Source organism: Ranitomeya variabilis, chromosome 5, assembly GCF_051348905.1.
Source record: "Ranitomeya variabilis isolate aRanVar5 chromosome 5, aRanVar5.hap1, whole genome shotgun sequence".
NCBI lineage: Eukaryota > Metazoa > Chordata > Amphibia > Anura > Dendrobatidae > Ranitomeya > Ranitomeya variabilis.
The window spans coordinates 533,427,136-533,499,224 of record NC_135236.1 but is presented as its reverse complement, the minus strand read 5'-3'; the positions used below and the strand labels follow the sequence as shown (position 1 = coordinate 533,499,224).

General features: G+C 45.6%; 1 long non-coding RNA gene across 1 annotated transcript; it reads right to left on the bottom strand.

Annotated features, from left to right (window-relative positions):
- Nucleotides 1-25,344: 25,344 nt before the first annotated feature.
- On the bottom strand, nt 25,345-56,108 carry LOC143773815 (uncharacterized). Its single transcript, XR_013215379.1, has 3 exons — nt 56,013-56,108; nt 29,455-29,563; nt 25,345-26,744 (listed from the first exon to the last, which is right to left on the bottom strand). It is a non-coding gene; the product is annotated as an uncharacterized LOC143773815 (long non-coding RNA).
- Nucleotides 56,109-72,089: the final 15,981 nt, after the last annotated feature.

Sequence of the window (72,089 nt, the reverse complement as noted above, 5' to 3'; positions counted from 1 at the left end):
ACTGCAAAAAAAAAAAAAAAATGGCTCATAACTTTTTTTTCCTTCTTTTGAGATGCATTTAATTCATTTTTGTGTATTTGGATGATATTTTGATTTTTTCCGATAATTGGGAGTCTCATGTGAAGCAGGTCAGGATGGTATTCCAGATCCTTCGTGATAATGCTTTATTTGTGAAGGGGTCTAAGTGCCTATTTGGAGTTCAGAAGGTCTCTTTTTTGGGTTTTATTCTCGTTTTTCTTCGGGGCAGGTTGAGCCTTCTGATTGTCCTGGTGTGGATTCTGTGGTGGACAGGTTACAGCAGATTTGGACTCATGTGGTAGACAATTTGACATTGTCTCAGGAAAAGGCTCAACGTTTTGCTAACCGCCGTCGGTGTGTTGGTCCCCGGCTTCGGGTGGGGGAATTAGTCTGGTTATCTTCTCGTCATGTTCCTTTGAAGGTTTCTTCCCCTAAGTTCAAGCCTCGGTTTATTGGTCCTTATAAGATTTCTGAGATTATCAATCCGGTGTCTTTTCATTTGGCCCTTCCAGCCTCTTTTGCCATCCATAATGTTTTCCATAGATCTTTGTTGCAGAGATATATGGTGCCCGTTGTTCCCTCGGTTGATCCTCCTGCCCCGGTGTTGGTTGAGGGGGAGTTGAAATATGTGGTGGAAAAAATTTTGGATTCTCGTTTTTCGAGGCGGAGACTTCAGTATCTTGTCAAGTGGAAGGGTTATGGCCAGGAGGATAATTTTTGATTGTTGCCTCCGATGTCCATGCCGCCGATTTGGTTCGTGCCTTTCACTTGGCTCGCCCTGATCGGCCTGGGGGCTCTGGTGAGGGTTCGGTGACCCCTCCTCAAGGGGGGGATACTGTTGTGAATTCCGCTCTTGTTATTTCTGATTGCACTAAGCTTACTAAGAGGGTCGCTAGGTCTGTTACCATCAGTACTGTACAGCCTAAATTTCTCTTATCTGTGACCCTGATTTGCTCATTATCGTCCTTTTCTGTCATGGCATTTGTGGATTCAGGCGCTGCCCTGAACTTAATGGACTTGGAATTCGCCAGGCGCTGTGGTTTTTCCTTGCAGCCTTTGCAGAGCCCTATTCCTTTGAGGGGCATTGATGCTACACCGTTGGCCAAGAATAAACCTCAGTATTGGACTCAGCTGACCATGTGCATTGCTCCAGCACATCAGGAAAATTGCCGTTTTCTGGTGTTGCATAACTTGCATGATGTTGTTGTACTGGGTTTTCCATGGTTACAGGAACATAATCCGGTGCTGGATTGGAAATCTATGTCTGTGACTAGTTGGGGTTGTCAAGGGGTACATTGTGACGTTCCTTTGATGTCAATTTCCTCTTCCCCCTCTTCTGAAGTCCCTGAGTTTTTGTCGGATTTCCAGGATGTATTTGATGAGCCCAAGTCCAGTTCCCTTCCTCCACATAGGGACTGTGATTGTGCTATTAACTTGATTCCTGGCTGCAAGTTCCCTAAGGGCCGACTTTTCAATCTGTCTGTGCCAGAGCATACCGCCATGCGGAGTTATGTCAAGGAGTCTTTGGAAAAGTGGCATATTCGGCCGTCTTCGTCACCATTGGGAGCGGGATTCTTTTTTGTTGCCAAGAAGGATGGCTCCTTGAGACCCTGTATTGATTATCGCCTTCTTAATAAGATCACGGTCAAATTCCAATACCCTTTACCTTTGCTTTCTGATTTGTTTGCTCGGATTAAGGGGGCTAGTTGGTTTACTAAGATTGACCTTCGAGGGGCATATAATCTTGTTCGTATTAAACAGGGTGACGAATGGAAAACTGCATTTAATATGCCCGAAGGCCATTTTGAATACCTTGTGATGCCTTTCGGGCTTTCTAATGCTCCTTCAGTATTTCAGTCCTTCATGCATGATATTTTCCGCAATTATCTTGATAAATTCATGATTGTGTATTTGGATGATATTTTGATTTTTTCCGATGATTGGGAGTCTCATGTGAAGCAGGTCAGGATGGTATTCCAGATCCTTCGTGATAATGCTTTATTTGTGAAGGGGTCTAAGTGCCTATTTGGAGTTCAGAAGGTCTCTTTTTTGGGTTTTATTTTTTCTCCCTCGTCTATAGAAATGGATCCTGTTAAGGTCCAAGCCATTCATGACTGGATTCAACCCACATCGGTGAAGAGCCTTCAGAAATTTTTGGGCTTTGCTAATTTTTATCGCCGTTTCATTGCCAACTTTTCCAGTGTGGTTAAGCCCCTGACCGATTTGACGAAGAAAGGCGCTGATGTGACGAATTGGTCCTCTGCGGCGGTTGAGGCCTTTCAGGAGCTTAAACGCTGATTTACTTCTGCCCCTGTGTTGCGTCAGCCGGATGTTTCTCTTCCTTTTCAGGTTGAGGTTGACGCTTCTGAGATTGGGGCAGGGGCCGTTTTGTCTCAGAGGATTTCTGATGGTTCTTTGATGAAACCGTGTGCCTTTTTTTCCAGAAAGTTTTCGCCTGCGGAGCGCAATTATGACGTTTGCAATCGGGAGTTGTTGGCTATGAAGTGGGCATTTGAGGAGTGGCGACATTGGCTTGAGGGAGCCAAGCACCGCGTTGTGGTCTTGACCAATCATAAGAATCTGATTTACCTCGAGTCGGCCAAGCGGCTGAAAACTAGACAGGCTCGATGGTCCCTGTTTTTCTCCCATTTTGATTTTGTGGTCTCGTATCTTCCGGGATCTAAGAATGTTAAGGCTGATGCCCTCTCTAGGAGTTTTTTGCCTGATTCTCCTGGAGTCCTTGAGCCAGTTGGCATTCTTAAGGAAGGGGTGATTCTTTCTGCCATCTCCCCTGATTTGCGGCGGGTGCTTCAGGAATTTCAGGCTGATAAACCTGACCGCTGTCCAGTGGGGAAGCTGTTTGTTCCTGATAGATGGACTAGTAAGGTAATTTCTGAGGTTTATTCTTCAGTGTTGGCTGGTCATCCTGGGATTTTTGGTACCAGAGATTTGGTTGCTAGGTCCTTTTGGTGGCCTTCCTTGTCGCGGGATGTGCGTTCTTTTGTGCAGTCCTGTGGGACTTGTGCCTGGGCCAAGCCTTGCTGTTCCCACGCTAGTCGGTTGCTTTTGCCTTTGCCGGTCCCTGAGAGGCCCTGGACGCATTTTTCCATGGATTTTATTTCGGATCTTCCTGTTTCCCAGAAGATGTCTGTTATCTGGGTGGTTTGTGACTGGTTCTCTAAAATGGTCCATTTGGTACCTTTGCCTAAATTGCCTTCCTCCTCTGATTTGGTTCCATTGTTTTTTCAGCATGTGGTTCGTTTGCATGGCGTTCCGGAGAATATTGTGTCTGACAGAGGTTCCCAGTTTGTTTCTAGGTTTTGGCGGGCCTTTTGTGCTAGGATGGGCATTGATTTGTCTTTTTCTTCGGCGTTCCATCCTCAGACAAATGGCCAAACTGAGCAAACTAATCAGACCTTGGAAACCTATTTGAGATGCTTTGTGTCTGCTGATCAGGATGATTGGGTGGCTTTCTTGCCTTTGGCCGAGTTTGCCCTTAATAATCGGGCTAGTTCGGCTACTTTGGTTTCGCCTTTCTTTTGTAATTTTGGTTTTCATCCTCGTTTTTCTTCCGGGCAGGTTGAGCCTTCTGATTGTCCTGGTGTGGATTCTGTGGTGGACAGGTTACAGCAGATTTGGACTCATGTGGTAGACAATTTGACGTTGTCTCAGGAAAAGGCTCAACGTTTTGCTAACCGCCGTCGGTGTGTTGGTCCCCGGCTTCGGGTGGGGGATTTAGTCTGGTTATCTTCTCGTCATGTGCCTATGAAGGTTTCTTCCCCTAAGTTCAAGCCTCGGTTTATTGGTCCTTATAAGATTTCTGAGATTATCAGTCCGGTGTCTTTTCGTTTGGCCCTTCCAGCCTCTTTTGCCATCCATAATGTTTTCCATAGATCTTTGTTGCAGAGATATGTGGTGCCCGTTGTTCCCTCGGTTGATCCTCCTGCCCCGGTGTTGGTTGAGGGGGAGTTGGAATATGTGGTGGAGAAAATTTTGGATTCTCGTTTTTCGAGGCGGAGACTTCAGTATCTTGTCAAGTGGAAGGGTTATGGCCAGGAGGATAATTCTTGGGTTGTTGCCTCCGATGTCCATGCCGCCGATTTGGTTCGTGCCTTTCACTTGGCTCGCCCTGATCGGCCTGGGGGCTCTGGTGAGGGTTCGGTGACCCCTCCTCAAGGGGGGGGTGCTGTTGTGAATCCCGCTCTTGGGCTCCCTCCGGTGGTTGTAAGTGGCACTTTTGTGAGTTGTGCTCTTAGGCTCCCTCCGGTGGTTTTGAGTGGAACTGCTGCTCCTTGGATTTAGCAGTCAGCAGCTGCTTCCACTGATCATCTTTCTGGCTCGGCAATTTATCCTGGCTCTATCCTTCAGCCTGGGCCAGTTGTCAATGGTTCCTGCTTGGATTCACATCTCTGCTTGGATTTCTCTGATATTCTGACCAGTTCTGCAAAGATAAGTCCTTGCTTGTTCTTTTGCTGTCCACATATTGTGGACTTAATCGTTCAGCTCTTTCTTTAGTCAGGTGTGGAGATCTTTGTAAACTCTGTGGTGGATTTTTCTAGTTTTTTAATACTGACCGCACAGTATTCTGTCCTATTCTATCTATCTAGCTAGACTGGCCTCCTTTGCTACATTCTGATTTCATTCTGCGTATGTCATTTCCCTCTGCACTCACAGTCAATATCTGTGGGGGCTGCCTTTCCTTTGGGGATTTTCTCTGAGGCAAGATAGCTTTCCTGTTTCCATCTTTAGGGGTAGTTAGTCCTCCGGCTGTGACGAGGTGTCTAGGGAGTGATAGGAACATCCCACGGCTACTTCTAGTGTTGTGATAGCTCAGGAACTGCGGTTTGTACAGGTACCACCTCCTCCAGAGCTCGTCCCATGTTGCTCCTAAACCACCAGTTCATAACAGACCGCCCCAGGAAAGGAAGACCAAGAGTCACCTCTGCTTCTGAGGATAAGTTTATCCGAGTCACCAGCCTCAGAAATCGCAGGTTAAGAGCAGCTCAGTTTAGAGGCCAGGTCAATGACACACAGAGTTCTAGCTGCAGACACATCTCTACAGCAACTGTTAAGAGGAGACTTTGTGCAGCAGGCCTTCATGGTAAAATAGCAGCTAGAAAAACCACTGCTAAGGACAGGCAACAAGCAGAAGAGACTTGTTTGGGCTAAAGAACACAAGGAAAGGACATTAGACGAGTGGAAATCTGTGCTTTGGTCTGATGAATCCAAATTTGAGATCTTTGGTTCCTACCACCTTGTCTTTGTGCGATACAGAAAAGGTGAATGGATGGACTTTACATGCCTGGTTCCCACCGTGAAGCATGGAGGAGGTGGTGTGATGGTGTGGTGGTGCTTTGCTGGTGACACTGTAGGGGATTCTTTTAAAATTGAAGGCATACTGAACCAGCATGGCTACCACAGCATCTTGCAGCGTCATGCTCTTTTATCCAGTTTGCGTTCAATTGAACCATCATTTATTTTTTAACAGGACAATGACCCCAAACACACCTCCAGACTGTGTAAAGGCTATTTGACCAAGAAAGAGAGTGATGGGGTGCTACGCCAGATGACCTGGTCTCCACAGTCACCAGACCTAAACCCAATCGAGATGGTTTGGGGTAAGCTGGACCGCAGAGTGAAGGCAAAAGGGCCAACAAGTGCTAAGCATCTCTGGGAATTCCTTCAAGATTGTTGAAAGACCATTCCCGGTGACTACCTCTTGAAGCTCATCAAGAGAATGCAAAGAATGTGCAAAGCAGTCATCAAAGCAAAAGGTGGCTACTTTGAAGAACCTAGAATATAAGACATAATTTCAGTTGTTTCACACTTTTTTGTTAAGTATATAATTCCACATGTGGTAATTTACAGTTTTGATGCCTTCAGTGTGAGTGTACTATTTTAATAGTCATGAAAATACAGAAAAATCTTTAAATGAGAAGCTTGGCTTGACAAAGGATAACACATCCGAAACGTTGCCACGCCATTCAGGCATTAAAGTCCACTTTTTTTCAATTATTTTGTGCTGCTTTTCCTTTTTTTGAGTTTATTACTTTTTGACCATTGGATTGCTGGTCAGAGCTCTGCATGCCTTGTAAGATAGTAATTTGATGCTGTTCCAATTTTTTCACTTTATATATATATATATATATATATATATATATATATATAGATATATAGATAGATATATGTTTTGAAGAATATTTGCTTTGAAAACAATGTGTAAATGACATAGAGAATTGCTCTATGTAAAAGTCCATGTTAGAATCGCATTGCAATGGATAGTTTGAGATAGCGCTCACTAAAGGGTAGGGGAATACTCACTTAGCAATGGGATTCAAGGTACACAGGAACACTTTTTCTCACAAAACAGTCTATGCAGTTTATTATATAGTCATAAACCATGCCACAAACAGTCTATTACACACTGCTTTAGGGCACGACATTAAGTTGCGTTCACTAAATATGCTGGACCTCAGTCCTTCCAGTTACCATGGGTGACTGCACAGTATAATAACTCATAACTCAAATCATAACTCTTCTTAGTACTCGACTTTAATACGGAGTCTCTAAATACGCGAGACTTCTCTGCCCATTTTCCGCAGGAGACCACACGCTGAACAGTTTATTATATCCACTGGAGAAGATGCCTAACGGAGATCACCAGCTTGCCTGGCAGACATACACCAGTCGGTTCCAGACCCACTGAAGGACGGTAACTTCCCCCACACGGTAGCCATCACTGGCTCTGCAGATCCGTGGCCTTACCTTGTGCACTTCAGGGATCCTGTCCACACACAGGACCTCCCAACACAGAGGCCACTCAGGACCACGACCTCACCTCATGCTCTTCAGGGATATGGTCCACATTATGGACATCCCAACACTCAGGCCTCTCCACTCACAGGACCTTCCAGCCAAGAAGCATTCAGGTCCATACACAGGAACCATGTGACCCACACCCTGGTCACATTATCAAGCTGTAACCACTTCCATAGATGGGTGGTGGATTTGTGTGGCTAATTCAACCAGCCCAGCTGTCAAACTAGCCCTGCCAGCCTCCTTCTAAAACAGCACAAATACTTGTGGGACTACAGGTCCCAAAACAACCTTACTTCAGGCTAACAGCACAGAGTATCTTCCTCTGCGACACACATAATGCCAGACTTTGTCTCATCACCATAGTTATGCCTGCGAATGCCATGCATTCCTATGGCCTCAATACACCTCCATGCATATTCTGCGGAGACCAAGCAGCACCCCCTACCTGTAACAGGGGTCATATCATCACAATAGCAATCGTACTGCTTTCGTATGTAAATCGGAAGCTAGCTGCGAAAAATCGGATTGTACTCGCATGACTGTTATGATCCGGTGACCTTGGAGCCGCATGAGACTTTCTCAGGAGTAGGTGGAACCTGTACTGACCGCAAACCCTAAACTGTCACCGCAACTAGAAGTAGCCGTGGGGTGTACCTAACACATCCTAGACACCTCGACACAGCCGGAGGACTAAATACCCCTATAGATGGAAATGGGAATTCTATCTTGCCTCAGAGCAGAACCCCAAAGGATAGGCAGCCCCCCACAAATATTGACTGTGAGTATTAGAGGAGAGACACACGCAGGCAGAAATCAGGATTTAGCAAAAGAGGCCACGCTAGCTAAATAGGAAAGGATAGGACAGAATACTAAGCGGTCAGTATTAAAACCCTAAAAATATCCACAGCAGATAATACAAAAATTCCACCATCTAACTAAAGACATGGAATGTAAATCTTCATCTCCTGAGAATCCAACTAGACTGAAATATCCAAACACAGTCTAAGCTGGACAAGAAAAAACATTGAATAGTACTGAATTGTAAAGAACACAGCATGTGTGCTGTAGAAACAAAACCAGACACTTATCTTTGCTGATTTGGCAGCAGGGCTGGAGGAACCAGACAGAGATGCAAAACCTCCAAGAACAATGGACAACTGGCAAGGGCTAATGAATCCTGCACACCTAAATATCCCAGTCAGAGCTGCAATCAGCAGGGACACCTGCCCAGGATTGCAACCCAGGTACAACTGCATTACTACCAACAACCACCGGAGGGAACCCAAGAGCAGAATTCACAACAGTACCCCCCCTTGAAGAGGGGTCACCGAACCCTCACCAGAGCCCCCAGGCCGATCAGGACGAGCCACATAAAAGGCACGGACCAAATCAGCAGCATGGACATCAGAGGCAAAAACCCAAGAATTATCCTCCAGGCCATAACCCTTCCATTTAAGAAGGTACTGAAGCCTCCGCCTCGAAAAGCGAGAATCCAAAATTTTCTCAACCACATACTCCAACTCCCCATCAACCAACACAGGGGCCGGAGGATCAACAGAGGGAACAATGGGCACCACATATTTCCGCAATAAAGATCTATGGAAGACATTATGGATAGCAAAAGAAGCCGGAAGGGCCAATAGAAAAGACACCGGATTAATAATCTCAGAAATCCTATAAGGACCAATAAAGCGAGGCTTAAACTTAGGGGAAGAAACCTTCATAGGAACATGACGGGAAGACAACCAGACCAGATCCCCAACCAGAAGCCGGGAACCAACACACCGACGACGGTTAGCAAAACGTTGAGCCTCCTCCTGAGACAATACCAAATTGTCCACCACATGGCCTCGAAAAAATAACGGAACCAAATCAGAAGAGGAAGGCAATTTAGGCAAAGGCACCAAATGGACCATCTTAGAGAACCTGTCACAAACAACCCAGATGACAGACATCTTCTGGGAAACCGGAAGATCAGAAATAAAATCCATAGAAATATGCGTCCAGGGCCTCTCAGGGACCGGCAAAGGCAAAAGCAATCCACTAGCACGGGAACAACAAGGCTTGGCCCGTGCACAAGTCCCACAGGACTGCACAAAAGAACGCACATCACGTGACAAAGAAGGCCACCAAAAGGACCTACCAACCAAATCTCTGGTACCAAAAATACCAGGATGGCCAGCCAACACAGAACAATGAACCTCAGAAATCACTCTACTAGTCCATCTATCAGGAACAAACAGTTTCCCCACTCCACAGCGGTCAGGTTTGTCAGCCTGAAATTCCTGAAGAACCCGTCGTAAATCAGGGGAAATGGCAGAAAGGACCACCCCTTCTTTCAGAATGCCGACCGGTTCAAGGACCTCAGGAGAATCAGGCAAAAAACTCCTAGAGAGGGCATCAGCCTTAATATTCTTAGAACCCGGAAGATACGAGACCACGAAATCAAAACGGGAAAAAAACAAGGACCATCGAGCCTGTCTAGGATTCAGCCGCCTGGCAGACTCGAGGTAAATCAGATTTTTATGATCGGTCAAGACCACAATACAGTGCTTAGCTCCCTCGAGCCAATGTCGCCACTCCTCAAACGCCCACTTCATAGCCAACAACTCCCGATTGCCGACATCATAATTGCGTTCAGCGGACGAAAACATACGGGAAAAGAAGGCACACGGTTTCATCAAAAAACCAACAGGATCCCTCTGAGACAAAATGGCTCCTGCCCCAATCTCAGAAGCAACACCGGGGCAGAAGTAAATCGGCATTTAAGCTCCTGAAAGGCAGAGACAGCCGCAGAGGACCAATTCGTCACATCAGCGCCTTTCTTCGTCAAATCGGTCAAGGGTTTAACCACACTGGAGAAGTTAGCAATGAAACGGCGATAAAAATTAGCAAAGCCCAAAAATTTCTGAAGGCTCTTCACAGATATGGGTTGAATCCAATCATGAATGGCCTGAACCTTAATCGGATCCATCTCTATAGATGAGGGAGAAAAAATAAAGCCCAAAAAAGAAACCTTCTGCACTCAAAAGAGACACTTAGACCCCTTCAATCCATCTCTATGGCCAGTTGTACTGTTATGATTCGGTGACCTTGGAGCCGCATGAGACTTTCTCAGGAGTAGGTGGAACCTGTACTGACCGCAAACCCTAAACTGTCACCGCAAATAGAAGTAGCCGTGGGGTGTACCTAACACATCCTAGACACCTCGACACAGTCGGAGGACTAAATACCCCTATAGATGGAAATGGGAAATCTATCTTGCCTCAGAGCAGAAACCCAAAGGATAGGCAGCCCCCCACAAATATTGACTGTGAGTATTAGAGGAGAGACACACGCAGGCAGAAATCAGGATTTAGCAACAGAGGCCATGCTAGCTAAATAGGAAAGGATAGGACAGAATACTAAGTGGTCAGTATTAAAACCCTAAAAATATCCACAGCAGATAATACAAAAATTCCACCATCTAACTAAAGACATGGAATGTAAATCTGCATCTCCTGAGAATCCAACTAGACTGAAATATCCAAACACAGTCTAAGCTGGACAAGAAAAAACATTGAATAATACTGAATTGTAAAGAACACAGCATGTGTGCTGTAGAAACAAAACCAGACACTTATCTTTGCTGATTTGGCAGCAGGGCTGGAGGAACCAGACAGAGATGCAAAACCTCCAAGAACAATGGACAACTGGCAAAGGCTAATGAATCCTGCACACCTAAATATCCCAGTCAGAGCTGCAAATTAGCAGGGACACCTGCCCAGGATTGCAACCCAGGGACAACTGCATTAGTACCAACAACCACCGGCGGGAACCCAAGAGCAGAATTCACAACACATGACACTCGCATTACACTCACATTACACTTGTGCGGCCCTATGCAGGGAGACTCAGACCAAATGAGACTTTTAGGAGGAATAAACTTCATTGCCTTTTGGTCATCGGGGCTCTCAGAGTATGTGTCAGAACGCTATTAACCTGCTGGTTAGCCGCATATCTGCCGGTTAATAGCCTTATTTTACATGAAAGATTCCCTGTAAACTATGTAGTCTCTAAAAAGCCAAAGCATCAGAGAAATTATACCTTGCTGCAATGGTGCAGCGAGGTTCTGATTCATTCTGCCCGTGTTTGGTAACAGATTATGTTTCAGATTCTTAGCTTTAAAATAAAGCTTTAAACACACTGTTCAGTTATACCTTGGACTTTTTGTACACTACTGGTGGAATTTCATTCCCAAGTAGACCCAGCTACACTCATTACCCCTTTGGAGAGTATTTAATTGGATTCAAATCCAGGGACTTAGCCACAATTTGAAGTTAAATTAATAGCTCACAAAGGCCCATACATCATTGTATTCTATCCAAACAAATGCTAAGTCTTGGAAACAGAGGGGTATCTAGGTTTTCTGGCACCCAGGGAAAGAATTCAGATTGGTGCTCCCCAGCCACATGTGTGATGTGAGAGAAGCAGGCAAAGAAGAAAAGAAGCTAGTTGTCATAGGACCATAAGCATGAAAGTCACACATGAGTGAAGTGTCCATGTGATGACTACTGGAACCTGTAGAGCTGAATCCTGACTTGCAGGCTTCTGAATTCTCACAACGAATGCACTGCTCACTTTTAGGATTCTTCTTTGCCGGTGGCAAGAGTGGACGGTCAAGTCAGCACAAGCATGTGATTTGTATACTTCTGGCCACATTCTGACTAGATGTGCCCGGCCTCACACAGTTAATTTTCATTGAGTAAGGCCATGCATTTCTAGTCAGCACATGACCGCATGTATGTATGAGAATCCTAACAGCATGTAGTGCGAATTGCGAGAATTCGGAAGTCTGCAGTTACATAGGATGACTGCAGACTCATCACAAATAAGGACAACTTCTTTAATGCTCCTAACATATATAAAAACATGAGAATTAGTGTCACACATAACATTTACATGCAGGTACCTTATAGATGACGTAGTCTCTGCAATCGTTCTCCTTCTTTTCTTCATCTTGTCTTGACAAACCGCACAATGCTGAAGAGTTGTGGACACCTCTGAAAGAGCAGGCAGAACTGTGGCTGACACTGCAAACCTACAGCCAGGCATGGTCGTGTGTGACAATGGCTTGAACCTGGTGGCAGCTCTGAGTTGAGGCGAGCTCACACACGTACCATGTCTGGCCCATGTGCTTAACCTCATGGTTCAGCGGTTTCGCAAAACCTACCTGAAGCTGCCGGATCTGCTTGTCAAAGTACTCCACCTGTGTGCCCATTTTGGAAAGTCAGCTACAGCTTCTGCCTTCCTTGCCGTGCTTCAACAACGTTTGCAGCTTCCGGCTCACCGACTAGTGTATGATGTCCCCATGCATTGGAACTCTAAACTGCAGATGTTGGAAAGGATTTGTGAGCAGAAGAGGGCAGTTGTTAACTACCAGCTTCAACAAGGGTGTCGTTATTCAGTTCAGACTCAACACATAAGACCTCAGGAGCGGACATGGATGTCAGACATATGTACCATCCTTCAAAACTTTGAGGACTCCACCAAGATGGCGAGCGGCGATAACGCCATAATTAGCGTCACCATCCCACTTCTCTCTGTGTTCTGAAACACTCTCTGCTCACAAACAAAGAGGATGCATTGCAGGCAGAGCACAATGAGATGGAGCATGGAACCATACAGGGTTATTACACACAGCCCAGCCTCATCTCATCCCAACATGGATTGGGTGACAATGAGGAAGAGGAGGAGGAAGAACAAGAGCTAGTTTCATGCACTATAGATGGTACTACCTGTACAACTGTCATATCATCTGGTCAGCATGGATGGACTGAGGACAGGGAGGAGGAGGATGAGTGCATGGTCAGTCATCCTCTTGGTGAGGTGTCATGGTTCCCAATGGCAGGAGAACGTCAGAAAACATAAATAATGGACTAGCTCTTGGGTGATGGAATCTCGAGCTGACCGTGAGCTAAACCTACCACACAACTAATAGTGGCCGGGGGTCGTACCTACGTTTTATCCCTAGACGCCTCGCGCCAGCCGGAGGACTAACTAACCCTAATAGAGGAAAAACAGACCTGGCTTACCTCTAGGGAAATTCCCCCAAAAAGGAGACAGAAGCCCCCCCACATATATTGACGGTGAATTCAGAGGAAAAGACATACGCAGTATGAAGGTAGGTTCAGCAAAGCGAGGTCCGCTTACTAGATAGTAGGAAGATACAAAAGGGAACTTCACGGTCAGCTGAAAACCCTTTTAAAAATACCATCCTGAAATTACTTTAAGACTCATGTGTCAACTCATGACACCGGAGTGGTAATTTCAGCCCACAAGAGCTTCCAGCTACAGAAAATAACATAACAGTGAACTGGAACAAAAAATGCAAAACAAACTTAGGACTAAGAGTCCAACTTAGCTGATCAGAAGACTAGGAGCAGGAACATGCAACAGAAAGGCTCTGGTTACATTGATGGCCGGCACTAGAATGACTGAGCAGCAAGGCTAAATAGGATACTCCCATATCCTGATGGAAACAGATGAACAGAGAAAGTGAAGCACACAAGTCCAGTACCACCAGTGACCACCGGGGGAGCCCAAAAACCAAATTCACAACAGTGAGGACACGGAAGTTTTGCCTGTTAGCAGTCTGGCATGCATGGTTGAGTTTATGTTACTCTGCCTTTCCTGTGACCCTCACGTTCTCCAAATATTGGGAGACAGTCATTACTGGTTGGTAACACTTTTAGACCCATGCTACAAGGAAAACTTTCTATCTCTTATTCCTGAGGTGGATAGGTCTACTAAAATGGGGCAGTACCGGTCTGCAGACAGGTTCATATCACTGCCACAAAATGATAACGTGGGATATGGCAAACTGTATCACATTCAGCAACAGAAAAAAATATAATTTTTTTAAAATGTGCATTAGATCTGCAGATAGGTTCATATCACCGCCACAAAATGACAATGTGGGATACGGCAAACTGTATTACATTCAGCAACAGAAAAAAAATTAAAAATTTTTTAATGCATGCTAGATCTGCAGACAGGTTCATACCACCACAGCACTAAATGACAAGGTGGGATACAGTAGATGGTTCCACATTTAGCTAGTGAAAAAATAAGATTTAGGATGCTATAGTCATGCATGGAGCACAACAGTAGCACTGCACAACACACTTTTGGGATATGTGCCCTTCTGGCTTTGTCTGTGGACCTCAGCAATGGCAAAAAAAAAATGCCGGAAGGTAAATTTAACAGCCACACTGGACACTAGCTAGCTACACTATCTGACTGATATACAACCGCCTAGATAACTAGCTAAAATCTTGCTATTAAGAGTGCCACCATCAAGAGCAGCCTCTCTGCACTGTTACAGTGTGCAAATTATGCTAAAACAAGATGTCAGCTCTTTATATGGAGAGGGACATTGATTTCAGCAGCCAATGACACAAGTCATTGTGTCATGACATTGTGGGTGTTTCCTGCACTCTGATTGGCCAGCCACAATGTGCACACATGAAGTTAGGGGAAACAAAACTGTTTACGAGAATGCCGCACCTCTGAGCTCTGCAAACCCCCTCCCCTCATCAAACACATTCCAAACACTCATGATAAACCACCATTATTGTTGCTAAAATGCTGAAAGTACTTTTGTGGCAATGCAAATATTTTCACACACTTTTTACCAAATTCTACCGATTTTTTTCAGAGTTTATAAAATTTTGCTCGTGTTTCTGATCACGAATCCAAATGTGCCATATGTTAGGGGTTGAGTTTCCGCCTCTGCACAGGGGGAATCTCAGGCCATCTCTGCTGCGGTCTCCCATTCTTCTCCTGCCGCAGTGGAGCCTGCTCAGCGGAGACGTCGGTCCCAGCATCTCGCTCAGTCTGACTCTGTACAGAAAGTTACTGTTGCTTTTCCTGCTTCTGCCATTGGAGTCAGTGCTGGGCAGCGGCGAGCAGATGCTTCTGGGACTAAGTCCTGCTTTTCTCATTCTGAGCATGCCCAGAGCAAGATCTCTCAGTGGAGATCGAGGGTCACATGATCAGACACTGCAGCTAAGGCCATTGGTCCTTCAGGAAGGTCCTGTAGGTGCTCACGCTCTGTGGCAGTCTCTCATTGGTCCTTCTAGGAAGGTCCTGTTCGTGCTGCAACTATTTAAGGCTCGCATTGCCGCACAGCCATGCGCTAGTATTGTTCTATGTTGTACTTTGCGCCAGTGTGGTCACGTATGATTGTGTTCAGGGACCCGGTTGAAATAAGCCCCTAGAATGCTGGCACCTCCGGCGAGGAGTTTGTGTGCATGCATGACCACTGACTGCTCTCATTTGGGTAGTTAGCCTGTGCCACTGTGAAGGTTAACAGGGCGCAGTGCTTTGAGTTCACGGCTACTCTGTGAAGTAACAGAGGTAGCTCATACCGCCATTTAGTTCCGCCATTTGCTAGCAGCAGGTTCTCCTGCACAGTGGACCCCGGGCTGCGAACACATATATTATAATATAGTCTCTATATCCATTTGATGCGTTCTGCTAGCCCTAACATAATACTAGCGCCAGGGTCTGGCTAGTAAATGGCGGACATTCAGCAATCTTTGCGGTATATCCAGCAGCTGGAGGGTAGGTTGGCGGCTCTCGAGAGCTCAACCTCAGCTGTGGATGGTACCGCAGTTGCTGTACAGGCTGCTAGCATGGCTGCAGCAACCTTGTCCACTGCCACCCCTGTTCCAACATTATCTCGCCTTCCGCTGCCAGAGAAATTTTCTGGAGACAGCAAGTCCTGTAGGGGATTCATGAGTCAGTGCTCTATTCACCTCGAGCTCCTGGCTGCACGTTTTCCCACAGAGCGAGCTAAGGTGGGATTTATTGTGTCCCTCTTGTCGGACAGGGCGTTGGAGTGGGCTACACCGCTGTGGGAGCGTGGCGATCATGTGGTGCAGAGTGCTCCGCTGTTCCTGAGCACTCTGAAACAGGTCTTTTTAGGACCTCAAGTCACCCATGACACGGTGCTCCAACTGCTGGCATTAACTCAGGGTGAGTCCTTGATCAGCCAATTTACCGTCCACTTCCGCACTTTAGCTTCTGAGCTGGAGTGGTCGGATAAAGCCCTTATCCCCATATTTTGGAGGGGGCTGGCTGGTCACGTTAAGGACGCTCTGGCCACTAGGGAGATTCCTGCCACACTGGAGGAGTTAATATCTGTCTCTACTCATATTGACCTCCGTTTTAACGAGTGGAGGTTAGAGCGAGCCCAGTGTAGGCAGAGGTTTCGGCTGGCTCCCACCTTTGCCAAACCTCTGGAATCTCCGGTCCTGGTTCCTGAGTCACATGAGGCCATGGAAGTGTCACATGAGGGATCTAAGTCCTGGACCGCTTGTGCACACAAGGTCTGTCATGTTTGCCAGCAGTCAGGACATCTTGCCACCAGATGTCCCCAGCGGTCGAGGAAACGTCAGCGTCTAGTGGTAGTAGGTGGAGGTACACTAGACACGGCGACGTTTGCCTCCAAATTGTCCTTTAAGGGGACAATAATTATTGGCTCATCCTCCCACTCGGTAGAGCTCTGCGTGGATTCTGGGGCGGAGGGCAATTTTATGTCTTCAGCCTTCGCCCAATGTCACGCAATACACCTGGTTATGCTAGCTCAACCAGTAATGGTACGAGTGGTGAATGGGTCAACACTGCCCTCACAGATAACACACCAGACCATCCCTCTTACTCTGTCCATGTCGCCATCCCATCAGGAGATTATATCTCTGCTCGTCATTCCTGAGGGAAATGATGAGGTCCTGTTGGGGATACCATGGCTAAGGTACCACTTTCCTCATATCGAGTGGTCCTCAGGCAGAATTTTGGGTTGGGGTGAATCTTGTGGGGGTAGGTGTCAGAGGGAGTGCATTCAGGTTGCTACAACAGAGGTACCCGCAGATCTATCCTCTCTCCCCAAGCAATATTGGTCTTATGCAGACGTGTTCTCCAAAAAGGCGGCAGAGACCCTTCCGCCCCATCGCCCCTATGACTGTTCTATTGATCTCCTGCCTGGTGCTGAGCCTCCTCGGGGACGAGTTTATCCGTTATCTCTCCCAGAGATGGAGGCAATGTCTCAGTACATTCAAGAGAATCTGGCAAGAGGGTTCATCAGGAAGTCAGTGTCACCTGCCGGGGCTGGGTTCTTCTTTGTGCAGAAGAAGAGTGGGGAACTGCGTCCATGCATAGACTACAGGGGTCTTAACGCTATCACCATTAAAAATAAGTATCCTTTGAACCTGAAAACTGAGCTCTTCGATAGGCTTCGGGGAGCAAGGGTGTTTACTAAACTATATCTGCGGGGTGCTTACAACCTGATTCGCATCCGTGAGGGGGATGAATGGAAGACGGCTTTTAACACCAGGGATGGGCACTATGAATATCTGGTGATGCCCTTCGGGCTCTGTAATGCCCCAGCCATTTTCCAAGACTTTGTGAATGACATCTTCCGGGATATGCTCACCACCTCGGTCGTAGTCTATCTGGATGATATTCTCATCTACTCTCCAGATATTGACTCCCATCAGAGAGATGTTTGCAAAGTCTTCGACCTCCTGCGGGCAAACTCCCTCTATGCCAAGTTGGAGAAGTGTATGTTCGAGCAGGAGTCCTTACCTTTCCTAGGCTATATCATCTCCGCCCAGGGATTGGCTATGGATCCTGCCAAACTACAGGCTGTGATGGACTGGCAGGAACCCCATTCTCTTAAAGCGGTGCAGCGCTTTATGGGGTTCATTAATTATTATCGCCAGTTCATTCCGCACTTCTCAACTTTTGTAGCTCCCTTGGTTGCCCTCACCAAGAAAGGGGCAAATCCCAAATTGTGGTCTGAGGAGGTCTCCAAGGCCTTTAACTCCATAAAGTCACACTTCGCTAGCACTCCCATCCTACACCGCCCCGATGTAGATAAGCCATTTATCATGGAGGTGGATGCCTCATCTGTAGTGTTGAGCGATACCTTCCGATATGCAAAGGTATCGGTATCGGATTGGATCGGCCGATATCCAAAAAATATCAGATATCGCCGATACCGATACCCGATACCAATGCATATCAATGGGACACAAAATATCGGAATGGTTCCCAGGGTCTGAAGGAGAGGAAACTCTCCTTCAGGCCCTGGGATCCATATTCATGTATAAAATAAATAATAAAAATAAAAAATATTGATATACTCACCCCTCCGGCGGCCCCTGCTCTTAGCGGTGCCTCCGTTCTTAAGAATGCAGAGTTAAGGACCTTCGATGACGTCGCGGCTTGTGATTGGTCACGTGACCAATCACAAGCCGCGACGTCATCGCAGGTCCTAAACTCACTGCATTCTTAGGAATGGAGGCTGCTGGTTACATCGCTAAGGTCCAGGGGCCGCCGGAGGGGTAAGTATATCCATATTTTTTATTTTAATTCTTTATTTTTTACATGAATATGGATCCCAGGGCCTGAAGGAGAGTCTCCTCTCCGCCAGACCCTGGGAACCATACACTGGGAACTTCCGATTCCGATTTCCGATATCACAAAAATATTAGAACTCGGTATCGGAATTCCGATACAGCAAATATCGGCCGATACCCAATACTTGCAGTATCGGAATGCTCAACACTACTCATCTGTTGGTGCTGGAGCAGTCCTCTTCCAAAAAGATGCTCAAGGTCGGAAGCATCCTTGCTTCTTCTTTTCTAAGACCTTCTCACCAGCAGAGAGGAATTATTCCATCGGGGACAGGGAGTTGCTAGCCATGAAGTTGGCCTTCTCGGAGTGGAGACATCTCTTGGAGGGAGCTCGTTTTCCATTCCAAGTCTTCACAGATCATAAAAATTTGGTGTACCCGCAGACAGCCCAGCGGTTAAATTCTCGCCAGGCCAGATGGTCCTTGTTCTTCTCCCACTTTCATCTCACCCTCCATTTCCTTTCTGGGGAGAAGAACATTCGTGCCGACACTCTCTCTTGCTCCGTTGTGTCATCTGTGGAGGAGGAAGAGGAGCCTTGGCTTATTGTCCCCACTGAGAGCCTGAGAACCGTGGCCCCGGTTTCGCTTGAGTCTGTGCCTCCGGGCAAGACTTTTGTACCATCCAGTTTGTGACTGGAGGTTCTCTCTTGGGCACACTCATCCAGGGTGGGTGGACATTTTGGTTCCAAAAGGACATCTGAGTTACTGGCGAGGACATACTGGTGGCCGCATATGGCTCGTGATGTCGCAGACTATGTTCGGGTGTATTTCTCTTGCGCAAAGAACAAGTCCCCTCGGCAACTGCTTTATCCTCTGCCGGTGGCGGACAGTCCTTGGGAGATGTTCGGGATGGACTTTGTGGTGGGCTTACCCAAGTCTCGTAACTGCACCATTATCTGGGTGATCACCGACCATTTTTTCAAAATGGTTCATTTGGTGCCTCTTCCATGGCTACCGTCTGCATGGGCTCTGGCAGCCTTGTTCATCAAGCATATCTTTCGTTTACACGGTATGCCAGACAAAATTGTCAGTGACCGGGGTCCCCAGTTTGCGTCTCGATTCTGGAGGGAGCTTTGTCGTCTACTCAGTATTGAGTTAAATCTCTCCTCGGTTTATCATCCCGAGATGAATGGGTTGGTTGAGAGGGCCAATCAGACTCTGGTCACTTATTTGCGACATTTTGTTTCTGCCAGGCAGGATGACTGGGCATCCTTGTTACTGTGGGCTGAGTTTGCCCTTAACAATGCTGTAGCCGACTCCACCGGTCAGACTCCTTTCCTCCTTAATTACGGCCAACATCTGCGGGTTCCTGTGCCTATGCCCGTGTCTTCTGTTGATTCCAGGGTGGCAGACTGGGCAGTGGAGGCACGAGACATTTGGGACCGCACTCAGGATGCTATCCAGGCCTCCAAGGAGAGAATGAGGTCCTCTGCCGATGCACATCGGCACCCTGCCCCGACCTTTGCTCCTGGCGACTTACTTAGTGTGGCTCTCCGCCCGTAACATCAGGCTGCGTGTTGAGTCCACAAAGTTTGCACCTCACTACTAAGGACCCTTCAAGGTCCTCGAACAGGTTAACCCTGTGGTCTACCGTCTAGCCCTTCCTCCACGCCTAGGTATCACCGACACCTTTCATGTGCCCCTCCTTAAGCCCGTACACATGTCCCGGGTTTCTGAGTCATCTGCCGGGACATCGGGTTCATCTACGGACGATTACGAGGTGAACGCTATTTTGGGGTGCAAGGTGGTTCGTGGCAAAAAATTTTATTTGGTGGACTGGAAGGGTTATGGTCCTGAGGATAGGTCCTTGTGAGCCTGCTGAGCACATTTGGGCTCCGCAGCTCATTGCTGCCTTCGAACGTAGCGAGGCCCAAGGAGGGGGGGCCCTAGAGAGGGGGGTAATGTTAGGGGTTGAGTTTCCGCCTCTGCACAGGAGGAATCTTGGGCCATCTCCACTGTGGTCTCCCATTCTTCTCCTGCCGCAGTGGAGCCTGCTGAGCAGAGACATCGGTCCCAGCGTCTCGCTCAGTTTGACTGTACAGAGAGTTATTGCTGCTTTTCCTGCTTCTGCCATTGGAGTCGGTGCTGGGCAGTGGCGAGCAGACGCTTCTGGGACTAAGTCCTGCTTTTCTCATTCTGAGCATGCCCAGAGTAAGATCTCTCAGTGGAGATCGAGGGTCACATGATCAGACACTGCAGCTAAGGCCATTGGTCCTTCAGGAAGGTCCTGTAGGTGCTCACGCTCTGTGGTAGCCTCTCATTGGTCCTTCTAGGAAGGTCCTGTTCGTGCTGCAACTATTTAAGGTGCGCATGGCCTCACGGCCATGCGCTAGTATTGTTCTATGTTGTACTTTGCACCAGTGTGGTCACGTATGATTGTGTTCAGGGACCCGGCTGAAATAGGCCCTAGCATGCTGGCACCTCCGGCAAGGAGTTTTGTGTGCGTGCATGACCACTGACTGCTCTCATTTGGGTAGTTAGCCTGTGCCACTGTGAAGGTTAACAGGGCACAGTGCTTTGAGTTCACAGCTACTCTGTGAAGTAACAGAGGTAGCTCATACCACCATTTAGTTCCCCCATTTGCTAGCAGCAGGTTCTCCTGCACGGTGGACCCCGGGCTGCAAACGCATATATTATTATGTCCATAGTAGAAAAAAGTAAAGCCGCACAGCTGCCCCACGATCCGAGACCAACTGCGTTCTATCCAAAGCGTGTCACACAGGAGCCTGATATCCAGGTAGAGGTGCCCGCATGAATAAGAGATGCACTCATCAGAAGAAATACAAGAGAATGCGGCAGCTGTTTCACACCTACCTGTGGAAGCGCTATTGTAGGCGCAAAACAGCTGTCGTCACATCCTGCTCACCTCCTTCTCTGCTTCACCACCCCGGGCTACGAACACAACGGCTGTGTTTTACATGCTGCAATAAAGGAATTGAACCACACTTGGACTGGTGAGTGTTGCCACATTCTCTTGTATTTCTTCTGATGAGTGCATATATTATAATAAAGTCTCTATATCCATTTGGTGAGTTCCGCTAGCCCTAACACCATATTTGTGCCGAATTTATGTTTGGCGATTGTTTTCTAAACAAATTCGCTCATCACTGCTCTTAAGGTATGGCAGCTTCCACCCCATCTCAATGGTAAAATCCCTTCCAACCAGTCAATTTAAGAGGATTGAAAGAATTGTGTCTGATCCTTGAAAAAAAAGTATTACACACAGTGAAATGACTTCGACCAAAAGAATATCTCATAAAGGATTTAAAATAGACCACTTCCAATTTCTCAATATATCTTTCCCTAGGAGAAGAAAAGGGAACAAATATCTGCCATTTGCTTCTACATACTGTCCACATAGTCAAACTATTGGTCAGATTCTACTGAAATACTAGCCTAATAAGTGATTCCCACCCATCCAGGACAAAGTAGTTCAGGCAACCTCCCATTATGGCTTTTCGTAGGGTTAAATTTCTATGGAATGAATTGGTGAGGGCAGATTTGGGTTCTAGAAATCCTCCACAATGGTTTTTAGCGCAACCAAGGAAACGTACTTTTCCCTGTTTGTTCGGTTGTAATTGCAACAACGTTTTTAGACATATCCAAACAGAAAAGAGATTTTTTTAGGGATTTCTAGGCTTGTGATACAGATTTTGCCATCTACTTCATCACTTATCCCTGTGGTCTTCGATGTATAGATGAGACAATACAACAAGTAAACAGTAGAATTGGACAACATAAATCTAATATTTGTACCAAAAAATTGATCCAACCATCCCACGACACTTCTGTCATAGAGATACCGCTACAGAGGTGGGCCAACAGATTGCAGCGTCTGGTAACACAAACCCGTGCACTGATTAGAACTGTTTCACCATTGTATTAAACAGTGCAGGTTTCCTTGCTGTCAAGACAAGGGTTATTCAGTTCAGTTTATCTCCTGGTGTTCTCCATCCTGAATTGTATCAGCCTTTCAGTGTTGATCACTCCCCTCTGGTGTACAGTTAGGTCCATATATATTTGGACACAGACAACATTTTTCTAATTTTGGTTACAATGAATTTTAAACAAAACAATTCAGATGCAGTTGAAGTTCAGACTTTCTGCTTTCATTTGGGGTATCCACATTAAAATTGGATGAAGGGTTTAGGAGTTTCAACTCCTTAACATGTGCCTCCCTGTTTTTAAAGGGACCAAAAGTAATTGGACAGATTAAATAATTTTAAAGAAAATGTTCATTTCTAGTACTTGGTTGAAACCACTTTGTTGGCAATGACTGCCTGAAGTCTTAAACTCATGGACATCACCAGACGCTGTGTTTCCTCCTTTTTGATGCTCTGCCAGGCCTTCACTGCGGTGGTTTTCAGTTGCTGTTTGTTTGTGGGCCTTACTGTCTGAAGTTTAGTCTTTAACAAGTGAAATGCATGCTCAATTGGGTTGAGATCAGGTGACTGACTTGGCCATTCAAGAATATTCCACTTCTTTGCTTTAATAAACTCCTGGGTTGCTTTGGCTTTATGTTTTGAGTCGTTGTCCATCTGTAGTATGAAACGACGACCAATCAGTTTGGCTGCATTTGGCTGGATCTGAGCACACAGTATGGCTCTGAATACCTCAGAATTAATTCGGCTGCTTCTGTCCTGTGTCACATCATCAATAAACACTAGTGACCCAGTGCCACTGGCAGCCATGCATGCCCAAGCCATCACACTGCCTCCGCCGTGTTTTACAGATGATGTGGTATGCTTTGGATCATGAGCTGCACCACGCCTTCGCCATACTTTTCTCTTTCCATCATTCTGGTAGAGGATGATCTTGGTTTCATCTGTCCAAAGAATGTTCTTCCAGAACTGTGCTGGCTTTTTTAGTTGTTTTTTTTAGCAAAGTCCAGTCTAGCCTTTTTATTCTTGATGCTTATGAGTGGCTTGCACCGTGCAGTGAACCCTCTGTATTTACTTTCATGCAGTTTTCTCTTTATAGTAGATTTGGATATTGATACGCCTACCTCCTGGAGAGTGTTGTTCACTTGGTTGGCTGTTATGAAGGGGTTTCTCTTCACCATGGAGATTATTCTGCGATCATCCCCCACTGTTGTCTTACGTGGGCGCTCAGGTCTTTTTGCATTGATGAGTTCACCAGTGCTTTCTTTCTTTCTCAGGATGCACCAAACTGTTGATTTTGCCACTCCTAATATTGTAGCAATTTCTCGGATGTTTTTTTTTTCTGTTTTCGCAGCTTAAGGATGGCTTGTTTCACCTGCATGGAGAGCTCCTTTGACCGCATGTTTACTTCACAGCAAAACCTTCCAAATGCAAGCACCACACCTCAAATCAACTCCAGGCCTTTTATCTGCTTAATTTAGAATGGCATAACGAAGGGACTGCCCACACCTGTCCATGAAATAGCCTTGGAGTCAATTGTCCAATTACTTTTGGTCCCTTTAAAAACAGGGTGGCATTTGTTAAAGAGCTGAAACTCCTAAACCCTTCATCCAATTTTAATGTGGATACCCTCAAATGAAAGCTGAAAGTCTGAACTTCAACTGCATCTGAATTGTTTTGCTTAAAATTCATTGTTGTAATGTCTATAACCAAAATTAGAAAAATGTCGTCTCTGTCCAAATATATATGGACCTAACTGTATATATGCTTCCACTGTCACTTGGGAGCTGCCAGTGATAGTTCTATTTCCTGGTTTTGGTGGTGAAGGAGAAAGTTCAGTGTTTGTAGTTGGTGTTTTTACTTATCCTATCAGATTATCAGATTTGTTTTCTACTTCCAATTTTTTCCTTCCTGTTTCATGCTCTGTTTTGTGAGGGCATTTGTATGATTGTAGTTTTCTATTATCCCTGTCTGTTTCTTTTATCCCTGTCTGTCATCCTGTCTATCTAGTTAAGGTACCTTCACATTAAGCGACGCTGCAGCGATAGCGACAATGATGCCGATCGCTGCAGCGTCGCTGTTTGATCGCTGGAGAGCTGTCACACAGACCGCTCTCCAGCGACCAACGATGCCGAGGTCCCCGGGTAACCAGGGTAAACATCGGGTTGCTAAGTGCAGGGCCGCGCTTAGTAACCCGATGTTTACCCTGCTTACCATCGTAAAAGTAAAAAAACCAAACAGTACATACTCACCTGCGCGTCCCCTGCCGTCCGCTTCCTACACTGTGTGAGCGCCGGCCCTAACAGCAGAGCGGTGACGTCACCGCTGTGCTTTTACTTTCACTTTAGGGCCGGTGCTCAGTCAGAGCAGGAAGCGGACGGCAGGGGACGCGCAGGTGAGTATGTACTGTTTGTTTTTTTTACTTTTACGCTGGTAACCAGGGTAAACATCGGGTTACTAAGCGCGGCCCTGCGCTTAGTAACCCGATATTTACCCTAGTTACCAGCGTAAAACATCGCTGGTATCGTTGCTTTTGGTGTCAAACCTGACGATAAACGCCGGTCTGACGACCAAATAAAGTTCTGAGCTTTATTCAACGACCAGCGATATCACAGCAGGATCCTGATCGCTGCTGCGTGTCAAACTAAACGATATCGCTAGCCAGGATGCTGCAACGTCACGGATCGCTAGCGATATCGTTTAGTGTGAAGGTACCTTTAGTGTTTTCCTATACACATCGACACCTCACATCCTTGGGTCGGAAGAATCAGATAAGGGTTGAGTTAGGAATATAGATAGGAACGAGAACCTATGGGATAGACTAGGGATCCACTAGTTCAAGGGATCAGGTACGTGCCCACAGTCCATGACATTTCATGACAACTTTCTTGATAAAATGCATAATTTCAGACCATTGATATTTCAAGTCATTGACTATCTACAACCTTTGGGATGAGGAGGGGATTGGATTATGTGTTTGAAGAAAAAGGAAGTTATGTGGATTCATAAATTAAATACTATGAGTCCCAAGGTTTGAATAATTAATTACTTTAATGTACTTCAGTTTATCTAGTAATATGTGTCCTTATTTAATGATTATAGGATGAATAACAATTAGCCTTGTAGTGCGAGTATGCTGCCTCATATCGCTTTACATTCTAATTATGCTTTAGCACCATTATTGTTGTGTGCTTTTCCCCTTATGTGTACACTGGGGTCAATAAAGTTTTTGTGAAGAAGGATCATGGGTGCCTTGGATTTTTGGATTTGACTGCAGCTTTACAACTTTGAGGAGGGCTGTGCCAAGTCAGCATGAACTGTGGAGTGGTACACGGAATATACATTGATGATTGAACTCTATTTCTAATCAGTAGTCTGTTCTAGCTTCCAGTCAAGGTGTGTTCCTGTTTTATCTCCTGTTACCAACCCAGCTAGTCCACCCATTCCTTCCAATCACTCTGCTCCTGACCTCGGCTTTGTATCTTGAACATGTGCTGCATGCCCTGACCTAGAATTGATTGACTATGTCTTTGCTTGTGCCCTCTGTACCATGAATACCTGCCTTGACATGCTGATCAGGTGCTGCAGGTCCAGACACTGCCCTGGAGTGGCACAAGTGGCTATCCTGTGGCCCAAGCCATACCTCACCATAAGAGACTCTAGAAAAGATCAGGTGGCCACGTAGTCCGGCCCCTCCAGGGTAGTCTCGGAGAGTGGAGCAGTGGGTCCACACCCACTGATGGCACAATAAATAATACATACATTGTCACTATATTTTAGAGATATTTTCATGTCAGGACAACCCATGTCCTCTTTATTAAACGGAGTAGAAATGTGTTACAAAAAAGTAGCAATCAAAATTTCAAAACTGTCATCCATTGCATATGAAAGAATGTCATGTAATACCACATAAGTGTATAGCTATTGGTAATTTCCCATATCGCTTTCAATTCCTGGTTCCCTGGAGATCCGCTACTAGCAGGCAGGTCAACATTTAGGAAAGGGATTCAATTGTGATATGCTATTGTCACTAAAAAGGTAGTATTCGCATACATTAATAATATACCATTAATGTCTGGAAGTGGTGATCTACGGTAAATCAAAATGTATGCAATATATTCATCAAAAACACCAATTTAAGCAGTGTGATGCACTGCATCAATCCACTTTACACAGTGGTGTTCAACGTTTTCATAGAATATACAGCGTATCTGAATTAAAATTATATTTTTTAATCTAAAGTCACAATATTTTACAATAGTAATTGTGCTATATACCAGAATAAATAAATATCATCTAAAACAGTCATTGCACAACGGTTACTAACCAATTCACAAATTTCAGTTTTGGTATTTTTTATACTTTTTCAATGTTAAGTCTGACAATGTTTCTGCACTTGAACATGAAATATGTTCAAAAGAGAAAGACACTCCTTGTAGATGTGGTTTGAAGGAGAACCTGTTGAGCTTCTATCTTTGTGTTCTCGCTTCTTCTGATCTTATCACCCATGGAATAGATGATTTGAGCAAGATGTCTTGGATCTCGAGACATGATAAGAAGAGATGCTGTTAAGGGATATAAAGTAAAGAAAAAATGAGACAAAACAGCAGTAAATGACCTTGCACAGGTAAAAGCAACACCAAAATCATGCTTTAGTTTCAAAGGTAAAGCATTTAATTCTCAGGGGAAAGGAAAGGTAATTACCTCATTTTTTTTCATGTCATTTACACCCTCTGCTATGCAGATTAATCTATATTCCTATCTGTCTGTCTGTCTGTATAACAAAGTTCCCCATCTTTCTAGTGTTTTCCACATCCATTAGTGATGTCTATTGAAGATACATTTCGTGACTAGACAGTATACCGGTATTTTCTCTTAAGGGGTCTATGTAATTCCAAGATTGAGAGAACAGCACATCGTCTAGTTAAACATTAAATGCCCCTAGTTCTAGTGCTTGGTCTCATTAGTTGAACCCATACTGATTGCATAATTATATAATATCCTAGAAATGAACGGAATACATTTTGTGGACAAGGGTTTACTCCTGCAACCTGACTTTCGAATAAAGAAGAGAACTTTAAAGGGATGATCAATGTGCCCTCATTTCCTCTATATATGAAATTTCACTGAAAAGCCAAATATCCCTAACATTTTGAAAGCAGTGTGTGTATATATATATATATATATATATATATATATATATATATATATATATATATATAGTATTCAGCCAGCTACCAATTGTGCTCCCACTTAAAAAGATGAGAGAGGCCTGTAATTGACATCAATCATAGGTAGACCACAACTATGAGAGTCAAAATGAGAAAACAAATCCAGAAAATCACCTTGCCTGATTTGGGAAGATTTATTTTGCAAATTATGGTGGAAAAAAAGTATTATTTTGTTATATATCCTTTGTTGGCAATGACAAAGGTCAAAAGTTTTCTGTAAGTCTTCACAAGGTTGGCACACACTATTGTTGGTATGTTGGCTCATTCTTCCATGCAGATCTCCACTAGAGCAGTGATGTTTTGGGCTTGTCGCTGGGCAACACGGACTTTCAACTCCCTCCAATGGTTTTCTATGGGGTTGAGATCTGGAGACTGGCTAGGCCACTCCAGGACCTTCTTATGCTTCTTATGAAGCCACTCCTTCATTGCAGTGGTGGTGTGCTTGGGATCATTATCATGCTGAAAGACCCATCCATGTTTTATCTTCAATGCCCTTGCTGATGGAAGGAGGTTTCCACTCAAAATCTCACGATACATGGCCCTATTCATTCTTTTATGTACATGGATCAGTCCTGGTCCCTTTGCAGAGAAACAGCCTCAAAGCATGATGTCGACACCCCCATGCTTCACAGTAGGTATGGTGTTCTTTGGATGCAACTCTGCATTCTGTCTCCTCCAAACACAACAAGGTTTGTTTTCACCAAAGTTCTACTTTGGTTTCATCAGACCATATGACATTCTCCCAATAATCTTTGTGGATAATCAAAATGCTCTCCAGCAAAATTCAAATGGACCCGGACATGTACTGGCTTAAGCAAGGGGACACGTCTGGCACTGCAGGATCTGAGTCCCTGGCAGCATAGTGTGTTACTGATGGTAGCCTTTGTTACTGTGTTTCCAGCTCTATGCAGGCCATTCACTAGGTTCCCTCATGTGGTTCTGGGACTTTTGCTCACCGTTCTTGTGATCATTTTGACCCGACGGAATGAGATCTTGTGTGGAGCCCCAGATCGAGGGAGAATATCAGTGGTCTTGAATGTCTTCCATCTTTTTATTATTGCTCCCACTGTTGATTTTATCACATCAAGCTGCTTGCCTATTGCACATATTGCACCTATTGTCTTTCCGTCTGGTGCAGTGCTACAATCTTGTTTCTGGTGTCCTTCGACAGCTCTTTGGTCTTCACCATAGTGGAGTTTAGAGTGTGACTGTTTGAAGTTGTCAACAGGTGTCTTTTATACTGATAACAAGTTCAAACAGGTGCCATTACTACAGGCAATGAATGGAGGACAGAGGAGCTTCTTAAAGAAGTAGTCACAGGTCTGTGACAGCCAGAAATCTTGCATGTTTTTAGGTGACCAAATACTTATTTTCCTCCATAACTTTCATAATAAATCTTGCCAAATCAGACAAAGTGATTTTCTGGATTTGTTTTCTCATTTTAACTCATAGTTGTGGTGTACCTATGATGTCAATTACAGGCCACTCTCATCTTTTTAAGTGGGATAACTTGCACAATTGGTGGCTGACTAATTACTTTTTTCCCCCCCACTTTATATAAACATGTATGCACTACTCTCAAAATTTCAAAATTTTAGGGATATTTTGCTTTTGGGTGAAATTTCAGGCTGATCCTGTAAATTGTCTCTTCAGAGAGGAAGATGACTAGAACTCTATTACAACCTATAGGAAGTAGCAATCTTAAAAGTCAATGTTGACCCTCAAAACTGAAAATAAAGATTAAACAACAACCACAAGACAGATTTCATCAACCAAGGCATCCTTGTAATCAGTATAACGGCGCCAACTTGAGACTGTCTGTAGGTTACTGTGCACAATTCTGCTGACTGGTTCCATTTAATCGTAATGATTGTGGCCTATATTTCACTTCTGTTGATGATTTTTCCTCCTTGCCATACCTCGACATAGTGATTGAAAAGAGTTCAAATAGTGAGATAAAAACATCAACATTTAGAAAACCACAGCCATCAATGCCTTACTCGAATGGAATAGTAGTCTCCCAAATCATCTAAAAAGGCAGTACCTGAGGGTGCGTAGAAACTGTTCAACTGAAAACTCTTTGACATTCAAGCTGGGGAGCTTAGGATTAGGTTCCTGGAAAGAGGATATCTGCAAAATATCTTTAAATAGGCCTTTAAAGAGGCAAAAGGAGAATGAGATCGGAATTATTGAATCCAAAACCCCTACCAATGGATGCAGATGTAACTAGATTTATAACAACATATGACAAAGGGACATTGAAAGTACAAGAAATTCTTAATAAACAATGGTACATCCTACTAGTGCACTCAGATATTGGTGCCAAATGAAGCAAATTTCCCCAAATCACCTACAAGAAAAGATCACTTAATTATAGACTTGTACATCTTGTGTTATCTCCTTATACTCAGATAAGAGCCTATTGCGCTTTTATTTTCTTACAGCCATTTTCTGATTGATCTAGTTGTGGAATTCACCAGTATGGCCATTTTTCTGAAGTGTCCTAGTAGCAGTTTTGTACATGACAACCCCAAGACGTGCTGTGCTGATGCTACTATAACCGGCCTGCATGGACTAAACATGCTACGGGTGGCCTTCAGCTTTTCCAGACTTGTTTCCCATTGAGCACATTTACACAGCAGGGGACATTTAAAAGATTATCTCAAAACAAGAATGTTATATTTAAATACATTGAATTGTGGTACTATTATTCCAAGATCTGTTGATTAAAATTAACTTTTGTTCATGGCAAAAAAAACCTTTAATACCCTAAATGAAATCATACCAAGCCATGTAAGTGTGTGTATTTGTGCATGTGGTGAGCATGCTTGATACTGAATAAATAGAGTTATTTTGAAAATGTTATTTCCATTTTTGCATATCATTAACATATCTATTGATCCAGAGATTTTTATAATTATAATTCTATGTCTTTCCCGTGATGGTGTTGCAATTTCATTTGCAGTGTTCATATAACATTTTTTTAATATGTTTATGTTATAAAAAAAAAAATCTATTGAAACTGATGGTAAGTGTTGCACTAACTCTGTTAAAGTCTCCCAAAGCCTCTTCTTTCATCCAGGACTGGCCTTTGGTTAGTTGCTGCACTGCACAAGATTATTTTAGTGCAAGCAAATTTACGAATATGACCTGCAAAAATAGAAGTTACTGACTCATAAGATGATTTTTATTTCCATCTTCTTTTATTAGCTGTAAACAATTCCTGTTTATAATCAGCCTGAAATTATACTTTCCTTTTTCTTTTCTCCATTCCCCATGTATAATGTCTCCTCCTCCCATAAGAGTCTACTTTTTTCTCGCAGCAAGGTCTCTCTTTCTCACCCTTCTGCACAATTACAGCCAGGTATACATTTTTAAAATGCCAGGGAGACATGTCAATCAACTAGAGTGGCACATGGATCTTCAAACTACATTTTCCCTGAAATGTCTGAGCCAGAGAAAGATATACCTTGCTGCAATCATGCAGCCAGGCTCTGATTCATATGGCTTTTAGTTTGGGCTGCATGAATCAGATGAGAGGTTCCTTTCTAAAATTTATGTGGTTCTACCTTCAGAAAATCATTCCAAAGTACCATCTACTTGGTCTTTTGCTTTTGTGTGACTTGCTGTTCTTGGCCTCTTGGCAATTATAATTAGTGATGAGCGAATGTGCTCGTTACTCGAGTTTCTCCAAGCATGCTCGGGTGATCTACGAGTATTTGTTAGTGCTCGGAGATTTAGTTTATGTCGATGCAGCTGTATGATTTGCGACTGCTAGACAGCCTGAATACATGTGGGGGTTGCCTGTTTGTTAGGGAATTCCCACAAGTATTCAAGCTGTCTAGCAGCGGCAAATCATTCAACATAAACTACATCTCCAAGCACGCCAAAATACTCGGAAACCACCCGTGCATGCTCGGAGAAACTCGAGTACTGGCTCATCACTAATTGTAATCCTTCTTCTTTCAAACAGGGGCATAACGATCGCTATTGCACAGGCAGTGACCGTGACTAGGCACATTGAAAAAGGGGGCCCACCGACCCCAGTGCCTACTGCAGCTGGATATGGATCTGATGATGCACATTCAGCTGAAGTGTATTGCAGAGACGGGACTCTCTGGCTTCCTGTGCTACAATATACGCCGCCAGCCAATCAGAGTCCGGCAGCTGACATTGGCGTGCCAGGCATTTAACGTCTCATGGCAGTGAAGTCATGGGTCTCCATATCAGGCACGTTGATGTCAGCTGCCAGCCTCTGATTGGCTGGAGATGTGTATTGCAGCACAGAGAGCCAGAGAGTCCCAGCGCCGCAATACACTTCAGGCGAATGTAAATAAAACATAGTTTATGGTCCATATCTACCCTGCCAGCTTGTGAAGAAACGCCAGACACCAGAAGTATTATAAAATAATGGTTTCTTTTCTTTCTTCTCTATGCATTTCAAAGTGCAACCAATTTCTTCTTCAAGTAACAAAGAACAAATAGGATCAACGGGACCCCTCCTGCTTGTCCCAGGAAGAGGATGACGAATAGGATGCCGCACATCGAGGGAGCAGAAGAAGGTGAGAATAATTGTTTTTTTTTTTTGTTGTTTTTCTTTTTTTTTTTCATGTAGAAAGGGGACCATAAAATGGTATGAAAAGCTTGGGCACCCTTGGTCAAAATTTCAAAATTACTGTTAGAGTTAACAGTTAAGCAAGTTGAAGACTAAATGATCTCTTACAGGCTTAAAATTAAAGAGGACACATTTCCTTTGTATTTTAGGCAAAAACAATATATATTTTCATCTTTAAATTTTAAAAATTCCAAAAAAGAAAATGGGCCTATGCATAAGGTTGGGAACCCTGTATGGTTAGTACCTAGTAGCACCCCCTTTTGCATGTATCACAGCTTGCAAATGCTTTTTGTAGCCAGTCAAAAGTCTTTCACTTCTTGATTGAGAGATTTTCATCCATTCTTCCTTGAAAAAGTCTTCCTTTTCTGTGAGATTCCTTGGTTGTCTTGCATGCACTGCTATTTTGAGGTCCAGCTGCAGGTTTTCAATGATGTTCAGATCAGGGGTCTGTAGGGGCAATTGTAAAACCTTCAGCTTGCGCCTTTTGAGGTTGTCTATTGTGGACTTTGATGTGTGTTTAGGATCATTACCCATTTGTAGAAGCCATCCTCCTTTCAACTTCAGCTTTTTTACAGAAGGTGTTATGTTTGCATCAAGAATTTGTTGAAATGTCATTGAATCAATTCTTCCTTCTACCTGTGAAATGTTCGCCCTGCCATTGGCTGCAACACAACCTCAACGCATGATTGATCAACCCCATAATTAATGGTTGGTTAGTTTTCCTTTCCTCAAATTCTATGCCCTTTTTTCTCCACACATACTTTTGATCATTGTGGCAAAAGAGTTCTATTTTAAGCTCAATAGGACTTGTTTCCAAAATGATTCAAGCTTGTATAGATGTTCTTTTACATACTCATGATGCTGACTTTTGAGAGTAAAAAATAGGTTTTCTTCTGATGACTCGTTCTTATGTCTGCTAAATCTTTCTGAATTTTTTTGCAGTCAAGCAAGGGTTCTGATTTGCCTCTCTAGCAATCCTATGAGCAGCTCTCACTGAAATGTTGTTTGGTTTTCCAGATCTTATCTTAACCTCTACTGTTCCTGTTTACTGCCATTTCTTAATTACATTTCAAACTATGGAAAGGGCAACTTGGAAATGCTTTGCTATCTTCTTATACCTAAACTTATAATAAAGCCACAAAAGAGGACTAAAATCCTCCAAAAAATTAAAAAGAACACAGAAGAAAAAAGACAGCATTCTGTGTGTTTTGATTTAGATTTTAATTATTGTTTTTTCTTGCATAGTTTTAAATGTTAGTCTCTCTTCTGCGGTGTGATGGACTTTACCTGATTGTCATTTCGCTGACCTCGTTATTTCCCTGGAATGCCCTATGAAGAAATCATTCTTTTGCGGAATGGAAGCACAAAGATATGGAAAAAAATCCCATTTCTTGTATTATCATCTATTGTTGTTATGATCTTAAAAGCATGTAAAAAAAAAAATGTTGTTAAATTTTTGTAATATTTATTTGATGCATGCACATTACAATATCTTTATCGGGTTATGTGTTTTTTCTATCTGACCGCTGCGGTTGTGGTGCGAATGCGCCGGTTTGCCATCCGTTGCTGCCCCGCGTCATCCGGCGTTCTGTCATAGCTAGTGCCTGACTGGGGGTTTGGCCTCCTCTTGGATGTTGGATGGCAATGTGCCTGGTCACGTGGGTATGGTGCCGCCGACCGCGGGCGCATGCGCCATACACAGCCCAGCGGTGGCCGGTCATATGATACACACATGACCGGTTACCATGAATATAAAAGGTCCTGTAGGAAACCATTAACACACCTCCCCTTGAGAAAGCAAGGCTATAGAGCGGCAAAACGGGGTTGTCAGGGTGCATCCAGCGGTGTACTTCAGTCTTGGTAAGATGACCCTTTTATTCAACTTAACATAGGTTGATTTTTGTGACCATATGTTTTAAGGGGGCAGTATGGGAGAGGAATCCCCAGAGAAGATTCTACGACAGCCACTGGGCTATATTGATTAATGTCCTCCCTCCATTAACCTTTGGAAGCAGGTGGATGGACATTGTAGGTGATGGAGTCCTTAAAATATCATGTTGATTGCAGCCCTTTAGTATTACATGTAGTACTGAGTGCGGCCAGTGTTGGTGTCCTTTTTAATCACATCTTTTAAATCTTGTTTGTTAATATATGTTTGATGGTCTGTTTCAATAAAGGTTGTTATAGAAATTTTGCCAAAAACTCCAATGTTTCTCCTTTTTGAAAATAATGAAATATCGCAGCATATAGACAAATAAGGATCTCTAACGAAGTGCAGCCATATGGGGGTCTTCAGTAGATTCCTGACGGCCAAGGCAATCCAACAGTATTAATAGTTCACATAACAGGAGGATGATAGGTGATTACATTTTCTCATCACGCTGATTGCACCACTTAAGTACCACTATCAGAGATTTAGGGTGTTAAACATCGCAGCAGTAATCGAACTTAGATATGGAGCTTCTAAGCCCAATCTATAAACCCACAGTTGACATGTGCCGTAATAGTATATGCATGTACATGTACGTATTGGAGAAAACAAACAGTAATAGCGACCAAATATATGTGACTAGTTGGGTTTGAATACAAAGCATCAGAAATACCTAGATTTTTCTGTATTCACAGTGTGAAGAGGAGTAATATTCATAATGCTTCTTTTAGTATCTGTCTCAATGGCTAAAAATGTGCTCTCTTAGCAGGATATCCATCACCTTTTGTTATACCCTAAATAAGGTACAAGATATAGAGGATCTAATTCTGCTGCTCATCTGCAGAACAAAGCAAGGAGTATATTCTTTTATGAGACCATTATTATTTTTTATCTGTATGACTACAGCGAAAATGATTTACCAGCACTGAATAATTCATCTGCTGATGGAGTGGACCGTATGTATGATTTCTCACTGATTACTTTGCAGATGGGAAGGACTGCAGATCCTTTTAATGAGATTGGGAGGGATGCATATACAAAAAAAAGAGATAACCCTACAGTCTGAAATTACTTCTGCCTGGAGAGATAGTTTCTTCTTCATTTCACTACACCGCAAGTAAAAACAGTGCATAGCAAAATACGTAATTAGAATGGTGTTTTTTTTTCCCAGACTGGAATAACGTAATGTAATATAGCCAGGACTGCAGAGTAATATTTATAAACTATGTGTTGCATTAACTCACATCTAATTGTATATGCATTTCTGCTATTTAATATGCTTTGTCTGAGAATGAAGGTAGAAGCGTCTTTACAGCATTAGTAACGGTGAGAATATTGCAATATTACACAAGTAATTCTGCAACACGCTGGTCCTGTGACATGAGAAATAGATAAAGATCGGGGCCTTTGGCCATAACAATCTGTTTGCAGTTTGCTGTTTGCTGTTTTTCCAGTACTAGGTCAGATGTAAAAGTATTTCATTCATGATGCCCAATGGACCGAATGTTCTATAATAGTCTCTATATTCTTGTTCCTTTTCTCATCGTGCGTAACAGTAAAAAATGTTGTAAAATTCAATCTTCAAAATGGATTGTTTGCTATGGCTTGTTAAAATTCTTAAGGTTTTGATGATATATAGTTAATCCATTAATTTAGTACTTGATGCACATTACGCTTTGCTAGTGCTGTATATTTAGCTCAAAGCTATGATTTATATTTCTAATTTAAAATATCTGTTTGAGTCGATGTTTTTTTTTTATTTTCCTGCTTGCTGATTGGAGGACTACAAGTGCCATATACTCCAAGCGAGAGCTGCTGAGTGGAGTAAGAGCTGCATTTTAAAGGGAACCAAAGTACTGCAGTGCGCAGGCGCCAGGAAAGGTCAGAGAGGCCCAGCGCCTGTGCACTGCAGTACTTTGCTCTGCTCTCAACAGGGCAGACAAAGTACACCTGCGCCAGAGCCGCGGCATGAATGCAAGAAGAGGACATCATCATAAGAAGATGGGAGGACCAGACCGCAACGCCCATCGGACCACAACAGAATCAGGACCGCCCCTGGGTGAGTATAATCTAACCTCTTTTTCTCATCTTTCAAGATACATCGGGGGCTTATCTACAGCACTAAAGAAAGCTGTAGATAAGCCCCTGATGCCGGTGGGCTTAGCTCACCTTCGATTTTGGGGGTGACAGGTTCCCTTTAAGTGCAGGGCTGCAGATAAGTGCATAGTTAAAACAATATCATAATTTGTGATAACTGTGTAATAGTATTTATTTGGGGAATTATCTGTGTTTGTGGGCGGGATAAAGCTTGGGGAAGAAAACAAAATAGAGGATCTTGTTATTGGTGCATGTGATCAAGTGTCTGTGATTTAAAAGCTTCTAGTAGCTTCCATTAGCCACACCTGTGCTTGCTGGTTGGAGGACTACAAGTGCCATATACTCTAAGCTATGGCTGTATTTTAAGTGCAGGGCTGCAGGGAAGTGTATAGTTAAACACGGTATCATAGATTAACACGATTTTATCTGTAATGTTATCCCATTAGTATGTGCTCCATGGACAATGCAGCCAGGTGTGCATCTTGTCAGATGTATGCATGTCTTGACCAGCCGTTAGAGGGTGAATATATCTGCACTCAATGTCAGCGACTTACATGTTTGGAAGCCCAGGTAATGGATCTAAATGTGCAGCTGGCAACACTCAGGAGCATTGCAAACCTGGAGAGGAGTTAAGAGCTCATTGAGCATGCTCTGGCTGGGGCCAGTGATATGGAGGAGGGCAGCGGTGGGGAAGATCAGGACCTAGAAGTAGGTAGCTGGGTAACAATTAGAAGAAGGGGTACGGAGAAAAGTGCCAGGGAGCCCAGTCCTGATCTGGCACAACCTAGTAAATATGCCTGTTTGTCTGATATTAGGAATGCAGGCTCATGACTGCGATCACTATAGATAGATGCTGCTCCTAGCAATCAGGAAAGTGACTGTTGTAAGAAGGAGAGAAATAGGAGTGCAGCAAAGGCCAGACAGATGTTGGTGATAGGGGAGTCTATAATTAGGTGGACAGACAGGGTCATCTGCTGATGAGCCCGTGAATGCCGAACAGTGTGTTGTCTGCCAGGTGCTTGGGTCTGGCATATTGTGGATCAGATAGACAGATTGCTGTGTGGGTTTGTAAAAAATCCAGCGATCATGGTACACATTGGTACAAATGAAAAAGTTAGAAGGAGGTGGAAGATCCTTAAAAATGATTACAGGGAAATTGAAGAGAAGCTGAAGGCCAGGACCTCCAAGGTAGTGTATTCAGCAATACTTCCAGTGTCAAAAGCATCACTAGAAAGACAGCGGGAGCTTAGAGATAAATAAGTGGCTTAGAAATGGTGCAGGAAGAAAGTGTTTGGATTCGGTAGGGATGGACTGCATCTCAATGGGGAGGGCGAAGCTATGCTTGGGAAAAAAAGGTCAGATGAATGAAGGAGCTTTTAAACTAGGATCTGGGGTAGGAGGTGTTAGGTGTCGAGTTCCCGCTGCTGCACAGGGGGGAATCTCGAACCACGTCTGCTGCGGTCTCCCATTCTTCTCCAGCTGCAGTGGAGCCTGCTCAGCAGAGACGTCGGTCCCAGCATCTGGCTCAGGCAGATACTGTGCACTTGGTTACTGCTTCTCTTCCAGGCTCAGCCATTGTAACCAGCACTGTTCAGCTGCGAGCATATGCTCCTGGGACTAAGTCCTGCTTTTCTTCTACTGAGCATGCCCAGGGATGACCTCTCATTGGAGGTCAGGGGTCACATGTTCAGGTCCTGTAGCAGCTCCTATTGAACCACTAGGAAGGTCCCAGAGAGCTTCCTCTATAAAAGGTTTGCATGGCCCCACGGCCATGCGCTAGTATAAACTTGATAACATGTGTGTGTAGATGAATGACTGTCGATGGACGGAAGCTCTTTAATCATTCCCATTCCTAGTGTTGTTGACTGCTCGTGAATGGTGGAAGCTATCTAGCTCCCGACAGTGCTGCCTGCACTCCTAGCACACGTTACATTGCCTTTTGCAGTTCCCGCTTATCAGTGCGCTTTCCTGACAGCCTGTCAGTATAGGGTAGGAATTCCCCGCTTGGACCCTGCATCTGACTCGGGGCGTCCTCAGGCGTGGGCTCAAAAGCCACTGAGGGTCAGAGCGAGTCCAATCACCAGATTAGTGGGGGTGATTCATAGGGATCCCACTAGTGTCTTGCAGCTGCACCCTGTGACTGTTAACAGGGCGTAGCATATTTTGGCAGCTCTGTGAAGCAACAGAGTTCGCTACTACTCACACGGGGTGAAGTCTAACCCACGTGTGAACAAGTGTCCATCCGCCATTACTCAGCAGCAGGTATCATCTCTGCACAGTGGACCCCGGGCTGCGAACGCACCTCATATCTACCTCTTTATTATTTGGTGCATTCCGCTAGCCCTAACAGGATGGGCATTGTGCTAGTAAGGTGATAGTGGGGCCATAGGGAAAGTGGGGGTGGCTGGAGTATGTAAGGAAAGCAGGGAGCTGAGGAGGAGTAAAAAATGCGCTAATAATATTAAACATCTGCTGCAAAATGTCTTGCAAACAAAATGAATAAACTAGTGACTCTGATGTCAGTCACAGAATATGATGCGATGGATGAAAGCCATGACTGGGTGACAAACTTAGAGGGTTACACTATATTTAGAAAGGACAGGAAAGACAAAAAAGTGGAGGGGTGTGTATTTTCATTAAATCCAACTTAAGTCCTGTGCTCAATGATGACATTGGGGGAGCTGCGCAATGTAGAGTCAGTTTGGGGTGGTAATAATGGAAAGCTGCTTATTGGAGTTTGTTACAAGCCACCTAATATAGCTGAACAGGTAGAGAATGAAATGCTTCAATAAGTTTAAAGGGCAGCAAATAATGATAGGATCCTTATTGTGGGGGATTTTTGCTGTTCAGATTTTTAATGGGACATAGACTCATCTGGATGTGCTAAAAGCTCTAAGTTCTTATCTGCAATTTACGACAATTACCTTTCTCAGCTGGTAGATGAACCAGCCAGGGAAGATAATCTGTTAAATCTGGTTCTGTCAAATAGACCAAATACAATTTCAGATCTACAGGTCAGCATTTGGATGCAGTGACCATAATAGGTAAGTTTCAAAGTATTTTTCAATTAAACATTCCAAAGTGAAATGCAAAAACCTGGTTCTTTAGGAAAGTTGATTTCAACAAATTAAGGGAAGAGCTTAATTGTGTAGATTGGGAACACGTCATGGTAACTGGAAATTCCAACAATAAATGGGGCATGTTTAAGGAAATACTACTAGAATGCTGTAGAAAAGTTATGCCGTCTGGTAATAAAATGTCCAGAAATAAAATGAAACCATTTTGGATAAATAAGACAGCACAAAGTTTAATAAGACTAAAACAAGGAGCATTCAAAATCATGAAGGTCGAGAATACAGAAATTGCATTTCAGGAGTATAAAGATCTCAATAAGAAATGTAAAACATAAATCAAGCTAACAAAGTTATCTGCAGAGAAAAAATCGCCAGCAACATTTAAAATAAATTCCCCAAAAAGTTATAAATACATCAATGCCAAAAAGAAAAAAAATAGTTGGTATAGGCCCCTTAAAAGATGATAATAAGATAATCATAGAGGACAAGCAAAAGGCTGCGATATTAAACAGGCATTTTTCATCCGTATTCACTAGTGATGAGTAGTGTTGAGCATTCCGATACCGCAAGTATCGGGTATCGGCCGATACTTGCGGTATCGGAATTCCGATACCGGTATTCCGATACTTGCCGCGTATCGGATACCGGAATCGGAAGTTCCAAGATTCAAAATTCAGAAATTCAGCCAATGAGAATGATTCCAAGTGTGGGCACATCCTGTTTAGCATGGAGGGCATGAAAGTACTGGCAAGGCTGTGATTGGCTGCTGAAATGATGTCATGATGCAGTTTAAAAGTCGCTGGCGCCATTTTGCGATCACTCTGCTGTGAATTCAGTTAGTGACAGGACGCTGTTTGCTGACTGAGGGACAGTTTAGAGATAGCGATTTGCTTCTTTGTGCTTTCCAAAGGCTAATTTAGCAACCGCTGTGTTCACCTACTAGTCACCTTGCTTTTGCCTTGTAGCGCTGTTTTCACAGCGATCTGCAAGGTCTGTGTGTGTGTGTGTGTGAGTGCAGCCCACTCTCTAGTCTGAGTGCAGCCACATAGGCCATCCATAGCTGGTTGTATTCAGTTCAGGGAGGGTGGTTCATTGCCTCATACTGTTTTTTTTTTTTTTTTTTTTTTTTCAAGTAGTGTAGTCTGCTGCTAATTTATTAAAAAAAATCCTATTAGTGTCTTTCCACCCGTCTCCAGCTAATTTGTGGAAAAACACTACATAGGATAAAGTAGAGGAGGGTTTTTGGGCCTTGCAGCGCCGTTTACGGCTGTCTGCACGGTCTCCGTGTGACTGCAGCTCGCCCTGTAGTCTGTGAGCAGCCGTAGCCTGGTTGTCTCCAGCTCAGGGTTGTTCACTGCGTCATACCGCCAAATCAATTTTAATTTTTTTTCAAGTAGTGTAGTCTGCTGCTAATTAATTTAAAAAAATCCTATTAGTGTCTTTCCACCCGTCTCCAGCTAATTTGTGGAAAAACACTACATAGGATAAAGTAGAGGAGGGTTTTTGGGCCTTGCAGCGCCGTTTACGTCTGTCTGCACGGTCTCTGTGTGACTGCAGCTCTATCTGTTGTCAGTTCAGCCCCCAAAAAAGAAATAAATAATAAAGTTCACCAAACACACCAGTTACACCACTTTACATTTCTGTAGGCCACATTAGCTCATATTAAAGTCTAGTCCACACTTTAGAAAATTAGTGTTTCTTATACCTGTTAGGAGGAGTTGCTCAGGAATAAGCACACAAATCCGTTAGTACTTTTCTGCTTATCTTTATCAGTCAACCAAGATGAAGAAGGCAGTGAGTAAGACACGTGGGCGTGGGCGCGGAGCAGGGAGGGGACGTGGGGATTCTGTGCCTGCTGCGGGCACCGGTGACTCATCAGCACCCACTTTCACCAGGCAACAGTCGTTCATGCGCAGCTTTGTGTCAGAGCGCCTACACCGCTGCTGCGTGAAGACCAAATTGAAGCCGTTGTCGGATGGATGGCAGCTAATGCATCAACTTCCATTAGTGCCACATCCTCTCAGACACAGAGCACTGGAGAGCAGCCATCTGTCTCTTCACCACCTGCCAAATTGCCCAGGCAGACAGAGAGCCCAGGACAGGAGCCGTCTCTACTTCTGTTCTCTGAATCTCTTGGCTTGGAAACAGGGGGCCAGCCAAGCAGCATTGGAGAAATGGAAGAAGAGGCAGGGTGCAGTGATGCCCAACAGCTTTTTCTGTCTTCCTCTGAAGAGGCGGGTGGGCCAGTGGCTCCGGTCACCACATCGCAGGCCGCATCAGCTGATGATGACACTCAGGTGCCACTTACTGGTGCGTGCTCTGCTGCTGAGACTACCCAGGAGGAGCAGTTGGGGGCAGAGGGTAGTGTAGATGATGAGGTCCTCGACCCATCTTGGCGTGAGGGACAGGAAGGTGGTGGGAGCAGCTCTGAGGAAGAGATTCTCCGTACGGCCCAAAGAGGGAGAGGGAGGGGGAAGACTGCGGATCCTGCAGCCTCCGCTTTGGCACCCGTTAGGAGCATGTCTCTTCCAAAAGCCAAAAAGGGCGCTCCCAAGACTTGCAGTGCCTGGTCCTTTTTTGACACAGTTGCAGATGACATTTGCTATGTCAGATGCAACGTGTGTCATCACAAAGTCAAAAGAGGTCGAAATGTCAGCAGCCTCAATACCTCCAACATGTGGAAACATGTGCGCACCAGGCACCCGGCGTTGTTAGAAAAACACACTGAAGAGGTAGGCCAACCAACAGCGGCAGCTACCACCTCTTCAGCTCGTGTTGCCTCTTCCTCTAGCTCACACGCAGCTGGTTCGGCTTCCTCCCAGGATCGCCGTGGAAGAACCTCTGGCCCTGTTGTCCAGAGACCCGCTGTAATTCCACCCGCAGCACCACTTTCCCAGTCATCCACACACTCCCAGCCCAGTCTACAGCCATCGGTAGTACAGGCATGGGAGAAAAGGCGGCCTTTCTCGTCAAACCACCCACGAGCACAGGCTCTGACTGCAGGCATTGCCAAACTTCTTTCACTGGAAATGCTGTCATTCAGGCTGGTGGAGACTGACAGCTTCCGTGACTTGATGTCATTGGCAGTCCCACAGTACAATGTGCCCAGCCGCTTTTACTTCAGCAGGCAAGCCGTCCCTGCCCTGCACAAGCATGTGGAGGGACACATAAAACACGCGCTACTGAACGCCGTCAGTAGCAAGGTCCACCTCACCACCGATGCGTGGACCAGTCAACATGGACAGGGGCGATACCTTTCCCTCACTGCCCATTGGGTTAATGTCGTTGAGCCGGGTACAGACCGTGCGAGTGGCGCAGGACGTGTCCTGCCCACTCCAAGGATTGCAGGAATCCATTCTGTACGCATTGACTCCTCCTCTTACACCAGTTCCTCAGAATCATCGCTGCAGGAGCCGTCACAGTCCACCTCCACATGGACCCGTGATGAACGTGTACCTGTTACGACCGACATGAGCACAGCCGTGGCCAAACGTCAACAGGCCGTCTTGAAATTAATTTTTTTGGGGAATCGTAGCCACACAGCGCAGGAGCTCTGGAATGCCATCAAGCAGGAGAGCGATGTGTGGTTTGTGCCAGCTAATCTCCAGCCAGGCATGGTAGTGTGTGATAATGGCCGAAATCTGGTGGCAGCTCTGGGCCTCGGCAACCTCACTCACATCCCATGTCTGGCACATGTGCTCAATTTGGTCGTGCAGAGCTTTTTGAGGGACTATCCGGATCTTGATGCACTGCTGCACAAGGTCCGCCTAGAGTGTGCTCACTTGCGGCATTCCAGCACGGCAAAAGCGCGCATTGCGGCTCTGCAGCGCCGACACCGCCTGCCGGAACATCGCATCATATGTGACCTACCTACCAGGTGGAATTCCACGTTACATATGTTGGAGCGGTTGTGTGAGCAGCAGCAAGCTGTAATGGAGTACCAGCTGCTTCAGGCGCAAAAAAGTCGCAGTCAGCGCCGTACAGACTTCACAACCACAGAGTGGGCCACTATGAATGACGTCTGCCAGGTTTTGCGTCCCTTTGATTATTCCACGCGGATGGCGAGTGCAGATGATGCACTAGTCAGCATGACTGTCCCCCTTATCTGCCTGCTTGAAAAATCACAGCAAGCGCTAAGGGATGATGTTGTGGAAGAGGTGGAGGATGAGGATTCACCATTTCCATCATCTTCTGGACAGTCAGCGCCACGTGGTTCCTCACAAACGCTTAGGCAGGGGACAGTTTGTGAGGAGGATGAGGAGGAGTCAATGGAGGAGGAAGACATCCGTCCAGAGGAGGGAGTTACCGAATTGTCCAGTACTCAGTGTGTACAGCGAGGGTGGGGTGATGACGAGCGGGCAGAGATCACGCCTCCAGCAGGGGACAGCGTTTCTTGGGCAGTTGGCAGTCTGCAGCACATGGTGGATTACATGCTGCAGTGCCTGAGAAACGACCGCCGCATCGCCCACATTCTCAACATGTCTGATTATTGGGTGTTCACCCTCCTCGATCCTCGCTACCGGGACAACGTAGAAAGCCTCATCACACCGTTGAACCGTGAGCGAAAAATGCGGGAGTACCAAGACACACTGGTCAATTCCATCATCTTCTCCATTCCAACTGAGAGAAGTGCTGCTAGTGCATTCCAAAGCAGCTCAGTGCGTCCAGGCAGTGGTGGAGGCTCTGCACAAAGAGGGAGCAGAAGCAGTGCCTCTGCCCAAGGCAAGACCAGTATGGCCCAACTGTGGCACAGTTTTCTGTGCCCCCCACAAAAGTCTACACCATCACAGACGGCTCCAGTCAGCAGGAGGCAACGGTTCCGTCAGATGGTGACAGACTACATGTCTTGCCCTCTTGCTGTACTCCCAGACGGCTCTTCCCCTTTCAAGTTTTGGGTCTCAAAGCTGGATACATGGCCAGAGCTAAGCCAGTATGCATTGGAGGTGCTGTCTTGCCCTGCGGCCAGTGTATTATCGGAACGTGTCTTTAGTGCTGCAGGTGGTGTACTAACTGACCGTCGCATGCGACTATCCTCCGATAACGTTGACCGGCTTACTTTCCTGAAAATGAACAAGGCCTGGATCTCGCAGGAATTTGCCACTCCTCCTCCTGATTAAATAATTAGGTCACTGTATACGTTATCCAGGTCTCCTGTTGTGTTCATCTTTCTACCACCTGAACTTAAATTCCTGTGCTCCAACACCGCCAGTTGAGGCTCAGAAGTGCCGTCTGCACAGTCAAAACATACGACCCAGTGTTATTGGGTTTCAGTAACGTCAGCTGATCCCCAGCTGTGTAGCCGGCAATGTGTCATGCGACCGCCACGCTGACACAACAACTGAAATGTAAGGGAATCTGTCCCCCCCCCCCAAGGCGTTTGTTACTGAAAGAGCCACCTTGTGCAGCAGTAATGCTGCACAAGGAAAAGGTAGCTATTTTTGTTTAGCTCCTTGCACACGCAGAACTTAACACTTATAAAATGTGTCCCCTGCAACCGTAAAACCGTCCCGGAGGTGGGACTTTCCTTCGTAATGTGACGCAGCATAGCCGTCATTCCTACCCCCCCGGCGCCGCGCACCGGCTCCTCAGCGTTGTTTTATTCCGTCCCGGAGCCTGCGCTGTTATGTTATCCCGTGGCCAGGCACACTTAGCGCTGCCCGTCTTCTGGCATCATTTGGTGTCAGGATGGCTGCGCCTGTGCGGCCGCGCTGGCAGAGAGCCCGCCTCGCAGTGTCTTCTGATTTAATCCCACTGGGGGCCTGGGATCCATGGACATGCGCAGTGCATATCTGAACCTCCACCTCTCACTCATTTCCCTATGGCTTCTTCAGACTGTTCGGTGTCAGCTGGTCCCTAATAGCATGCCACGGCCGTGACACCGCACAGTCTTAAGAAGCCGTAGGGAGGGGAGTGAGAGGCGAGGATATGCACTGCGCATGTCCATGGATCCCAGGCCCCCAGTGGGATTAAATCAGAAGACACTGCGAGGCGGGCTCTCTGCCAGCGCGGCCGCACAGGCGCAGCCATCCTGACACCAAATGATGCCAGAAGACGGGCAGCGCTAAGTGTGCCTGGCCACGGGATAACATAACAGCGCAGGCTCCGGGACGGAATAAAACAACGCTGAGGAGCCGGTGCGCGGCGCCGGGGGGGTAGGAATGACGGCTGTGCTGCGTCACATTACGAAGGAAAGTCCCACCTCCGGGACGGTTTTACGGTTGCAGGGGACACATTTTATAAGTGTTTAGTTCTGTGTTTGCAAGGAGCATGATGAAAAGAGCCACCTTTTCCTTTTGCATCTTTTGTGCTGCACAAGCTGGCTCTTTCAGCTACAAACGCCTTGGGGGGGGGGTTAAAGGTTCCCTTTCGACTTTCTCAGGCTTCGGCCTACATTGTGTTCCTCTGCTTTTCCACCTGTCCCTGGGCTCCAACACCGCCAGTTGCCGTCCAGAAGTGCTGTACGCACAGTCAACAGTCCCTCCTCTGTTATTGGGGTTCAGTAACGTCAGCTGTTCCCCTGCTGTGTGTGTGGCAATCCCTCCTACCTCCTCCAACCTCCTCCTCCTCCACCTGTCCCTGGGCTCCAACACCGCCAGTTGCCGTCCAGAAGTGCTGTACGCACAGTCAACAGTCGCTCCTCTGTTATTGGGGTTCAGTAACGTCAGCTGTTCCCCTGCTGTGTGTGTGGCAATCCCTCCTACCTCCTCCAACCTCCTCCAACCTCCTCCTCCTCCACCTGTCCCTGGGCTCCAACACCGCCAGTTGCCGTCCAGAAGTGCTGTACGCACAGTCAACAGTCGCTCCTCTGTTATTGGGGTTCAGTAACGTCAGCTGTTCCCCTGCTGTGTGTGTGGCAATCCCTCCTACCTCCTCCAACCTCCTCCTCCTCCACCTGTCCCTGGGCTCCAACACCGCCAGTTGCCGTCCAGAAGTGCTGTACGCACAGTCAACAGTCGCTCCTCTGTTATTGGGGTTCAGTAACGTCAGCTGTTCCCCTGCTGTGTGTGTGGCAATCCCTCCTACCTCCTCCAACCTCCTCCAACCTCCTCCAACCTCCACCTGTCCCTGGGCTCCAACACCGCCAGTTGCCGTCCAGAAGTGCTGTACGCACAGTCAACAGTCGCTCCTCTGTTATTGGGGTTCAGTAACGTCAGCTGTTCCCCTGCTGTGTGTGTGGCAATCCCTCCTACCTCCTCCAACCTCCTCCTCCTCCACCTGTCCCTGGGCTCCAACACCACCAGTTGCCGTCCAGAAGTGCTGTACGCACAGTCAACAGTCCCTCCTCTGTTATTGGGGTTCAGTAACGTCAGCTGTTCCCCTGCTGTGTGTGTGGCAATCCCTCCTACCTCCTCCAACCTCCTCCTCCTCCACCTGTCCCTGGGCTCCAACACCGCCAGTTGCCGTCCAGAAGTGCTGTACGCACAGTCAACAGTCGCTCCTCTGTTATTGGGGTTCAGTAACGTCAGCTGTTCCCCTGCTGTGTGTGTGGCAATCCCTCCTACCTCCTCCAACCTCCTCCTCCTCCACCTGTCCCTGGGCTCCAACACCGCCAGTTGCCGTCCAGAAGTGCTGTACGCACAGTCAACAGTCGCTCCTCTGTTATTGGGGTTCAGTAACGTCAGCTGTTCCCCTGCTGTGTGTGTGGCAATCCCTCCTACCTCCTCCAACCTCCTCCTCCTCCACCTGTCCCTGGGCTCCAACACCGCCAGTTGCCGTCCAGAAGTGCTGTACGCACAGTCAACAGTCGCTCCTCTGTTATTGGGGTTCAGTAACGTCAGCTGTTCCCCTGCTGTGTGTGTGGCAATCCCTCCTACCTCCTCCAACCTCCTCCAACCTCCTCCTCCTCCACCTGTCCCTGGGCTCCAACACCGCCAGTTGCCGTCCAGAAGTGCTGTACGCACAGTCAACAGTCCCTCCTCTGTTATTGGGGTTCAGTAACGTCAGCTGTTCCCCTGCTGTGTGTGTGGCAATCCCTCCTACCTCCTCCAACCTCCTCCTCCTCCACCTGTCCCTGGGCTCCAACACCGCCAGTTGCCGTCCAGAAGTGCTGTACGCACAGTCAACAGTCGCTCCTCTGTTATTGGGGTTCAGTAACGTCAGCTGTTCCCCTGCTGTGTGTGTGGCAATCCCTCCTACCTCCTCCAACCTCCTCCAACCTCCTCCTCCTCCACCTGTCCCTGGGCTCCAACACCGCCAGTTGCCGTCCAGAAGTGCTGTACGCACAGTCAACAGTCCCTCCTCTGTTATTGGGGTTCAGTAACGTCAGCTGTTCCCCTGCTGTGTGTGTGGCAATCCCTCCTACCTCCTCCAACCTCCTCCTCCTCCACCTGTCCCTGGGCTCCAACACCGCCAGTTGCCGTCCAGAAGTGCTGTACGCACAGTCAACAGTCGCTCCTCTGTTATTGGGGTTCAGTAACGTCAGCTGTTCCCCTGCTGTGTGTGTGGCAATCCCTCCTACCTCCTCCAACCTCCTCCAACCTCCTCCTCCTCCACCTGTCCCTGGGCTCCAACACCGCCAGTTGCCGTCCAGAAGTGCTGTACGCACAGAGCCAAACACCTCGCCAATGTGTTAGTGGGGTTCAGCACCGCCAGCTGTTCCCCTGCTGTGTATACGGCAACGTGTACTGCGACCGCCACGCAGTCACAACAAGTTTACTTTAAGGGAACCTGTCCCCCCCCCCCCCCAGGCGTTTGTTACTGAAGGAGCCACCTTGTGCAGCAGTAATGATGCAAAGGGAAAAAGTGCCTCTTTTCGTGGTGCTCCTTGCACATGCGGAACCTAACAGTTATGAAATGTGTCCCATCACAGCGTAAAACCGTCCGGTAGGTGGAACTTTCCTTTGTCGTGTGACGCAGCACAGCCATCATTTTTACCCCCTTGGCGCCGTGCGCCGCCTCCTCAGCGTTGTTTGAATCTGTCCCGGAGCCTGCGCTGTTAGGTTAGCCCTTGGCCATGCACACATTTTGCGCTGCCCGTCTTCTGACATCATTTGGTGTCAGGCTGGCTGCGCCTGTGCGGGTGCGCTGGCCGAGATCCCGCCTCGCAGTGTCGTCTAATGTAATCCCACCGCGGGCCTGTGATCCGTGCCCGTGCGCAGTGCATATCCTCGCCTCTCACTCCCCTCCCTACGGCTTCTTCAGACTGTGCGATGTCAGCTGGTCCCTAATAGCATGCCACGGCCGTGACACCGCACAGTCTGAAAAAGCCGTAGGGAGGGGAGTGAGAGGCGAGGATATGCACTGCGCACGGGCACGGATCACAGGCCCGCGGTGGGATTACATTAGACGACACTGCGAGGCGGGATCTCGGCTAGCGCACCCGCACAGGCGCAGCCAGCCTGACACCAAATGATGTCAGAAGACGGGCAGCGCAAAATGTGTGCATGGCCAAGGGCTAACCTAACAGCGCAGGCTCCGGGACAGATTCAAACAACGCTGAGGAGGCGGCGCACGGCGCCAAGGGGGTAAAAATGATGGCTGTGCTGCGTCACACGACAAAGGAAAGTTCCACCTACCGGACGGTTTTACGCTGTGAGGGGACACATTTCATAACTGTTAGGTTCCGCATGTGCAAGGACCATAATTAAAAGAGCTAAGTTTACCTTTTCCAGCATTAGTGCTGTACACAATGGCTCTTTCAGCTACAAACGCCTGGGGGGGGGGGGTTAAAGGTTTCCTTTCAACTTGCTCGAGTGCAGGCTTCGGCCTACACTCCGCTCCCCCTGCTCCTCCTGCTGACCCTGGGCTCTAACACCGCCAGTTGGGGCCCGGTACTGCTAGCTGCACAGAGAAAAACACCAGCCAATGTGTCAGTGGGGTTCAGCACCGCCAGCTGTTCCCCTGCTGTGCAGCCAGCATCGTGTCCTGCAAAAGCCACGCAGACACAAGAACTGAAATTGAAGGGAACCTGTCCCCCCTCCCCCAGGCGTTTTTACGTTATCCAGCCACCTTGTACAGCGGTAATGCTGCATGTGTGCAAGGTGGCTCAGAAACGTATTCTCCTCGCACATGTGGAACTGAAAACACGTCTGCAATGTGTCCTCTGTGTGACCATTTAACCGTCCCGGTGGTGTGACTTTCCTTTGTAATGACACGCTGCAACCCCCTTGGTAGCGCTGCCCGTCTTCTGGCATCATTGTTTGGCTGGCTGCGCCTCTGCGGCCGCCCTGACCCACACAACGCCCCTCGGTGTCTTATTTATTGGGACTGCGAGGGTGTGATTGATGGGCAGGATCAGTGCATCAGTTCGCCTGTCCCTCCTCTCCTTCCGCCTTCTTCGGACTGTGCGGCTTCATGGCCGTGGCATGCGATAAGGGATCAGATGACGCCGCACAGTCTGAAGCGGGTGTAAGGACCCGAGTGTGAGAGGCCAACATATGTGCTGCGCCAGGCCCTGAATCCCAGCCCCGCAGTGTTTTTACAATGTTAAGACACTGCGGGGCTGGGATTCATGGTCATCGCGAACCGCACCGGCCGACATTAAATGATGTCAGAAGATGGGCAGCGCTAACAGCGCTAGGCCAGGGGATAACACGACAGCGCAGACTCCTGTACAGCAAATAACAACGCTCAGGAGGCTGCACCCAGCACCAAGGTGGGATTCTTGACATCTGTGCTGCGTCTCATTACAAAGGGAACTCGCGCCTCCAACACAGTTTGACTGTATAAAGGGCTAAATGTTATACGTGTTTCATTCATCGTGTGCAAGGAGCGAAATTAAAAGAGCAACCTTTGACTTGTGCAGCACTACTGCTGCATAAGCTGTGGCTCTTCTACTTTCTAACCCCTGAGGGGGGGTTAAAGGTTACCTTTGAAATTGGTTCAAGTAGGCTTCGGCCTACACTCTGCTCCCCCTGCAGAGCCCGGGCTCCAACACCGCTAGTTGCTGTCCGGAAGTGCTGGCTGCACAGAGCCAAACACCTCGCCAATGTGTCAGTGGGGTCCAGCACCGCCAGCTGTTCCCCTGCTGTGTAGCCGGCAACGTGTCCTGCGACCGCCACGCAGACACAACAGACCCAAAGCTGCCGCCAGTGCAGGCTTCGGCCTACACTCCCCTCCCCCTGCTCCTGCTCCTCCTCCTCCTGCTGACCCTGGGCTCTAACAAACCGCCAGTTGGGGCCCAGATGTGCTAGCTGCACAGAGAAAAACACCAGCCAATGTGTCAGTGGGGTCCAGCACCGCCAGCTGTTCCCCTGCTGTGCAGCCGGCAACGTGTCCTGCAAAAGCCACGCAGACACTTGCTCTTGGACCTTCTGCTCCCCATCCTGGTTCCAGTACCGTCAGCTGGTTCCGGGCAGAGCCTTTGGCTTAGGTGCCTCCCTTTGGTATCCGAGTTCCACCAACGTCAGGTGGTCCTTGGTAGTGCTTTCAGGCACGGGTACCTCCTGCTTAGTAACCGGGTTCCAGTAACGTCAGCTGGTCCTCGGTAGTTCCATTGGCTCTTGGACCTTCGGCTACCCATCCGGGTTCCAGCACCGTCAGCTGGTTCTCGGCAGTGTCTTTTGCTCTTGTACCTTCTGCTCCCCATCCTGGTTCCAGTACCGTCAGCTGGTTCCGGGCAGAGCCTTTGGCTTAGGTGCCTCCCTCTGGGTATCTGAGTTCCACCAACGTCAGGTGGTCCTTGGTAGTGCTTTCAGCACAGGTACCTCCTGCTTAGTAACCGGGTTCCAGTAACGTCAGCTGGTCCTCGGTCGTTCCATTGGCTCTTGGACCTTCGGGTAGCCATCCGAGTTCCAGTTCCATCAGCTGGTTCTCGGCATTTTCTCAGCCTTCTTGTACCTTCTGCTACATTTCCAAGTTCAAGAGACTAAACACGATGACCCGGAAGACCACCCCTAAGATGACGACGACACCAGAGACGACAACCACCGTGATGACGACGACCCTGGAGACGATGACCCTGAAGACCACCCCGATGACGACGACCCCGGAGACCACCCCGATGACGACGACCCCGGAGACGACGACCCTGGAGACGACGACGACCTGGAAGACCGAGAAGCAGAAGAACAAGAGGCTGCAGAACAAAGAGCAGAAGGACATTAAGCATAACACAAAATATCAGAGCAAAAAATATTATGTAAATTATAAGCAGAAGAAGACTAAGCAGTGTATGGGGGTGAGTCCGTTCCTCCTCGTGGTGCCCCTGGATAAAGCCTGATGCTGCAGGCCAAACTGAACGCGGACAAATGTAACTGTTTTGTGACAGGCAGAACGGAAGGTGTAATCTTCAAACTTTTATAGATAACAACTACGGGAATGCCTGTCACAAATAAGAATATGATGAAGAAGTAGAATATGATGAAGATAATAGTAAACTAAAAACAATATGAACAATGTAACCCAAAAAATAATAGGTAGAAGATGAAGAAGAAGATGAATAAGGTGAAGAAGTTGATGTCAAAGAAGCTGATGATGAGGATAATTAAGAAGAAAGCGTGGGAGAAGTAAAAAAAAAGGTGAAGGGCGTGGAAGCAGTGAAACATCAATATCTGACATTAAAAAAAAAATTAACATAGTCAAATTCTTTCTAACGCCGAACGTCATAAAAGAAAACGCAAAATCCTGCTATTCTATTACATTGGGCTAAACCTCTGTGCCTTTAATATCTCCGCCACGTCCCCCAATACATCCTACATTATTCTTAGTTGTTTTCCTTCATGTAGAATGAACCTACAAGTGTATAAAGGGTTTCTTTTAATTCCGATATTTTCGTCCCATTGACTTGCATTGGGATCGGGTATCGGTATCGGATTGGATCCGATATTTTGACGGTATCGGCCGATACTTTCCGATACCGATACTTTCCGATATCGGAAAGTATCGCTCAACACATGTGGGGATTCCCTAGCAACCAGGCAACCCCAAAAGTACTTATGCTGGCTAACGGATGTAAATCATTCAGCTGCTGCGCTAAAAACTAAAACTCTGAGCCCTAAAAATACTCGGAGGACCCCGAGCATGCTCGAGAAATCTCGAGTAACGAGTATATTCGCTCATCACTAGTGTTCACCAATGAAATGACTGTTCCAAGGATCATACAACAAGGCGAAAATCAAAGTTTACCACCTGAAACAATTTGTTTAACACAAGAGGAAGTACGTCTCCATCTGAGCAAATCAAACATTGACAAATCCCTTGGCCTAATTGGCATTCATACACGGATACTGAGGGAATTGAGCTCAATAATTGACAGACCACTGTATCTTATATTCTTAGACTCTCTTGTTACTGGTTTGGTGCCACAGGATTGGAGGATGGCTTACGTGATACTGATATATAAGAAAGATAAAAAGGTGGATCCAGGCAACTACCATCTGGATAAGTCTGACATCAGTAGTGTGCAAAGTTTGTGAGGGCATTATAAGAAATGACATGCAGAAATATATTGCAGAAAGTAATATAATAACTGACAACCAGCATGGATTCATGAAGAATAAGTCGTGTCTAACCAACATGTTGAGTTTCAATGAGGAGGTAAGTGCAAATCTCGATGTTGGTAATGCAGCTGATGTGATTTATCTGGACTTTGCAAAGGCATTTAATACTGCATCACATAACAGCCTTATACTGAAGCTAAAGATGCAAGGGCTGGGGGAAACTATATGTAGATGGGTAAGGAATTAGCTATATGACAGGAAACAAAGAGTCATCATAAATGGTACATTCTAGTGATCAGCGAATATACTCGTTACTCGAGATTTCCCAAAGTTTTTCTTGCCGCAGCTGAATGATTTACATCTGTTAGCCAGCTTATGTACATGTGGGGATTCACTAGCAACCAGGCAACCCCCACATGTACTTATGCTGGCTAACAGATGTAAATCATTCAGCTGCGGCAAGAAAAACTAAAACTCCGAGCACTAAAAAATACTCGGGAGGTCACCCGAGCGTGCTCGGGAAATCTCGAGTAACGAGTATATTCACTAGTACATTCTCTAAATGGGATATAGTCAGCAGTGGGGAACCGTGGGGATCTGTGCTAGGACTGATTCTTTTTCACCTTTTTATTAATGACCTTGTGAATAGGATCAAGAGTAAAGTGTCAGTCTTTTCTGATGACACTAAAATATGTAGGATACTAAAATCTGACCTTGACAGTACCAAATTGCAATATGATCTGGAAAAAAATGTCTGAATGGGCAAACACTTAACAAATGAGGTTTAAAGTAGATAAATGTAGAGTAATGCACCTATGATGGAGTAATCCTATAGCTACATATTTATTACATGGGAGTATGCTTGGGGCTACAGGACTGGACAACCACTTGGGTATTGTGGTTGCAAGTAAGCGAAGCAAACAGTACTTAATGTCAATAAGCAGCGACAAAAGCAAATAAAGCAAGTAAATCCTGCGATCCCAACATATTATTACCCCTTTATTAACAACTGGTTAGGCCACATCTAGTATATGGAATTCAGTTTTGGGTTCCACATTTTGTAAAAGATATTCAGGAGCTAGAGTCAGTTCAAAGGAGGCCAGCTAGATTATTACAAGGGATGGAAGTCCTCTCATATGAGGAGAGGTTGGAAAGTTGGGCTTGTTTAGCTTAGAAAAAAATATGCTTCAGATGGGATCTCATTTACATGTATAAATGTATGTGTGGTCAGTACAAAGGACTAGCACATGACTAATTCCTTCCAAGGACTATACTTAGGACCAGAAGGCACTTATTATGGGTGGAAGAAAGGTGATTCTAACAACTAAATAGTAAAGGGTTTTTTACAGTTAGAGCTGTCAGACTGTGGAATGCCCAACCACAAGAGGTAGTAATGGCAGACACTATAACAGTTTAAAAAAAAACCGGCTGGATGATTTCCTCAATACACATAACATTGTAAGTTATAGCTAATTAAGTGACAAAATGCACAATGGGTGCAGAAAGGTTGAACTTGATGGGCCTAGGCCTTTTTTCAACCTGTGCAACTATGTAATGCAGTTATGGCATGCACAAAAAGTATAGTATAATTTTTACTAAGCTTATGGAGGCTGGGAAACATAAACTGCACCAACCTTTTAATATTTGCCATAAGGGAACGCAACAGACAGTAGTATTGTCCTCTCACTTTTGACAGTATAATAATAATCTTTATTTAGCGCTAACATATTCCGCAGCGCTTTACAGTTTGCACTCATTATCATCGCTGTCCCCGTTGGGGCTCACAATCTAAAATCCCTATCAGTATGTCTTTGGAATGTGGGAGGATACCCACGCAAACATGGAGAGAACACACAAACTCTTTGCAGATGTTGTCCTTGGTGGGGTTTGAACCCAGAACTCCAGCGCTGCAATGCTAACCACTGCACTACCGTGCTGTATCCCAGACAGTTCAAGTGACGTCATGGTAAACTTGAGTACAGGTATCTATTTAGTTCACGAAGTCTCAAGTAGTACACAAAGCCTCGGAGAGAAGAAACTACTGGAGTTCACTATGATGTCACTTGCACTGTCTGGACTATCGGTGGAAGTGAGAGGATCACACCTGCAGCAGGAGCACTCTCTCACGCCACACATTTAGAGACTCTTTATGATAATTGAATTTACTCTCAATCAGACAATAGTCAAACGCAAACCCAATTTTCAGGACCTACTAGCTCGCACTCTAATATTATTGATACTTTCTTTAATTTTTCTTTCCAGTATTATACACATATAGGCACATGTTCTGGTGCATTTATTGTGATCAAGCTATAGATTTTTGCTCACCTTTACTATCATTTAACTATTGCATCCACTTGTATCCATACAGACTTGTACTCTGAGTATACTTTTTGATAATAGGGATTTTTGTTTTTGAGTGGTGTAATTTTTTTCTGTTTTCCTTTGGGTTAATTATGTTAAAGGAAACCTGTCACCAGAAATAATGCTGTTAACCTGCAGATGTGCGGTTAATCTGCAGGTTAACAGTGTTATGATGCTGTCCAGCGCCTACACGCAGCCAAATGCAGCGGGAAAAATTGATCTTTATTCTCCCTGCCAGCATTCTGTATTCAGTCATGGGGCGGGGGCCATTCAGTCCTGTTCTGAGTATACAGCAATGTAGAGCCAGTGTCAGTCATATCCAGGGGCACGGTTACACAGGCCGCTCTGTATACTCAGAGCAGTAATTGTGCAAAGTAGTGGCGAGAATATTATTAACAGCTAAAAAATGAAGTGGGGAAATACCCAATACCTATAAATTGGGACAAAAGGGTACAAAAACCGCTACCTAAAGAGTGAATGGCAGACTATTCGGTATACTGAAACAACAAAGAACCCAAAGTATGGAAATCAATAGATATATGCCCACATAAGGAAGGGGAAATATCCCTATATGATAGCCAAAATAAAACAGTAAAAGGAATCAATATAAAACCATAATAAAGTATAAAAATATCTTTATTAGAAGTATAATGGTTAAAAATGGCACCTACAAGTGTGTGCCTGTAACTGGAGGTAAATATAAACTATGTAATAAAAAAATATATATAAAAATTATATAAATGTATGCATAAAGATACATACGTGAAAGTAAACTAACATCAATAAAACGGACACAAAAAAGGCAAGGTATACATCCAGAGGAATACCAAAAATTCATATGCTTGAACCACGCAGCACATAATAGTGCATAGAACAATATAAAATGCACCACACCATAAAACAAAATAAAAATATAAATATATATATGTATCCAACCGCATATATAAAAAGGGGTATGTGTGCAAAAAAGTGCAAATAAAGTGCACAAGTGCAAAAACACAATATGTGTGCAAGCCTATTATGGGCAAAAGAAAACACTCCAAATGTCAATATTACTACAAGTATGTGTGAACAGTGTGAATAGAGCACACATTAATGGGCACCTGGTTCAATGAGCAAAAGTCAAGTGGATGAAGTATATACCTTGTCCTTTAGGGTCCGATCCTCCAGGTACAGCGCACCCCGACGCGCGTTTCGGAATTTATCCTTCATCAGGGGGTGATGTACGGGAGGAACCGGAGCTATATATATACTCATACTCAGCATGCCGATGAATGGGGCAGAGGCGAAGCGGCGCGTGCGCCACCAGGAGGACCCGGAAGTGTGCAGCGCCCGTGTCACGCGACCCGGCAGTAAGGGCTGTCATGGTAGCAAGGACGCGAGATGCACAGCAGGCGGGACACAGGCGACGCATGCGCACAGCGACGGCACCCGGACATGGGCGAGCTAAGAGAGAAAGGGGGAGAGAAAAGAAAAATAATAGAAAAATAATGTGCGGTATACATGCATACATACAAAGGTAATGCATAGAACAATGCACAGAAGTGCAGGGATGTGGTGACACTAAAATTGTTGGTGAATGTGTTAGGACATAATAAAGAATACATATAAATGTATGTGTAAACAAAATAGCAAACAAGGGAATTACATGGGTAATAATGTACATATGAAAAAATGCACAAACATATATACATATATGCATACACACACATATACACATATATATATATATATATATATATATATATATATATATATATATATATATATATATACATACGTATCAACAAAAAAAGGATAGCAAGAGAGAATTGAACAAAAAGGACTGTCACATCCAAAGGACTTCTCTACACATGGTAAGTACAGCAATATATATGCATCAGGAAGTCCAGGATGAACAAAAAAATAAATAAATAACAAAATGAATACAGTGGTATGCAAAAAAGGAGAGTGTCCCATCCAAAGGACTTCTTTGCAAATGGTAAATACAGCATATATATATATGCATCAGGAAGTGCAGGATGAACATCGGGACATCCACTTTAAGCTGGTTTCACGAACAATATTCACAGCAGATCACCAAATGCATACTAGGAAAAAATAAAAGTGTTAGAATCATATAAAAACATAAAAATAAAATATATATCCATATGCATATACACATACGGAAAAAATAGATGAACACATATACCCACAAGAAATTTTTTTTATTATTTTTATTTTTAGATGTTTATGTATAGAGTAGGTAGACTATATGGTTCAAATAGTATTAATAAAAAAGTAGGATACACCCAATGAATATATGTAATTATGGGCACATATAAGCATATATATAAATCCATATACACATACATACACATATACACTCACGTATAAAAGCAAAGCCGGTTCAAATTTAAAAACCATGGAATAGTGACACAGCATAAAAAAGTTCACAGAAAGGAAGCAAAATTAAAATTCTCATTTAAGCCTAAGGGAGAAACCGTTTTGAGGGTAGGCTTGTAGGTGCCATTTTTAACCATTATACTTCTAATAAAGATATTTTTATACTTGATTATGGTTTTATATTGATTCCTTTTACTGTTTTATTTTGGCTATCATATAGGGATATTTCCCCTTACTTATGTGGGCATACTCAGAGCAGGACTGAACCGGCCCCAGCCCCTATGACTGAATACTGAATGCTGGCGGGGACAATAAAGATCATTTTCTCCCTTCTGCATTCGGCTGCGTTCAGGCGCCATACAGCATCATAATGCTGTTAACCTGCAGATTAATCACATATCTGTAACTATTTCTAGTGACAGGTTCCCTTTCAGGGTTCCCATGGTGAGATGGATTTCATAAGCCACATGTTGAGCGGCATGGACTGGAAGCAATAGTGTAGGGAGCAAGTCTTGATGGGTGGCATCGGAATCAGCGCAGTATAGCAGATAGGCAAGTGGAGCAGGAAGCAACGAGCGCAAAGTCAAGTCTGTGGATACATATAGGAACTGTACATTTATACGCAATCCTGGAAGTTGCAGCAAATTTATGGTTAACAGCAAAAATGTTTACAATCAGGAGCTTGCCGTAAGGAAAAGGTTTACAGCAGAATAGCAGTTAAGCGCTAACAAATTTTCTTCCAGAGATGCGGTTCACATATAAAAGATAAAAATGTACAATGGTATTGGCAACTTGCAGAGATGTGCTTCTTTGATAAGGCGTGTGCAGCTGGGAGCACAGTTGCAGACAGTTGGTGAATGAGAGGTATGGACTAAACCTAGATACGCTGAACTGCACTTGAACCTAACACTGGTAGTAGAATAACACAGACGAGTCCTCCATAAAGAAAAGCAGCAAGACCCAGTGTTGCTGTTGGGACAGGAAATAAAATAATTTACACTGTGTACAATAGAGTTCCCAGAAGCTATACATAGAATATAAATTTAGAACACAATGGACAGGCAGGAGATATGTAGCTATCTGTTGACAGTGGAAATGGCACCAACTGCAAAGTATGGAATATGACTGAATAGGAAAGGAGATGGCCAGCTTTGTATGGCCAACACTTGGAGCCCCGGGAGCAGCAGGTGTGCAGTAAAGACATAGAACACAATGCACAATGCTGTCAATTGGCAGTGGCAACAGCAGTAACATCAACATGATGGACGGGCAAGAGATGTGCTGCTGTGTAGGGGTACTGACTTTGGCAGCAGCAGGACAGTACAGACCACAAAGAACAGGCACGCAGATGCTACAACCAACCTTAAATATTGGCATCACTGTAGATGAAAGAAAATCCATACAGATTTATGCCTGATTCATTGACATATATAAAGATTAGTGATGGGTGAACACTAAAATGCTCAGATGCTCATTCCTCAGGTCAAGCAAATTGGAATGCTCGGGTGCTCGACACGAGTAATGAGCCCAACGTAAGTCTATAGGAAACGCGAGCATTTTTCCGGTGCCCCCCCCCCCGGCGGTCTGCAGAGGGACTAGAAATTGTGGAAATCGATGGAAACAGTGCTCAAATGACATGGGAACAGCATAGGGAAGACTCCTGGAAGCATTTCTGATGCCCAGGTCACTGTTGTGAACAATGTTGTCAGAGTCTTACGCCACTTTTACAGGAAATATGTTAAGGAACATCCTTTCCAGGGTAATGACTTGTATATAAGGCAAAATAAATAACCACAAATAAAAATGCTCCTCCACACCTTGGGCAATGTTCACATGTAGCGTTTTTGAACTTTAGCATCACTTTCAACCAAGACAAATGCATTCACTGGGAATTGTCATTTTAGCATTTTACAACCTTATTTGGCCATGTGGTGTGTAACTCATCATCAGACACATCCTGTTTCATTTATGAAGGAGGGACTCTGAAAGTCACAAAACCTAATTTAATAGAGCCATCAGGCGGCCTTTACTATGCTTAAAGGGCCAGCAGTTGGCCCTCACTATTGCCATCAGCAGGCTATGCTGTGTTGCTCCCATTATTAAACAGTGAGTCTCCTGTACTGTTATTGAGTATTCAGTGAGTGGCAGGGATGCCCAAAATTTGGACGCAATCCAATACCCCTTTGCAGAGATGTACAGGAGGGCATCCTGAAAACAATGTTCCCACTATTAGGAAGTGGGTCTCCCATAGTGTTTGCCTATGCAGTGAATGCAAGGGCTGCCAAAAATTTGGAGGCACTCCAATGCCCCTTGGAAGAGACCTGGAGTAGGGCCTCATAAAAAAATGTTCCCATCAGAAAGGAGCAGGTCTTCTATACTTGTAATGCCTATACACTAAGTGTATGGGCTGACAAACATTTACCCATGGGGGGTATACATGAGCATACTATATAACAATTTTTTTTTACGGGCATCATAAACATCCTTTAAAAAAAATTATGTGGGTATTGCATCACGAACCACAGTCACCATGATGATATGGTGATGGAGGATGAGGAGAAGGAGGAGGACAACAGCAAATAGCCAAAATCAGGAAGCGTATACCCTATGTGGGTGTGAAGAGGTGCATGGGAATTGAGCGACCTAAAAAAAGACACTGGATTTGAGTTTGTTGCGCTGCTATCATTCGGTGGTGTTGAGAAGTCTAGCCCAATCCAGCCCTTGTTCATTTTTATAACAGTTAGCCTGTCAGCATTTTCAGTTGACAGGCGGATGCACTTATCAGTTATAATTCCACCAGCTGCAGTAAAAACCCACTCTGACAAAATTCTAGTGGTAGGGCAGGCCAGGACCTCCAAGGTATAGAGAGCCAGTTCACGTGTCCAGCTTGGATACCCAATAATTATAAGACACAGAGGAATAATGGAGGACGTTGGTATGGTCAGCAAGGTACTCCCTCAGCATCTTCCCAAACTTTGCACTCCTTGTGAGAGTAACCCGCACCTCTGTGCCAGGGCGATGGGAGGGTCTGAGAAAACTCTCCCAGAACTTTGACAGTGTTCCCCTGCCTCTGCTGGATTGGAGTTGTGTCTCTCTCACCTGTATTCCTTGGTTGTCCAAAGAACTGTGACTTTTGCCACCAGCGTTTTCAGATTGGAATTTTTTTAATAATTCTGCAACAAGGGCCGTCTGGTACCTCCCCATTTTAGTTGACCTGTCTGCCTCAGGAATAAGAGATAGAAAGTTCTCCATGTAGCGTGGGTCTAGCGCAGGCGCCGGGGACATTAATGAAGGAAGTGGAGGCAGCACCCGGTGTGTGGAGGGCCTGAGTGATGGCTGGGAGGCGTTTGTGTCCGGGGGGGAAAAAACATGTCCCCCGGACAAACTACAGGTATGAGGGGCAAATTATACAAACAAATAGTTCAGCGTTGGCAGGGACCCCAACTAAAAGAGCCACCTTGACAGAATGCAGCATTAGTGCTGCACGAGGTGGCTCTTTTAGTTAAAAACACCAAAGGGTAACAGGTGCCCTTTAAGCACTGGGCCGGGCATGTTACGTGTGTGAGCTCAACTCGTCTCAGAGCCGCCACCAGGTTCTGGTCATTGTCACACATGACCATGCCTGGCTGTAGGTTCAGCAGTGTCAGCCACAAATGTGACTGCTCTTTCAGAGCTGTCCACAACTCTTCAGCATTGTGCGGTTTGTCACCTATGCAGATTAGCTTCAGCACAGCCTGTTGCCGCTTGGCTGAGGCAGTGCTTCCAGCTTGTGACTAATGTGCTCATTTCGGAGTTGGAGACTGAAGAGGAGGAGGAGGAGGTGCAGGAGCTGTAAACTGTGGGGGCTATCTTGATTGATCTAGGGCCCACAATCCTCGGCATTGGGAGGACGTGTTCCATCCCAAGGTCTGACTGGATCCCGGCTTCCACTACGTTAACCCAGTGTTCTGTCAGTGAGTTGTACCGTCCCTGCCCACAAGCACTTGTCCATGTGTCCATATTTAGGTGGACTTTCTCAGTAACTGCATTGCTGAAGGCATGGATATTGTTCTGGGACATGTGCTTCTTTAATGCGGGGATGGCAAACCGGGAGAAATAGCAGCGGTTAGGGACTGAGTACCGAGGAATGGCCACCGCCATCAGGTTGCTGTAAGCTTCCGTCTCCACGAGCCAAAAAAGGCAACATTTCGAGCGCAAGCTGTCACGGAATGCATGAATTTATTAGTGCAGCCTGTGGGGCTTTGGATGCATATTTGCACTTGCGTTCCAAGGACTGGGGTATGGACATCTGAATGCTGCGCTGGGACAAGGACGTGGACGTGCTTGCTGATGGTGCTAGTTGAGCGTGTGCAACGACAGGTACAAGGCAGGAGGCATCTTTGCATGCAGGGGATTGGCTTGCATACACAACAGCAGAAGTGGTGGTGTCATCCGCAGACACTGTTCCTGGACCTTGGGGTTCAGCCCACAAAGTCGGGTGCTTTGCTGACATGTGCTTGATCATGCTGGTGGTGGTCAGGCTGGTAGTTTTGCTACCCCTGCTGATGCTGGCCTGGCAGGTGGAGCAAATGGCCTTCTGGGGGCCATTGGCAGAGTCTTTAAAAATAGACCTAACAGTTGGACTAGCAACTTCCATCATGTTGATTTTACGGGGAACATTTGCTCACCTTCTGTCTGTGGCTACCACACTGCTTCTTCCTGCCTGTTGGGGTGCTATCCCTCCCTTCCCCATGTGCTGCAGTCCTTGCTCTGCATGTCCTCCTGCCAGGTTGAATCAGTTACTATATCATCCACCACCTCGTCTTCCAATTCCACACCCTGATCCTCCTCCTGACTTTCTGGCAATTGTGCCTCATCATCGTCCACCTCTTGTGACACTTTCCCACTGTCGCCTTCGTGTGACAGTGGCTGCTCAAATATTTAAGCATCGCTACATGCAATCTCCTCTTGCCCCACTTCAAGTGGACAGGGCGAGAGGCCCAATTCTATAAATGGAAAAGTGAACAGTTCTTCAGAGTATCCAAGTGTGGGATCAGTTGTTTCTGGGCACTCGGCATGGTGGGAGGAAAGAGGATCAGGGTGAGGAATATGCGGTCCAGACTAACAGCTACTGAGATTTGACTATGTGGTAGTGGTGGTAGAAAAGTGACTGGAAGCTTTATCCACTATCCAACCATCAACCTTTTGACACTGCTCTGGGTTCAGTAGTGGTGTACTGCGGTTCCCTAGTAATTGGGACAGGAAGGTTGGTGTTATGACCTGGTTGTTACAGAGTGGTACTGAGATGACCTGTAAAGAAATAGACAGAGAAAGAAAAGGCTACTGTGTGGTCAGTATAAAAACTAAATGTCCACGCAGAGTTTACAAAAATAACCTCCACACCGACTCACGGTGTGGAGGGGCAAATCTGCAACCCCAGAGCTTCCAACTAGCCAGAATATTTCATGATGACAAGCTGGACAAAAGAGACATAACTTAAACTGAACAAAAGGTCATAGGCAGGGAAACACCCAAAAACTAGCAGAACTTATCTTAAGATGAAATGGACTGGCCAACAGAGAACTTCCAGGAAAGGACTGAATCCACAGGAAGGAACATTGACAGCTGGCATCAACTACAGCCTAAAGCCCAGTTAAATAACAAGGCCAGGGCACCGATTAGTGAAAGCAGCTGCTAAGTTCCACTTGAAACCACCAGAGGGAGCCCAAGAGCAGAACTCCCAAAAATACCATTCATGACCACAGGATGGAGCCCAAGAACGGAATTCACAACAGTACCCCCCCCTTGAGGAGGGGTCACCGAACCCTCACCAGAGCCCCCAGGCCGATCGGGACGAGCCAAATGAAAAGCATGCACCAAATCGGCAGCATGGACATCGGAGGCAAAAACCCAAGAGTTATCCTCCTGGCCATAACCCTTCCACTTGACCAGATACTGAAGTTTCCGCCTTGAAAGACGAGAATCCAAAATCTTCTCCTCCACATACTCCAGCTCCCCCCCAACCAACACCGGAGCAGGAGGGTCAAAGGAGGGAACCACGGCCACCACATATCTCCGCAACAAAGATCTATGGAACACATTATGAATGGAAAACGAAGCTGGAAGGGCCAAACGAAAAGACACCGGATTGATAATTTCTGAAATCCTATAAGGTCCAATAAAACGAGGTTTGAACTTAGGGGAAGAGACCTTCATAGGAACATGACGAGAAGACAACCAGACCAAATCCCCAACCCGAAGCCGGGGACCAACGCACCGACGGCAGTTAGCAAAACGTTGAGCCTTTTCCTTAGACAATGTCAAATTGTCCACCACATGAGTCCAAATCCGCTGCAACCTGTCCACCACAGAATCTACCCCAGGACAGTCCGAAGGCTCAACCTGCCCTGAAGAAAAGCGAGGATGAAAACCAAAATTACAAAAACAAGGTGAAACCAAGAACCAAGGTAGCAGAACTAGCCCCGATTATTAAGGGCAAACTCGGCCAACGGCAAGAAGGTAACCCAATCATCCTGATCAGCCGACACAAAGCATCTCAAATAGGTTTCCAAGGTCTGATTGGTTCGCTCCGTCTGTCCATTTGTCTGAGGGTTAGTGTTGAGCGATACCGTCCGATACTTGAAAGTATCAGTATCGGAAAGTATCGGCCGATACCGGCAAAGTATCGGATCTAATCCGATACTGATACCCGATACCAATACAAGTCAATGGGACTCAAGTATCGGACGGTATCCCTGATGGTTCCCAGGGTCTGAAGGAGAGGAAACTCTCCTTCAGGCCCTGGGATCCATATTAATGTGTAAAATAAAGAATTAAAATAAAAAATATTGCTATACTCACCTCTCCGACGCAGCCTGCACCTTACCGAGGAAACCGGCACCCTTGTTTGCTTAAAATGCGCGCGTTTACTGCCTTCCGTGACGTCACGGCTTCTGATTGGTTGCGTGCCGCCCATGTGACCGCGACGCGACCAATCACAACAAGCCGTGACGTAATTTTCAGGTCCTGAATGCCTAGAATTAGGCATTCAGGACCTGAAAATTACGTCACGGCTTGTGATTGGTCGCGTCACGTCACATGGGCGGCACGCGACCAATCACAAGCCGTGATGTAATTTTCAGGTCCTGAATGCCTAGAATTAGGCATTCAGGACCTGAAAATTACGTCACGGCTTGTTGTGATTGGTCGCATCGCAGTCACATGGGCGGCACGCGATCAATAAGAAGCCGTGACGTCATGGAAGGCAGTAAACGCGCGCATTTTAAGCAAACAAGGCTGCCGGTTTCCTCGGTAAGGTGTAGGCTGCGTCGGAGAGGTGAGTATAGCAATATTTTTTATTTTAATTCTTTATTTTACACATTATATCGATCCCGATACCGATTCCCGATACAACAAAAGTATCGGATCTCGGTATCGGAATTCCAATACCGCTAAGTATCGGCCGATACCCGATACTTGCGGTATCGGAATGCTCAACACTACTGAGGGTGAAACGCCGAAGAAAAAGACAAATTAATGCCCATTCTACCACAAAAGGACCGCCAAAACCTAGAAACAAACTGGGTACCTCTGTCAGACACAATATTCTCCGGAATACCATACAAACGAACCACATGCTGGAAAAACAAAGGAACCAAATCAGAGGAGGAAGGCAACTTAGGCAAAGGTACCAAATGGACCATTTTAGAAAAACGGTCACAAACCACCCAGATGACAGACATCTTCTGAGAAACAGGAAGATCAGAAATAAAATCCATGGGGCATGCTAGGCTATGGGTTGAACTAGATGGACTTAAAGTCTTCCTTCAACCTTAATAACTATGTAACTATGTAACTATGAAATATGCGTCCAGGGCCTCTCAGGGATAGGCAAAGGCAAAAGCAACCCACTAGCACGAGAACAGCAGGGCTTAGCCCGGGCACAGATCCCACAGGACTGCACAAAGGAACGTACATCCTGTCACAAAGAAGGCCACCAAAAGGACCTGGCAACCAAATCTCTGGTACCAAAGATCCCAGGATGACCAGCCAACACTGAACAATGAATCTCAGAAATCACCTTACTAGTCCATCTATCAGGAACAAACAATTTCCCCACAGGACAGTGGTCGGGTCTATCAGCCTGAAACTCCCGAAGCACCCGCCGTAAATCAGGGGAGATAGCAGAAAGAATCACCCCCTCCTTGAGAATACCAGCCGGCTCATGGACTCCAGGAGAATCAGGCAAAAAACTCCTAGACAGGGCATCAGCCTTCACATTCTTAGATCCCGGAAGATACGAGACCACAAAATCAAAACGGGAGAAAAACAAAGACCACCGAGCCTGTCTAGGATTCAACCGCTTGGCTGATTCAAGGTAAATCAGATTCTTATGATCGGTCAAGACCACAACACGATGCTCGGCTCCCTCAAGCCAATGTCGCCACTCCTCGAATGCCCACTTCATAGCCAACAACTCCCGATTGCCGACATCATAATTACGCTCAGCAGGCGAAAACTTTCTGGAGAAGAAAGCACACGGTTTCAACACAGAGCCATCAGAACTTCTCTGAGACAGAACAGCTCCTGCCCCAATCTCAGAAGCGTCAACCTCAACCTGAAAAGGGAGAGAGACATCTGGCTGACGCAACACAGGGGCAGAAGTAAAACGACGCTTAAGCACCTGAAAGGCCTCCACAGCCGTAGAGGACCAATTCACCACATCTGCACCTTTCTTGGTCAAATCGGTCAGAGGTTTAACCACAGTAGAAAAATTAGCAATGAAGCGGCGATAAAAATTAGCAAAGCCCAAAAACTACTGAAGGCTCTTCACAGATGTGGGCTGCGTCCAATCATAAATAGCCTGGACCTTAACAGGGTCCATTTCAATAGCCGAAGGAGAAAAAATGAACCCCAGAAAAGAAACCTTCTGAACTCCAAAAAGGCACTTAGACCCCTTCACAAACAGTGCATTAGCACGATGAATCTGAAATACCATCCTGACCTGCTTCACATGAGACTCCCAATCATCGGAAAAAAACAAAATATCATCCAAATATACAATCATAAATTTATCCAGATACTCCAGAAAAATATCATGCATAAAGGACTGAAACACAGATGGAGCATTAGAGAGCCCGAAAGGCATCACAAGATATTCAAAATGGCCTTCGGGCATATTAAATGCTGTTTTCCATTCATCACCCTGTTTGATGCGGACCAGATTATACGCCCCTCGAAGGTCAATCTTGGTAAACCAGCTAGCCCCTTTAATCCGAGCAAACAAATCAGAGAGCAAAGGCAAAGGGTACTGGAATTTGACCGTGATCTTATTGAGAAGGCGATAATCTATACAGGGCCTCAAGGAGCCATCCTTCTTGGCAACAAAAAAGAATCCCGCTCCCAACGGTGATGAAGACAGGCGAATATGCCCCTTCTCCAAGGACTCCTTTACATAAGTCCGCATAGCGGCATGCTCTGGCACAGACAGATTGAAAAGTCGACCCTTAGGGAACTTACAGCCAGGAATCAAATTAATAGCGCAATCACAGTCTCTATGAGGAGGCAGAGGACTGGATTTAGGCTCCTCAAATATATCCTGGAAATCCGACAAAAACTCAGGAACTTCAGAAGAAGGGGACGAGGAAATTGACATCAGAGGAATGTCACTATGTATCCCCTGACAACCCCAACTAGTCACAGACATAGATTTCCAATCCAGTACTGGATTATGTACCTGTAACCATGGAAACCCCAGCACAACCACATCATGCAAATTATGCAACACCAAAAAACGAATATTTTCCTGATGTGCTGGAGCCATGTTCATGGCTAACTGTGTCCAGTACTGATGTTTATTCTTGGCCAATGGTGTAGCATCAATCCCCCTTAAGGGAATAGGACTCTGCAAAGGCTCCAAGGAAAAACCACAGCGCTTGGCAAATTCTAGGTCCATTAAGTTCAGTGGAGCGCCAGAATCCACAAATGCCTTTACAGAAAAGGACGACAATGAGCAAATCAGGGTAATAGACAAGAGAAATTTAGGCTGTACAGTACTGATGGTAACCGAACTAGCAACCCTCATAGTTCGCTTCGCGCAATCAGAGATAGCATGAGTAGCGTCACCACAGTAAAAACACAGCCCATTCTGATGTCGGAACTCCTGCCGTTCTGCTCTTGTCAAAACTCTATCACATTGCATAGGCTCAGAACTCTGTCCAGAGGACACTGCCATATGGTGCACAACCTTACGTTCACGTAGGCGCCGATCAATCTGAATGGCCAGAGACATTGATTCGTTCAAACCAGCAGGTGTGGGAAACCCCACCATAACATCTTTAAGAGCTTCAGAAAGACCCTTTCTGAAAATAGCCGCCAGGGCATCCTCATTCCATTTTGTAAGCACAGACCACTTCCTAAATTTCTGACAATATATCTCTGCCGCTTCCTGACCCTGACACAGAGCCAGCAAAAATTTTTCTGCCTGATCCACAGAATTGGGTTCGTCATAAAGCAATCCAAGTGCTTGAAAAAATGAATCTACATTGAGCAATGCAGGATTCCGTGGCTCAAGGGAGAATGCCCAATCCTGCGGGTCACCACGCAGCAGAGAAATAACAATCTTCACCTGCTGAATGGGGTCACCAGAGGAACGGGGTCTCAGAGCAAAAAACAATCTGCAATTATTTTTAAAATTCAAAAACCTAGATCTATCCCCAGAAAACAAATCAGGGATAGGAATTCTAGGCTCAGAAACAGGAGTTTGAACAACATAATCTTGGATACTCTGTACCCTTGCAGCGAGATGATCAACATGCGCAGACAGACCCTGAACCTCCATATCAGTACCAAGCTCCTGCACCATCCAAAAATCAAGGGGAAAAAAAAAGACGAAACAAGCAACAAGAAAAAAAAACTATGACTCAGAACTTTCTCTTCCCTCTTTTGAGATGCATTTAACACTTTGTGGGCCAGCTGTACTGTTATGACCTGGTGGTTACGGAGTGGTACTGAGATGACCTGGTGGGTAAAACCAATCATGGACAAGCTCAGAGGAGGTGGCAGCTCTACAGACAGTAATCACCTATATGACCTAGTGATTATGGAGCAGCACTGAAATGACCTAGTGGGTAAAGCAAATAATGTACTAGCTCTGAGGAGGTGGTAACTTTACTGACCGCAATCCCTACTCCTAACACCAACACTAGAAATAGCCATGGAGCGTTCCTATCTCTGCCTTGACGCCTCTTCACAGCCTAAGAACTAGCTACCCCTGAAGATGGAAACGGAAAACTATCTCGCCTCAGAGAAACCCCCAAAGGAAAGATAGCCCCCCACAAATATTGACGGTGAGTGAAAAGGGAAATGACAAACTCAGAAATGAAACTAGATTTTAACAAAGGAGGCCACTACTATCTAAATAGACAGAGAAAGAAAAGGCTACTGTGCGGTCAGTATAAAAACTAAATGTCCACGCAGAGTTTACAAAAATAACCTCCACACCGACTCACGGTGTGGAGGGGCAAATCTGCAACCCCAGAGCTTCCAACTAGCCGGAATATTTCATGATGACAAGCTGGACAAAAGAGACATAACTTAAACTGAACAAAAGGTCATAGGCAGGGAAACACCCAAAAACTAGCAGAACTTATCTTAAGATGAAATGGACTGGCCAACAGAGAACTTCCAGGAAAGGACTGAATCCACAGGAAGGAACATTGACAGCTGGCATCAACTACAGCCTAAAGCCCAGTTAAATAACAAGGCCAGGGCACCGATTAGTGAAAGCAGCTGCTAAGTTCCACTTGAAACCACCAGAGGGAGCCCAAGAGCAGAACTCCCAAAAATACCATTCATGACCACAGGATGGAGCCCAAGAACGGAATTCACAACAGGTTGGGTGAGAAGATGTGGGTGTTTGTTGTGGCACAATTTCAGCTTGCCCACAGCCTCGGCCTCAGCCTCTGCATGCACCATCACCATCACGTCCAGTTCCCCGTCCCTTGCCACGTGCCTTGTCCATTTTAAATGGAGGACAATATTTTCCACATTCACTACAATTGGCTGAATTTGGAGTGAACTTATATGTGATCCGTGTGAAGGACAAACCACAGTTTTAAATAGCTGGTCTGTAGGTAAATATTTTTAACAGCAAACTGGTTTTAATAACTTCATTAATACACTGCAACAAAATGTAAATCGAGGCCAGAAACTGCAGAATTTTGAGTGCACTTATATGTAATCCGTGTGACAGATAAACCACAGTTTTAAATAGCTGGCCTGTAGTAACTATTTTAATAGAAAACTGGTGTCAATAACTTCGCTATCACAGTGCAACAAAATTTTAATGGAGGCCAGAAATGGCAGAATTTTTAGCACACTTATATGTGATCTGTGTGACGGACAAACACCAGTTTTAAATAGCTGTACTGAAGGTAACTTTTTAACTGGTATCAATAACTTTGCTAACACACTGCAACAATGGAGTTCAGAAATGGCAGAATTTTCAGCGCACTTATATGTGATCCGTGTGATGGACAAGCCACAGTTTTAAATAGCTGCCCTGTAGGTAACTATTTTTAACTGCAAAATGGTGTCAATAACTTCGAGAACACACTGCAACAAATTTTAAATGGAGGCCAGAAATGGTAGAATTTTGAGCCCACTTACAGTGGGGCAAAAAAGTATTTAGTCAGCCAGCAATAGTGCAAGTTCCACCACTTAAAAAGATGAGAGGCGTCTGTAATTTACATCATAGGTAGACCTCAACTATGGGAGACAAACTGAGAAAAAAAATCCAGAAAATCACATTGTCTGTTTTTTTATCATTTTATTTGCATTTTATGGTGGAAAATAAGTATTTGGTCAGAAACAAACAATCAAGATTTCTGGCTCTCACAGACCTGTAACTTCTTCTTTAAGAGTCTCCTCTTTCCTCCACTCATTACCTGTAGTAATGGCACCTGTTTAAACTTGTTATCAGTATAAAAAGACACCTGTGCACACCCTCAAACAGTCTGACTCCAAACTCCACTATGGTGAAGACCAAAGAGCTGTCAAAGGACACCAGAAACAAAATTGTAGCCCTGCACCAGGCTGGGAAGACTGAATCTGCAATAGCCAACCAGCTTGGAGTGAAGAAATCAACAGTGGGAGCAATAATTAGAAAATGGAAGACATACAAGACCACTGATAATCTCCCTCGATCTGGGGCTCCACGCAAAATCCCATCCCGTGGGGTCAGAATGATCACAAGAACGGTGAGCAAAAATCCCAGAACCACGCGGGGGGACCTAGTGAATGAACTGCAGAGGGCTGGGACCAATGTAACAAGGCCTACCATAAGTAACACACTACGCCACCATGGACTCAGATCCTGCAGTGCCAGATGTGTCCCACTGCTTAAGCCAGTACATGTCCGGGCCAGTCTGAAGTTTGCTAGAGAGCATTTGGATGATCCAGAGGAGTTTTGGGAGAATGTCCTATGGTCTGATGAAACCAAACTGGAACTGTTTGGTAGAAACACAACTTGTCGTGTTTGGAGGAAAAAGAATACTGAGTTGCATCCATCAAACACCATACCTACTGTAAAGCATGGTGGTGGAAACATCATGCTTTGGGGCTGTTTCTCTGCAAAGGGGCCAGAACGACTGATCCGGGTACATGAAAGAATGAATGGGGCCATGTATTGTGAGATTTTGAGTGCAAACCTCCTTCCATCAGCAAGGGTATTGAAGATGAAACGTGGCTGGGTCTTTCAACATGACAATGATCCAAAGCACACCGCCAGGGCAACGAAGGAGTGGCTTCGTAAGAAGCATTTCAAGGTCCTGGAGTGGCCTAGCCAGTCTCCAGATCTCAACCCTATAGAAAACCTTTGGAGGGAGTTGAAAGTCCGTGTTGCCAAGCGAAAAGCCAAAAACATCACTGCTCTAGAGGAGATCTGCATGGAGGAATGGGCCAACATACCAACAACAGTGTGTGGCAACCTTGTGAAGACTTACAGAAAACGTTTGACCTCTGTCATTGCCAACAAAGGATATATTACAAAGTATTGAGATGAAATTTTGTTTCTGACCAAATACTTATTTTCCACCATAAAATGCAAATAAAATAAAAAAACAGACAATGTGATTTTCTGGATTTTTTTTTCTCAGTTTGTCTCCCATAGTTGAGGTCTACCTATGATGTAAATTACAGACGCTTCTCATCTTTTTAAGTGGCGGAACTTGCACTATTGCTGACTGACTAAATACTTTTTTGCCCCACTGTATATGTGATCTGTGTGACAGACAAACCACAGTTTTAAATAGCTGGCCTGTAGGTAACTATTTTTAGCAGCAAACTGGTGTCAATAACTTTGCTAACACACTGCAACAAAATTTAAATGGATGCCAGAAAAGGCAGAATTTTTAGCGCACTTATATGTGATCCGTGTGACAGACAAATCACAGTTTTAAATAGATGAATTTTTAGCGCTGTAATATGGAAAGGACCTGGCTGTATTCTGCAGTGCCAACAAGCAAATGGAGCAGAAAAACGATGCTCTCTTGATTGCATTTTAAGCAAATAATCAGGATTAACCCCTTAGTGACATTGGACGCAATAGAACGTGCAATGTCAGTATCCCCCGCTTTGATGTGTGGTCCGGCGGTGAGCCCACATCTAAGCTGGGACATGTCAGCTGTTTTGAAGAGCTGACATATGCCTGTAATAGCCGCAGGCGGAATCGCAATCTGCCCTCGGCTATTAACTAGTTAAATGCTGCTGTCAATTTCTGACAGTGGCATTTAAAAAGTGCTTCCGGCCATCCGAATCACAAGTGTCAATATTGGTACAGGCAACACATCACCCACA